Source organism: Oryx dammah, unplaced genomic scaffold (genome assembly GCF_014754425.2).
Source record: "Oryx dammah isolate SB20612 unplaced genomic scaffold, SCBI_Odam_1.1 HiC_scaffold_11, whole genome shotgun sequence".
NCBI classification, from domain to species: Eukaryota; Metazoa; Chordata; class Mammalia; order Artiodactyla; family Bovidae; genus Oryx; species Oryx dammah.
Genome location: NW_024070195.1, coordinates 17,464,040 through 17,536,128, shown reverse-complemented (window position 1 = coordinate 17,536,128; position 72,089 = coordinate 17,464,040). Strand labels below are relative to the sequence as shown.

Sequence of the window (72,089 nt, the reverse complement as noted above, 5' to 3'; positions counted from 1 at the left end):
TCTCATCTACTGTCTATTCTTCAGATTTTTCAAAACACTTACTCTTCCTCTGCTCATTTAATAATTTGGGTTGTTTGATTTTTTTTTTCCTACTGAGTTGTATGAGTCTCTTATATATTTGGATATGAAGCCCTTACCAAATATGTGATTTGCAAATATTTTTTTTCATTCCATAGGTTGCCATTTCATTTTATGGATGGCTTCTTTTACTATGCAGAAGGTTTTGAGTTTGATGTGGTCTCACTAGTTTATTTTTGCAGTTCTTGTCTTGGCTTTTGATGACTGAGTTGTTTGAGCTGTTTGTATTTTAGAAAGCAATTCTTTATCAGTTGTTTTATTTGTTATTATCTTCTCCCATTCTTACCAAAAGACACAGACTGGCTGAATGAATACAAAAACAAGACCCATATATATGCTGTCTACAAGAGACCCACTTCAGTCCTTGAGACACATACAGACTGAAAGTGAGAGGATGGAAAAAGGTATTCCATGCAAAAGGAAATCAAAAGAAAGCCAGATTGGCAATTCTCATATCAGAAAAAAGAGACCTTAAAATAAAAAATATTATAAGAGGTAAAGAAGGACACTAACAAATGATTTAGGGATCAGTCCAGAAAAGACATAGCAATTTTAAATATTTATGTACCCACAATAGAGCACCTCAATACATAAGGTAAACACTAACTGACATAAAAGGGGAAATTGACAGTAACACAATAATAGTAGGGCATGTTAACACTGCACCTATACCAATGGACAGATCATCAGAATAGAAAATTAATAAGGAAACATAAGCCTAAAAGGAAATATTAGAGCAAACAGACCTAATTGATATCTTCAGCACATTCTATCCAAATGCAGGAGAATACACTTTCTTCTCAAGTGCACATGGAACATTCTCCTCATCTTGGGTCACAAATCAAACCTCAGTAAATTTAAGGAAATTTAAATTATTTCAAGCATTTTCTCTGTCCACAACACTATGAGATTAGATATCGATTATATGGGGGAAAAAAACTTTAAAGAACACAAACACATGGAGATTCAACAACATATTTCTAAATAATGAACAGGTTATTGAAGAATTAAGGGAAATCAAAACATTCCTAGAAACAAAGAACAATGAAAACTTGATGATCTAAAACCTAGAGGATGCAACAAAAGCAGTTCTAAGAGGGAAATTTATAGAAATACATATCCTACCTCAAGAATCACATTGAATAGACCACCTAACTCTACATACCTTTCACTGTTTTTAAATTTCTCTTATCAATGTCTTAAAGGTTTTGTATAAACTTTTTCAACACCTTGCTTGAGTTTATTTCTTATTGTTTTATCTTTTTTTGATGCAATAGTAAATGGGATTGTTTTCTTTATTCTACTTTCTGATAATTCATTGTTGATATATAGCTAGGCAACTGAGTTTCGTATACTGGAATATAGTAAACATAATGCATGCTACATCTTTAAAGAATGGACATTTTCCCACAGATAAGACATATAGATGATCAACAGGTATATGACAAGATGCTCAGCATCACTAATAATCAAAGGAAATGCAGATTAAAAGCACAACAGGTATCACTTCATACCTGTTTGAATGGCTAATACCAAAAGGTAAGAAATGACAAATGTTATTGAGAATGAGGAGAAAAAGGAGTGCTTGTGCACTGTTGGTGGGGATGTATACCAGTGCAACTCCCATGGAAACATACTGTGGAGGTTCCTCAAGAAATTTAAAAGAGAACTGTTATGTGATCCCTTATCCCACTTCTGGATATGTAGTCAAAGGAAATGAAGTCATTGTCTCAAAGAGAGATCTGTATTCCCATGTTCATTGCAGCATTATTCACAGTAGCCTTGGTATAGGCACAACCTGGGTATCTTTCAACAGGGGAATGGATTAAAACAATGTGATGTGACATATATAGGTAAATATTATTTAGCCATTAGAAAAAGAAAGAAATCCTTCTTTCCATTTGTGGCAACATAGATGTAACTGGAGGGCATTACACTAAGTGAACTAAGTCAGAGAAAAACAAATGCCATAGGATCTCAACTATAAGGAATCTCAAAAAAAAAAAAAAAAGATGGAACTCAGAGTAGAAAAAATGATTACCAAAGACTGGAGGGTAGGGGAAATAGAGAGAGACTTTTAAAGGTTATACACTTTCATATATAAAAAATTAATAAGATCTGAAGCTATAACTTTGAGCTTCATGATCTAATCATGGTATCTAATCATGAGTTTGAGCAAGCTCTGGGAATTGGTTATGGATAGGGAAGCCTGTGTTGCTGCAGTCCATGGGGTCACAAAGAGTGGGACATGAATGAGCAACTGAACTGAACAAAGGCTCTAATGTATAGCATAGTTAATGTAACTATAAGATGGTGTTATATTTTTGAAATTGTCTGAGAGAGTGGACATCATTGAGTGGCATCACCAACTAGATGGACATGAGTTTGAGTAAGCTCTGGGAGTGGAGGATGTATAGGGAAGCCTGGCATGCTGCCGTCCATGGGGTCTCAAAGAGACATGACTGAACGACTGACTCAGCTGAAGAGAGTGGAACTTACCTGTGTTCTCTTCAAAAACCAAAAGTTAAACATGTGTGGTGATTGCAATGTTACTTAATAGAAAGGGAAACTCTTTTCTAATACATGCACAAATAGGGGTGGGTAAGATGACGGAGGGGTAGGTGGAAGTGGGGTACACCTCTCTCCACGGATGCATCAAGAACGTCTAAGATCCAGCAGTTCTCACAGAATACCATGAATATAGGCAGGACTCCATGACTACTGAGAAGGAATATCCAGATCCATACAGAACTCAGTAGGACAAAGGAAAGAAGGGACAAGGAGGAAGGGGAAACAAGGAGGAGAGCAAGTGGGACCAGCCTGAACCAAGGGGTGAGGGGGCTGAAGAACTAGGGAGAGATCCCCACATCCATGGCCATCCACTGGGATGGGGAGTCATTTGAAGCATTTGGGGAGTGAACTTACTAATCTGTGACAGTCCGAAAGGAGTGAGAACCACATAGACAAGCCATGCTGTAGCCTTTCATACCTTGGACAGGGTTGTAAGTCCACTGGTGTCCACGGAAGCTGGGAGCGGGAGCCATGGGGATTGTGGAATGATCCCAGGGTGAGGACTCCTGTTGACCGTGGAGTCAGCCTGATGGGATGGGATGGAGGAAATCTGCTGCATGGGATGCTTCTTAAGGAAAGCCAGGAGGCCATAAAAGTAGGGATCTACCGCCTGTGGAGTAGACTATCTCTTTCTCCATGCTGGTACCTGCAGGTTGAGCAATAAAGATTTCAGTGAGTGTGGTCCTCGAGTGCCTGATGCGCTAAGCAATGGGGAATTTTGAATGTCTATATACCTGACCCTACCCTATTCTCTGTATAAATTTTGGGTTTTAGCATCGTAACGTTTTTATAAAATTAAATTTCTTCTAGTAGAGTTTCTGGTTTACAAATTAAGCTAATTTCTCACATCTGGTGTGCTCTTGGTGTTTCAAGAAAATTTGAGAACCTTCCTTCCTCTTAAGGCAATACTGTCCTTTATTTTACTACCATTGCTGACTTCGCATACTTTCACCTCTTGCATAAAATATTCTGTCTTCTACACTCACTATAAATTTAGCAGTAAGTGTCCCTATGTTGGTATTAATATTTATATAAATTATTAACCTGATGCAGTAGAAAATCAAAAGGAATACACTTAAAACAATAATAACAAATTGCCCCCAAATTATAATCCATTAATGCTCCCATTTAAAACTGATTTTCTATCTATATATTATTGTGGTCCCTTAACTCAATTTCCTTACTAGGTGGCTCAATTTTGAAATGAAATATAGAAAACAATGGATTGGTAAACTCTGGAAATTACCTTCCTTTTGATGTACCTCATGAGTAAGAAAGCAAATATTAGGGTTTTTTCCCCAGTGGGGCTGTTCTTAGTACACATTATAGCTCATTGTGGGGTGATTGCTATTGACTGAAGATTGTACACTGTGAACTGTAATTGTCAAACAAGTGAGTGGAGATGAAAGAAAGTAATGTCAGGAAGGCACAGGCTTTGTTGTTCTAGAAGGAAAACTTTGCTGTATATCTCATCTATAGTCTAATCTTCAGATTTATTGAAACTCTTACTTTTCTTACACTCCATTAAAAATTTGGATTATTTGGGTTTTTGTGCCCTTGAGTTGTATGTCTCATGTATTTTTGGATATTAAGCCCTTATCAACTATATGATTTGGAAATATCTTCTGTCAATCTGTAAATTTTCATTTGATTTTCCTAATGTTCCTATGTTTGGAGTTGGATGTGGTCCCACTGGTTTATTTTTGCAGTTGTTGCCTTTGCTTTTGGTGTGAAACCCAAAAACTCGTTGCAAAGACCGATGGCAAGAAGATTACCTAAATGTATTCTTCTAGGAGTTTAATCACTTAAAGTCTTATTTTCAAATTTTTAATTCCTTTTTAGTTGATTTTTGTGTATGTTAAAAGACGGGCACAGTTTCGTTTTTTCATAGGAAAAAACAGTTTTCCCAGTATCATGTTTGAAAAGCTTGTCTTTTCCCCACTGGATATTCTTGGCTCCTTTTTCATAAGATAACCGACCATATGGGTGTGCGTTTCTTTCTGGCTTCGCTGTTCTCCTCTGTTGATCTATGTGTCTATTTTCGTGCCAGAAGAAAATCATTCTGTTTTGATTATTATAACTTTCTAATACAATTTGAAATCAGCAACCCTAGTCTCAAACTTTGTTCTTCTTTCTCAAGATTACTTTTATCTTTGGTGTTTTGTGATTTAATACAGCAGAATAGACCAAGAAGAGATGGAAAAAAATACACAGAAGAACTATACAAAAGAATATCTTAATGACCCAGATAATCACAATGGTGTAGTTTCTTACTCAGAGCCAGAAATTCTGGAATGTGAACTCCAGTGGGTCTTAAAAAGCACTGCTGGCAACAAAGCTAGTGGAAGTGATAGAATTCCAGCAAAGCTATTTAAAATCCTGAAAGATGATGCTATTAAAGTGCTCCACTCAATATGTTAGAAAGTTTGTAAAAGCCAGCAGTGGCCAGAAGACAGGAAGAGGTCAATCCTCATCCCAATTCCCAAGAAGGACAGTATTAAAGAATGTTCAAGCCACTGAACAGGTGTGCTCATCTCCAATGCTAGTAAGATTATGCTCAAAATCCTCCAGGCTAGGCTTCAGCATTATGTGAACCTAGAACTTCCAGATGTTCAAGGTGGGTTTAGAAAAGGCAGAGGAACCAGAGATCAAATTGGCAACATTTGGTGAAACATAGAGATAGCAAGGGAATTCCAGAAAAACATCTGTTTCATTGACTTCACCAGACCGTGTGGATCACAACAAAGTGGAAAATTCTTAGGCAGATGGGAACACCAGACAAACCTTACCTGACTTTTGAGAAAGCTGTATGCAGTTCAAAAAGCAACAGTTAGAGGCAGACAAGGAACAATTAACTGGCTCAAAATTAGTGAAGGAGTCCATCAAGGCTGAATATTGTCACCCTGCTGATTTAAGTTATATGCAGTGCATGTCATGCGAAATGTTGGACTGGATGAGTCCTAAAGCCCAGAATCATGATTACTGGGAGAAATATTTACAACCTCAGATACGTGAATGATACTACTCTAATGGCAGAAAGCAAAGAGGAACTTAAGAGCCTTCGATGAGGGTGAAAGAGAGAGTGAAAAAGCTGGCTTAAAACTCAATATCAAAAAAGCTAAGATCATGGCGTCTGGTCCCATTACTTACATGGCAAATTGAAGGGGAAAAGGTGGAAGCAGTGACAGATTTCCTCTTCTTGGGCTCTAAAATCACTGTGGATGGTGACTGCAGCCATGAAATTAGAAGACGACTGCTTCTTGGCAGGAAAGCTGTGACAAACCTAGACAGTGTGTTAAAAGCAAAAACATCATTTTGCCGACAGAGGTCTGTATAGTCAAGGCTATGCTCTTTCCTGTAGTCATGTATGCATGTAAGAGCTGGACAGACAGTAAAGAAGACAGAGTGCTGAAGAAGTGATGTTTTCAAACTGTGGTGCTGCAGAAGACTCTTGAGAGTCCCTTGGGAACCAAGGGGATCAAAACCAGTCAATCATAAAGGAAATCAACCCCATCTACTCTTCAGAAGGACTGATGCTGAAGCTGAATCTCCAATACTTTGGCCATCTAATGTGAATAGCTGACTTATTGGAAAAGACCCTGATGCTGGTAAAGATTGAAGACAGAGGAAAAAGAGGGTGACAGAGGATGAGATGGTTGGATGACATCACCAATTCAATGGGCATGAATTGGGCAAATTCTAGGAGATGGTAAGAGACAGGGAAGGCTTTGGTGCTGCAGTCTGTGAAGTCACAGAGAGTCAGACATGACCTGGCAACTGAACAACAACAACAGTTTTATACAAGTTGTAGAATTTTTTTTTTCTGTTTTGTGAAAAATGCCTTGGAATTTTGAAAGAGACTGCAGTGAATATGTAGATAGCTGTGGGTAGTATGGATGTATTAACAATGTTAATTCTTCCAGTCAATAAATATGAAATATGTTCTTTTTGTGGCTTTAAACATTTCTTTCATGAGTGTCTTGAATGTTCTCATAAATAGATCTTTCAACACTTTGCTTAAATTTATTTCTAAGTATTTTAGTTTTTTGATGCAATTGTAAATGGGATTATTTGTATTTCTGTAATGTGTTTTGGTGTATGGATAGGTAAATGAGTTTTATATATTCAAATACAGTATACAAAATGCATGCTATTTTTTAAAGAATAGACAATTTTTCCTCACATAAGACAGTTTTTTACCTGGGCAGTTTTTTATCTGTATCTTTCAAAACTCTGAAATCCCATGGGTATATACCAGGAGAAATCTATAATTCCTTGGTACTTGGCTTCCTATCAGGACCACAGAGCTTTCAGTATGGATGAGGCTTTGGGTTACATTAGACAAGTCGGGTGCCGTGGCCTAATGCTTGTGTTCTCCCAAAATTCATATGCTGAAAACCTAATCCCCAAAGTGATGATTTTAGATGGTGAGAACATTTGAAAATAATTAGGTTATGAGTTCAGAACCCACATGAGGGCAGAGCCCATATGAATGGGATTAGGGCTCTTGTGAAACAGGCCTGAAATACTCACCCCTTCTATTTAGGGATATATCCAGGAAGAGGCCCTCACTCATTCAACCATGCTGGCACCCTGATCTTGCTTGGACTTCTAGCATCCAGAACTGTGATAAATAACATGGTTTATAAACCACCTAGCCTCTGGCATTTTGTAATAGCAGCCTGCATGCACTAAAATACTGGACATGATTAAATGGGAAAAAAGAAAATTGTCAATATTGTTTTCCCTTCCTAGTTAATGAATGTGGAACAGGTAGCATAGATATTCAATTCCAGTGGCGTGTGGTACATATTCCATAGAATTGTACATTTCTTTCAAATTGTAGTTCTTTCACATGCTCACCTGGGAACATATTTTCTTAGATGTAATTAACATTTAAACCAATAGTTGGTGGATTTTATGTGATCAGTTGAGGGTGTTAAGAGCAAAGATAGAGGTTTCCCAAAGTAAAAGCAATTCAGCCTGAAGACGGCACCATTACTGGTACCCAAATCTCCAGCCTGTCAGCCAAAAGATGAAGCAACTGGATCCTAAGGCCTGTTACTGGGTTCTCATCAGAATCCTAGCATAACTGCTCTTTGACTTGGTGAACTTATCTTCATTTTTCTAGCCCTTGGTTTTATCAACTAAATAAGGAAATTAGAGTAGAAAATCCTTTACATGTCCTAGATTATGCAAATCTCTGTATAAAACATGATTCCAAACTGAGGTTTTATTCTTTTTTCTTAAAAGAAAATTATTGACTGGTTGTGTAGCTTCCGTGTTTGGATCTCTTCTACTTCTAATTATCTGCTCTATCTCACTGTGTATTTCTCTAGCTTAGCTTTAAGAAAAATTCCTTGATAAAGATAATTACTTGATTGTTATGGAATACTACTTTTATCTTTGGTCTTTTATTGAAAAGCAGGAGTTGTAGTTAAGCACACTAGTGAGAGAAAACTGTTTCTAAATGTCAGTGTGTCACCTTGAGGAATTTTGCTATGCATAGTTGCTCAGTTGAGTCCAACACTTTATGACTCCATGATCTGACGACCCCATGGACTGCAACCCACCAGGCTCCTCTGTCCATGGGGGTTTTCTAGGCAAGAATACTAGAGTGGTTTGACATGCCCTCTTCCAGGGATCTTCCTGACCAGGGATGGAATCTAGATCTCCTGTACTACAGGTGGACTCTTTACTATCTGAGCCCACAGTTCCCAATAAAATGAGTCTAGACGTATACAGAAGATGCGTGATTGTCTACTTTTGTTTCCTGCAACAGTGGTTTTTTTCCAGTTAGCATATCAATCCCATTTCTATTCACCTGAAAGCTATCTAGAATGCAAGTTTTGCAAAACCAATACAGAATTTTAAAGTAAAATAAAAAATAAATTAAAAAAATAGAATGCAAGTTTTTTCTGAAATAAAAAATAAATAAATAACACAAAAAGAACTTTAATCTGGAATATCGGTTAAGATTTTGTCCAGTTGTCAGTTTATTCAAAATACCAGAGGCTGAGTATTTGCTTTTAATTGTAATATTTACCTCAAAAGGAACAAATAAGATGGTCTGTAAAAAATGTCAGTTTCTGCCATGGTTGATACTCAGTAAATAGTAAGGGCAGGGTAGTTGGTGCAGCCTTTGTAAACCTAAGGGAACTGAATTAAAGCAGTGGGAATTGGTGTTGTTCAAATAATTAACTATAAGACAGAATGTGATCAGTGAGATAAAAATGGTGAAAATGAAATTAGGAAGCCATAAGGGAGAAGATGGTATTTTCATCTGGAAAAAGGTAACAATTCATTAAGGAGGTGAATTTCTTTTGTACCTTCGGAGAGAGAGTAGGTGTTTATGTACAATGTAAGAATATTTGATTTGTAGACTCTCCGTAAAGTATTTTCATTGGTCATGATCAGAGAGTACAGCTAAGAAACTGAACTCCTCTAGTGAAGTTGAGAATCTTTTGGTAAAAGGAGACTCAAGTGGCAGGTTCAGAGCACTCTGTCTAGTTCTGTCCTATTCAGCCTTTTAGTCAGTGACTCAATTATCACGTTTCTTAGGACATGAAACTGTGAGGGCTAGTGTATGTGGAATAAAAGACCTTTGTAAATTAGGACTTAAATTTTAATAGAAAAACAGAAATGAGCTAAATTTCAAAGTTAAATGTTGCACCACAATTGGGACACGTGTCAAGAGGGAAAAGCACAGAATGCCATATGGCCCCATAACAAGGAGACCTGAGCTGTGTCAGAGTCAGGAAAGGCTGTTGCGTGGAAGTGTTTTTTACTGAGATCTGAAAGATGTCGAGGAAGTAAACATGGAAGAAAGAGTGTTCCAGGGAGAAGAAGGCACTTATAAAGAGCTTTAACCATATGTGAGAATATAGAGTGAGAAGAACACACATGCCAGGATTGAGCCTTCAAGGAATTTAATTTACTTAGTAAAACTTATGCTAACTGGACAATGAATACAAGGTGGAAGAAAATCACTTCTGTGCAAGAGATAAGAGTCAAGTTTTGCAGAGCATAGGAGATATTTCCATTTACCGGGTAATTCAGTAAAGATTCACTTAAACCTAGGAAACCTGGTTTCTATTGCTACTTTTGCATCGAGTTTTATAAGTTTAGATAAATGACTTAATCATTCTTGGATTTACTTATATATCCTTAATATGGGAGGATTGTCTAGATAATTTCCAAGGTTTCTTCCTTTTCTGAATATCTAGTGAATCCCACTGGTTATTATCTGGAATTAAAAAAAAAAAAAAACCTTTTACATACCAAGTGTAATATCTGAACTACCTACAAAATTATATAAAAAGCATTGAAATTCTTGTTTTTTTTCTTTTTTCAGTTTTTTAAAAATGTATTTTCCAGATAAAATGGCAAGATATTTAAAGTATACATGACAATTTAAATAGGTATACATTATTAATGGATTCCCTCATTGATTTAATTTAATTAACATATCTATTAATATCATCTCACATATTTACGTTTTAAGATCTTTTTGGTGAGGACTTTTAAGTTTTACTCTGTTACATGTGTGCTGAGTGACTTCAATCATGTCAAACTCTTTGTGACCCCATGGACTATATAGCCTGCCAGGCTCCTCTGTCCATGGTGATTCTCCAGGGAAGAATGTCAAGGTGGGTTGCCATGCCTTCCTCCAGGGGATCTTCCTGAACCAGGGATTCTACTCTTTTTTCCTTATGTAATGTCCTTGTATTCCTTTGTCTTTCAAAATTTTGTTTGCTCTAAAATCTACTTTATCTCACATTAACATATGCTTTTATCCTTTTATTTTCCAAATATCCATGCAATTATTTTTTTCTTGGGCTTTCCTGGTGGCTCAGACAGTAAGGCATCCACTTGCCTTGTGAAGACCCGGATTCAATCCCTGAGTTGGGAAGATCCCCTGGAGGAGCACATGGGAATCCGTATTCTTGCCTGGAGAAGTCCATGGACAGAGGAACCTGGTGGGCTACAGTCCATGGCATCACAGAGAGTCAGGCACAGCTTAGCAACTTAACCACCACCTGGTGTTCCTTCACATTTGTTCCTTGGGAGGAACAGCCCTACTCAGGCTGCCTTCTGATGCTAGGTTGGAGGTCAGGAATGCTGGGCCTGGCTTGTCTTCTCTTAGGTGCTGCTGTGTTGCTCTTTCATTCTTCAAGCCCTAGACTAGTTCACCTTCTTCTTGCCAAATATACAAGGTCCCCTTTAGTGGTCTCTTCTTTTTTCCAGAACAAGCAGAGGAGTGGGCACAAAAAGATCAAGGCCGTCTTGTCTGAACCAGAAGCCCAAGGTGTGTTTTATAACCTAAGGAAGAGATTTCATGGAGGGAAGTCGAGGAGGAAAGTGGAAAGAGTCCACAGTAGGCTGGAGATGAAAGTCATGCAGTCCCTTTCTTTAGAAGTCATCAGAAGCTTAGAAAGTATTTTTTCTAGGTGCTATGTATATTCAGCTCTGAGTGAGTACACTTTCTGTTTCAGCAAACTGTAAGTCTTCTGCATTTTTTCATTAATTTTCTTTACAAATGCATATATATAATGACATCCATATGACATTTTATTTATTCTTCTAGGCCATTGCTCTGCTTTTATTATAACTTGAGATTTAAACCCTTGAAAGAAAGAAATCTATTATAGAGTTTAGATTTTGTAACAGTAGATGAATTGATGGAATAACAAAAGAACTAAAGATTACTTAATTCAGCTCACAAAATTTTATATATGCATATGAAGAAACTTATTCACATAAAATTGTGTTCTTGGCCCTTTGTGGTATTCTGAGAACTTTGATTGAAACTATATGTAATGAAATTACTCTATTATGATAGTTAAACAACTCATATAAATATGTGTGTACATTCAGAATCCATTAGTCCAGAGGCCATAAATATGAGTGTCCTCATCCCCTGGGGAAGAAAATGTTAGCATTTCCATTTCCATTTATTTTTATCTCACTGCCATTTAATTTATATTTTGTGTATATTTTTAAAATGTCATAATATATTAGAATAGCAATGCATATATAATATTTTTACATCATATAATTAAGTCACTGACAGTGTGTTGAAAAATGGAAAATAATTTGGAGATTAGTTCTTCAGGAAACAGAAAATTATCAAAATTTGCTGCATAAAATGTTACTTAATTTGGGGGACTTTACCAACAATTTTTTGTGAAGCCAGTTCAACTGAAGAGAGGCAGAATGTTCAGAACATCCATGTTTGCATGAGTTTGCATAGAGCCTCAGAGATGGAAACATTTTTGAAGTTGGGTAGAAGACCAAGAGACCTGCCTGGACACGGGAAAACTTGAATCTTGAATGCAAGAGAGCATGTTTGCTCCCCTCAGTGTGGTCTAAGTTGTTTTTCTTTAAATCACCTCCCTTTCGTCACCTTTATTCCCTAAACCCCATCCTCTGCTTTACTAGCTCTTTTCCCGTAGTACAGATCACCTGTTAACATACCATGTAATGTACTTGGATTCATGTTTATGCAGATTATTTGAAGATAATAATTTAGACCCAACATGATTGCCAAAATGTACATTAAAAAAAAAAACTATACTCGTTTTCTTTATCCAAAATATAATTATATTCCTTTTCAAAAACTGCTCCTTACATAGGTGTGTGTACATATATGTTTATATATATAAATATATTTCCATCTAGTCAAACCTATGGTTTTCCCAGTAATCAGTATGGATGTGAGAGCTGGATCATAAGGAAACTGAGCACTGAGAAATTGATGCTTTTGAACTGTGATGTTGGAGAAGACTCTTGATAGTCCCTTGGACTGCAAGGAGATCAAACCAGTCAATCCTAAAGGAAATCAGCCCTGAATATTCATTGAAAGGACTGATACTGAAGCTGGAAATCCAATACTTTGGCCACGTGATGCAAAGAACTGACTCATTGGCAAAGACCCTGATGCTGGGAAAGATTGATGGCAGGAGGAGAAGGAGATAGCAGAGGATGAGATAGTTGGATGGTATCACCAACTCCATGGACCTGAGTTTAAGCAAGCTCCTGGAGATGGTGGAGGACAGGGGAGCCTGATGTGTTGCAGTCTGTGGGGTCTCAAAGAATGGATATGACTGAATGACTGAACTTAATTGAAGGTATGGATATGTGTTATGTATATAACATAATGGTTATATGATCATTATACATAGGTCACATTGACAAATATGTTATTTTATTTTCAGGTATCATTATACATAATTAATATTGACATATAATGTTATTTTGGTTTCAGGTGTACAATGTAATTGTTTGAAATATATTACAAAATGATCACCTCAATAAGTCTGGTGAAAATCTGTCACTAGAAATAGTTATAATTTTCTTCTTGTGATAAAAACTTTTACGATCTCTTAGCAGTGTTCAAATAGACAATAAGTATATTCCCTTTTTGACTTAGTGCAGTTAAATAAGACAAGTGGCTTTGAGTCTTAGAGTCAAAGAATCATTTGAAACAGTTGAGTTGAATCAAACTTCTCAGTGCCAACTCATATACAGCTTTCTTGAAAAATCCATTCCTGATTAGGCCCACCTTGCTCCCTCACACATGGTATGGTGTGCAGGCATAGATCGGTGTTTAAGGCTTATGCTATCTTTTCCACTTGTCCATGCATTTTTTTTTCTCGACATCTTTCAGTGCTTCATCCATCTCCTGTCTTCACTATCCAAAGAGGTTATAATTATGGCAGAAGACATCTAAGTAGATAGACTCACAATTGCTGCCCATTGGGCATTTTGAAAAGAGGCTGAGAAGGAGTCCTTCCAGTATTATGGTTTACTTTCAGGCGATTAGAAAGATTTTCAGTTTGAAGAGTCCATCAATACAAATATATCTCAGGAGTGAATACTGTTCATTTATTTGATTAGTGATTAGCTGATCATCTGCAGAGAGTAAGGCAACGAAGTGTTAGTAATCAAGGGAGGATTCAGGCAAAAGGATGAGAACCTCTTGGAGAAAGTGGGCACATGATTAAGGAGAGCATTACCTCTAGTTTGTTTAGGTTTTAGGTTTTGTCTAGGCTGGCTCTGTAAAGGTATGGGTTGTTTCCGTTTAATTTCCATTCATCCTCTACGCTTTACAATGTATGTCTTATTTAAGTATTGAAAGTGACTAGTGACTTACTGCTTATCACTGGGTAGTCGTGCTTTGGTTCTGGTATTCGATAGGGTCTAGCAGAGGCACCTTAGAGTACTTATTTCTATCATTTGCTGCAGAACCTTAACATTTTTTGGTGATTTCTGGTACTAAGTTGATGAAATACAGGAAAAGAGAGCTCAGGTGCTTTTGGATAAAACCTTAATTTATCTCGTCCCTTCTCTCTGACTTTTCAGTCATTTATTGACTCAGCTAGTCCCATATTGTGGATGCCTTTTTTGACTCTAATGTCTGCCTCATTCCTTGCATGTGGTCAAGGTCTATTTCATTTCCTGTATCTCTCACATGCTTTGCTTCTGTTCTGTTGGCAGAGCCTTCTTTGATTTTTACTGTCATACTGTTCCCAGCTCTTTCTGGTCTCTTTCTTTTCCTCTATCAGCCCCAACAGCCACAACTCCACAATCCACATTAAAGTTTCTCTTTTCTAATTCTGGACATTCTGGTCCCTTGCACTAAATGTTTTTGGTTTCCTGTTGCTTTGTAGAATAAAGACAAACTCTCCAAATTGGAATATATGATTCTCCCTAATGCATAAAAATCCATACAAGTATTTCTCCATTCTAACCCTACAATAATATATACAGTATATCATGGGAACATAGTCATGAGAGATACAACATGTATGGTAAAACATGAACATTTCTTGTGTTTTTGTCAGACTTGATTATTCACTAATATCTTATAATGCTATACATGTTTGTTTCCTTGATCTAGGTTGTCTGAGATCCTTCTTCATAAGATGATCCTAAATAAACTGACAGATATACTGTTTTCCTATTTTTCCACATCAGTATCACATCCACCTTTCAAAACTGCATCATAAAGCCATCCTATTTGCGTGACTCCTATGACACACTCAGATGGTTCCTAGTTTTACTTCAATCAACTGAAGCACCGTGTTGACCTCACATCTTCTTCTTCAGTCTACCATGTAACATAGCAGCTTGTGTGTTTATATCACCCTCTCCTTTTTCACAACTTGTGGGTCTACTACTGGAAAAAATAGATTTTTTTAAACCTCAGTTTAAGTCCTCACTGTATCCATGACATGTGATTTACTAATCTATAAGGTCAGTGAACTTCAAAGGTTCTTCATTTACTTGTTTCCATTCGGTAACCACTGCTACTATTCTTGATACAGTAGGGCCATTTCTTCAAATGTAATGTTACATGGAAATCTGTAAAAGAGGGGGAAATCAATGCTTTCTGAATGGCAAGGGAGTGATTGTTAAATCCTGTCCAAATATCCCCACTTTGGCTATTCCTGACTGACTCTATAATGTGTCTGTGGCTCTGTTCAATATTGTCTGAAATCTACAATATTCACTTTATATGTCACAGTCAAGCAAGGAGAGAGCTCTCAATGTCACCACCTCTGTTCTTGATGTAAATTCCTAAATTTATGCTAGAAATAAATTTTATAAGAGACAAATACATGCAGATGTGTGTGGTATATTGGTGACTGTATGTTTCCTCCAATTGCATTGTCCCCCTTATTGCCAAATTTTCCTTGTAATAAACAACATCCACTCTGCTGGAAATATCTAACATTGAAGAAAACAAAATTAAGCAAGTAACAAAATAGAATTAGGTGTTTTAGGCAGTAAATGACTTAGAAAGTGCTTATAGGGTTTTTTCATGGTCTTTTGCCTTTTGAAAGAAGAAAGTGAAAATACAAGAAAGCTGACACTTTACATGCATGAAGACACCAAAGGAGGGATTGATAGACTGCTTTGGGGCAGAGTATTCTGTCATGTTCTGAAAGGTTTGGGTCATCTCAGGTAGAGGCAGGAGCAGGACTCAGGCAAAAATAACCCTGCCTACGAGGGAAGAGTTTGGTTTTGCTGGACAGTGTTCCTGTATGTGGGTGAAAGGTGTCTTTGCCTAAAAGAAGATAATTTGGCTGGATTCTGCCCTGAAGAGTTGCCAAGCTTTGTTCATCTCTAGAACTATGGCTTTTAGTAACAACAAAAGAATACTCTTAATATAAAGAACAATTTCAAGAAAAAGATGAGAGAAGAGAAAATGGAAATAAAAGTGAATATGAGATATTTGCTCTTAGGATATTAATATATATCCTTAAAAATAAAGTGTTCTAACAGCATTTCTGTGATTATAGTTTCAGTGTGTCTGCCCTCTAATACCTCTCACAACACCTACTGTCTTCTTTGGTTTTGTCTTACCTTGGACGTGGGGTATCTCTTCACGGCTGCTCCAGCAAAGCCCAGTCCTTGCTCCTTACCTTGGACAAGGAGTATCTCCTCTTGGCCACCCCTCCTGACCTTGAACGTGGAGTAGCTCCTCTCAGCCCTCCTGTGCCCGAGCAGCCTCCACTCCTTGGACGTGGGGTAGCTCCTCTCCGCCGCTGCCCCTGAACTTGGGTGTGGGTTAGCTCCTCCCAGCAGCAGCCCCTGACCTTGGGCGTGGGGTGGTTCCTCTCGGCCGCCATCCCTGACCTCGGACGTGAGGTAGCTCCTCTCGGCTGCTTCTGCACCATTGCAGCCTGGCACGCTCAGCTGCCATCCCTGACCTCAGACATGGGGTAGCTCCTCTCTGCCACGCTTCTGCACGGTCCGCCACAGAAAACTACTCAGTCTAGTCACACGGACCACAGCCTTGTCTAACTCAATGAAACTGAGTTAGACATGCCGTGTGGGGCCACCCAAGACGGGTGGGTCATGGTGGAGAGGTCTGACAGAATGCGGTCCACTGGAGAAGGGAATGGCAAACCACTTCAGTATTCTTGCCATGAGAACCCCATGAATAGTATGAAAAGGCAAAATGAAAGGATACTGAAAGAGGAACTCTCCAGATCTGTAAGAGCCCAATATACTACTGGAGATCAGTGGAGAAATAACTCCAGAAAGAATGAAGGAATGGGGCCAAAGCAAAACCAATACCCAGTTGTGGATGTGACTGGTGATAGAAGCAAGGTCCGATGCTGCACAGAGCGATACTGCATAGGAAACTGAAATGTTAGGTCCATGAATCAAGGCAAATTGGAAGTGGTCAAACAGGAGATGGCAAGGGTGAACATCGACATTCTAGGAATCAGTGAACTAAAATGGACTGGAATGGATGAATTTAACACAGATGACCATTATATCTACTACTGTGGGCAGGAATCCATTAGAAAAAATGGAGTAGATCATGGTCAACAAAAGTGTCTGAAATGCAGTACTAGGATGCAATCTCAAAAAAGACAGAATGATTTCTGTTTGTCTCCATGGCAAACCATTCAATATCACAATAATCCAAGTCTATGCCCCAACCAGTAATTCTGAAGAAGCTGAAGTTGAACGATGTTATGAAGACCTACAGGATCTTTTAGAATTAACACCCAAAAAAGATGCCCTTTTCATTATAGGGGACTGGAATGTAAAAGTAGGAACTCAAGAAACACCTGAAGAAACAGGCAAATTTGGCCTTGGAATACAGAATGAAGCAGGACAAAGGCTAATAGAGTTTTGCCAAGAGAACACACTTGTTATAGCAAACACCCTCTTCCAAAAACACAAGAGAAGACTCTACACATGGACATCACCAGATGGTCAACACCGAAATCAGATTGATTATATTCTTTGCAGCCAAAGATGGAGAAGCCCTATACAATCAGCAAAAACAAGACCGGGAGCTGTTTGTGGCACAGATCATGAACTCCTTATTGCCAAATTCAGACTTAAATTGAAGAAAGTAGGGAAAACCACTAGACCATTCAGGTATGACCTAAATCAAATCCCTTATGATGATACAGTGGAAGTGAGAAATAGAAATAAGGAACTAGATCTGACAGATAGAGTGCCTGATGAACTATGGATGGAGGTTCGTGACATTGTACAGGAGACAGGGATCAAAATCATCCCCATGGAAAAGGAATGCAAAAAAGCAAAATGCCCATCTGGGAGGCCTTACAAATAGCTTTGAAAAGAAGAGAAGTGAAAAGTGAAGGAGAAAAAGAAAGATATAAGCAGCTGAATGCAGAGTTCCAAAGAATAGCAAGGAGAGATAAGAAAGCCTTCCTCAGCGAGCAATGCAAAGAAATAGAGGAAAAGAACAGAATGGGAAAGACTAGAGATCTCTTCAAGAAAATTAGAGATACCAAGGGAACATTTCATGCAAAGATGGGCTTGATAAAGGACAGAAATGGTCTGGACCTAACAGAAGCAGAAAATATTAAGAAGAGGTGGCAAGAATACACGGAAGAACTGTACAAAAAAGAGCTTCACGACCAAGATAAAAACGATAGTGTGATCACTCACCTAGAGCCAGACATCCTGGAATGTGAAGTCAAGTGGGCCTTAGAAAGCATCACTATGAACAAAGCTAGTGGAGGTGATGGAATTCCAGTTGAGCTCTTTCAAATCCTGAAAGATGACTCTGTGACAGTGCTGCACGCAATATGCCAGCAAATTTGGAAAACTCAGCAGTGGCCACAGGACTGGAACAGGTCAGTTTTCATTCTGATTCCAAAGAAAGGCAATGCCAAAGAATGCTCAAACTGCCACACAGTTGCACTCATTTCACACACTAGAAAAGTAATGCTCAAAATTCTCCAAGCCAGGTTTCAGCAATACATGAACCATGAACTTCCAGATGTTCAAGCTGGTTTTAGAAAAGGCAGAGGAACTAGAGATCAAATTGTCAATATCCACTGCATCATGGGAAAAGAAAGAGAGTTCCAGAAAAACATCAATTTCTGCTTTTTTGACTATGCCAAAGTCTTTGACTGTGTGGATTACAACAAACTGTGGAATATTATGGAAGAGATGGGAATACCAGACCACCTGACCTGCCTCTTAGGAAACCTATATGCAGGTCAAAAAGCAAAAGTTAGAACTGGACATGGAACAACAGACTGATTCCAAATAGGAGGAGGAGTACTTCAAGGGTATATATTGTCACCCTGCTCATTTAACGTATATGCAGAGTACATCATGAGAAACGCTGGGCTGGAAGAAGCACAAGCTGGAATCAAGATTGCCGGGAGAGATATCAATAACGTCAGATATGCAGATGACACCACCCTTATGGCAGAAAGTGAAGGGAATTAAAATGCCTCTTGATGAAATTGAAAGAGGAGAGTGAAAAAGTTGGCTTAAATCTCAACATTCAGAAAACTAAGGTCATGGCGTCTGGACCCATCACTTCATGGGAAATAGATAGGGAAACAGTGGAAACAGTGTCAGACTTTATTTTTTGGGGCTCCAAAATCACTGCAGATGGTGATTGCAGCCATGAAATTTAAAGACGCTTACTCCTTGGAAGAAAACTTATGACCAACCTAGATAGCATATTGAAAAGCAGAGACATCACTTTGCCAACAATGGTCCATCTAGTCAAGGCTATGGTTTTTCCTGTGGTCGTGTATGGATGTGAGAGTTGGACTGTGAAGAAAGCTGAGCGCCAAAGAATTGATGCTTTTGAACTGTGGTGTTGGAGAAGACTCTTGAGAGTCCCTTGGACTGCAAGGAGATCCAACCAGTCCGTTCTGAAGGAGATCAGCCCTGGGATTTCTTTGGAAGGAATGATGCTAAAGCTGAAACTCCAGTACTTTGGCCACCTTATGTGAAGAGATGACTCATTGGAAAAGACTCTGATGCTGGGAGGGATTGGGGGCAGGAGGAGACGGGGACAACAGAGGATGACATGGCTGGATGGCATCACCGACTCAATGGGCATGAATTTGAGTGGACTCCAGAAGTTGGTGATAGACAAGGAGGCTTGGGGTGCTGCAATTCATGGGGTTGCAAAGAGTTGGACACCAATGAGCGACTGAACTGAACTGAACAGCATTTCATCCTTCACTACCCAATTCCTTGACTCGCTTTCCCTTTGCCGCTTTTCCTTCCTTCTGTCTCTCTCTTCCTTCCCTCTTATTCATCCCACTTTCCCTTCTACTTTTTGATTTCACATTTTCTGTTTACTAGGAATTACTGCTAAAGCCCTAAAGATGCTGCAACACCAGCCTAGGAACATCACTGACTTCTTAGGAGAGCCAGTCAAGAAACTGGCCATCATCCCAGGTTCTTTGGATGCTGTTGAACAGGCTAAGAAATGCTAATGCAGTCACATTGATCCAGTCTCAGTAGAGAATCAGTCTATTTGGAGGATTTTATAATTCAGGGACCTTCTAGGGCATGTTTGTAAGGCCAAATAATTAATGACAAGGATAGTTACTCTAAAAGGAAGAGAGAATGGCATCTCACTTCTCAGATAAATGTGTTTTTGAATCCAGCGTTCTGATCGCCTCTGTGTCTATGTGACCAGTTGGACAATTGTCCAGAGGCCCCAGGTGGGGGACAGATGCACACCAGTATTTCTGCCGTTCAGTTGTTCAGAGTGTTTATGATACATGGGTTCCCTGTGGGTCAGCTAGTAGGCAGCTCACTATGGGCTACTTAACTTTCTCCAGATGGTGCTTCCAGAGTGAGGGAAACAGAGAGGCTCTGGTGACTACTGCAGGTGGGGAGTTGTGGGTTCCAGAATATTTCCCCTGATTATAAAAGAAATATGAAGTTGGGGATCCCCAACTTGTGAATGTCCTGGAAAATCACAAGGATACACCACAAGAGAAACACTTGTCAGTCAGGGGTAATTTCAGATCATTCCATCTGGCCCAAGAAAATGCTACAACAGCACCATGTAAGTCAGTGATGTCAGAACTTTTCCCTCTTGTTTCCATATACCCTGTTTCAACGAAGATCCAGAGAGGGAGAGAGAAGGAACCTTGCAGAAATGGACATATCTGCACTTCCTGGTAGGTCCCCTAAGCTTCTGCAGGGGAGAGGGAAACATTGAATAGGCTGAATATGAGATGGAGCTGACACTTGACTGACCTGGACTTGGGAAACCCAGCGTGACAGAATGTATGGAATGGGTGCAAGGTGATGCAGGAAATAAGGATGCAGCGGAGTGTGGGTGACGACAGCCCCTGGAGGAGGATGAGCCAGTTCACCTTTGTATCTGCTATGGTCTCAGCCTTTGTGACCCTCAGAAATTTCTTATGATGAAATCCTGATTCCCATGGTTATGGCATCCATAGGTGGTGCCTTTGTGAGGTGATGGAGTTATAAGAATGGAGCCTCTTTAATGAGATGAGTGCTTTTATATATAAGAGACACACAGAGCTCCCGAGCCCTCCCCACGTATGAGGATACAGTAAGAAGTGTGTGACCAGAATGGACCCTGCATGACCACACTGTGGAAATCCATTTCCTTTCTTTTTAAGCCTGTGATATTTTGTTATAGCAACCCAGAAGGACTAAGACAGCATCCTAACAATCTTTAGACAGTTCAGTATACCTCATGCTATTTATACAAAGGTGCAAAGCATTTGTATTGTCTGGTGTAACACTGTGATAGTTGGCTGACAGGTAGTGGCTGGGTTTCATAAAGAGTCTTGAGAATTCAGTCTTCTTGGTAGCATGACCAGAACCATCAACAATTGTCTAATTCTTTGATTCTAATAACTTGACCCAGAATAATTGGCTGTGATTTTTAAGTAATCTTTTAATGGTCTTCTTTGTAATGCCAGCTTCCTCTATTTGTGACTAATTTTAATAGGAGCTTCATTCTCTCAATTGTAGGTGTGGATTTTCTTTTGATTTTCTATTAAGTGAAGATAGGAAATATGAACAATTTGCCCTCTTAGATTTTGACATCTCCAAAGCGTCTATGTTTATTTTTTTTTTTTTAAGAGAAGACCCATTTCACAGAGCATGCATTAAATTTCACAGAGCAGCTGTAAATTTCAAATAAGCTTGCTATGGGATAGATCATTATGACCATCTCAGAACTGGATGGGATGGATGTGGATTTATCACGTTGTGCGGATTCAGTATGCCAGGATCTTGGTGTACATGCCAACTTTATGTGAATCACTGTGCAGGCACTGGAACAGGTTATAAAATTCAGAATGACGCCTGTCTTCATCGCTGGATGTCAGGGATGGGAGTCCTGACCAGTAAATACGAGCCTCATACATCTTCAACCGGACTGGAAAAATAATCTGAACACCCAAAAGATAATGACTTCTTATGCATTTTATTAGTGTTAGCTTATTTTGTCCCTTCTAATTATCAATTTACGATATGGGGAAGACATACAAACATAAAACTCTCTGATGTGATGTGAAGTCGCTCAGTCGTGTCCAACTCTTTGCGACCCCATGGACTGTAGCTTATCAGGCTCTTCCATCCATGGGATTTTCCAGGCAAGAGTGCTGGAGTGGATTGCCATTTCCTTCTCCAGGGGATCTTCCTGAACCAGGAATTGAACCTGGGTCTCCCACATTGCAGGCAGATGCTTTACTCTCTGAGCCACCAGGGAAGCCCTCATAAAACTCTCTAGATATGGATTTGGGGGCCAGCCTATGAGAAAACTATTAGGAAGCTAAAAAGTAGAAACATAACTTAAGTTTAGTTTTTAACTTTCTCTTCCCTTCCTTCCCACTCTCATCCTTTGATTTTAGGAGAACAGAGAAAGAAGACAAGTGGAATTTGAATAGCAGATGTCCTGGGATATTTTGAAGAAAATGCTGATCTTGGTAATTCTGTTTTCTAGTTCTCTGACTCTTGAAAATATTTCAACCACCTGTGCTCAGGAAGAAGCAAGCTTTTGGTGGAATTGTGTGCAATGTAGGGAAGGCTGCACATGTCAAAAATTGCAGTGAAATTCTGATTCCTTTACAGTAGAATCTATCACTACGAATGACTAGGCTTCTGCTTTATGTAGTATCAGTCTATTATATAGAAGTCATGAATCTTTTTCTTACAAAATGAGATATTTCCAAACTCCTCATGCATTACAGAGGTCACCTCTTCCATTCATGAAAAAACCAAGAAAGCCCTCTGCAGGATGCTCACCTGGCTGAATTGCCTCTCTATGAATCCTTGAAGTTTGTCTGAATTTTTCTCATTCTTTATGGCACTTGATAGGATAGCATCTGAGACATTTCTCAAACTCGGCAGCTCTTTGACTAGATGATACAGAGGTCTATTCCAGGAGTACAGTAATATGAGTATCCACTTACTAAGGTCTTCATTCTAAGCAACCATAAGAAACAATCTCATTAAAATAATCACAATTCAGTGGTTTTGGTAACATGTGATCTTTGCTCAGAGCAGCTGACCTAAAAAACTTGGTTATTCCTATGTGTATGCAGAGATTTTTGAAGGTAGTAAAAGTTGCAAATGTATAAAACGTAAGCTATTAGTTCGCACTTTGCTGAATTATTAAAAATCTAGGTTATTTTACTAACTAATACTTCTGACGAGTTCTATATAATGTGAAGAATTTTCGTTTTCCTCTGAAATTCTACCACCCACTCATTTAGTTTGTTTATGTTTGTATATTTGCATGAGAGAATCTATTTACAGCAAGTCAGTATGTGCCTGCAGTGCCTGACCCAGGAAAGAGGGATTCCACCTGTGCCCACATCATTGTCACCCAGTGATTCATTTGTATTGATGAATCAGATGAGTCCTTTGTATTGATTTTTGATCGGTAATTGTTTTATGATATTACAACAGAGACAAGAAAGAAGACATGACATTCCTAAACAGGCTTCTCTCCTCAGCTGATCCCGACACCAGCCCCCTTCTGACATCAGAAGAGTCTGTTTTGTTGACATGTGTCCGGGCAGAAAATGGCACAGCGTTGTCTTTAGTAACAGCATCAGTGGGATTCACAATGGAGGGTTTCCCCCTAGTTCACTACTACTAGCAGAATTGAGCCTGAAAATCCCAGGGGCTGAAGATCTCTAGTTAATATGCTTGATTTCTTTAAAACCATGAACTGTTTTAGTGGTTAAGAACAAAGAACTGAGCAGGATTAAATATAGTAGTGCACATAAAGTGCTCAGTAAAGTATATCTCCATGTAGTAACTCTCAGTAAACTTTAAATTTAAGTTTATTGACAAATCCCCCCTCCTCCTCCACTTTGATATTTTTCCTTTACTTGATCATCCTCTTTATTAATGAGCTTAAAAGAGGAAAAAAATGTTGGTATCATAAAGAAAGTTGTAGAGAGAGAAGACAGTATTTTAAGGGGGGATGCATGTGAAAATATTTTAAATAATGTTAGGATGAAGGATAATACAGGAAATCAGAAAGGAAAGATTATAATGATGAAAATTTGGAGCTTCCATAAATGATTGAGGCTTTACATATAAACTGTGTGGTCCTCAGAACAGAGGCAATTTTCGTGGCCATGAGAAGCAAGGCAATGTTTTATAGGCCATTGTGTGGGAGACTTACAAATTAAGAATAAAAGGTGACAGAGGAGTCATTGAGAATGACGAATGAAGGAGGTGTCAAGGAAGTAGAGGCAGAATCAGGAGATTCTTGAAAGGAAGATGCGATGGTTCAGATGGTGCCGTATAGGACTCCACGTAGCAGTCACTAGTAACATGGAGTACTCAAAACCGGGTGTGTTTCTTACATTTCATGAATTTTGCAATCTTATATTTTATACATGAAAATTCCCATTCATTTCCTGTTTTTGTACAGTACAATAGCTGCAATCCTGTGTCTAATACATTGGTTGAGCTAAACTCATCTGCATGGACAATTTATAGATCTGTTATTTATGTTGCTTCTACAGATCTTTAGTCATCACTTGTTTCTGCTTATGCTTCATTAATTGCATAATATAATTTTTCTTCAATTGCTTACAGTTCCTTCACCTTTTTCTGTATGTACAGTTACTATTACCTCTAATAATCTGAAGCCTGGTAAGCTACATACTGTCTCATTTGATCTGGTAAAAAAAAAAAAAAAAAACAGGTGAAAGACTCACGTTCATCTGTTGGGCTTTTTCTCTTTCCTCAGGAGTATGAAGGCAACTGGTGTGGCAGCTCTTGTTGGCATTGATATAGTACTGTTTGCCTTGGGCATATTTTTCATTCTGAAAGTGATTATGCAATTAGTTAGGGTTGTTGGGCATTCAGTAGATTAACCCATTACCAGAACATTAACATGTTTGATAGCCGTGAATTTTTTTTAACGGGGGGGGGGGGCGGGGGCGGGGGGGTATCACAAAATTTGAAAGTCATTCCTTTCCTACTTTTTCTATACATTGTCTCTATACAAATGATTTTACATAAAACATTTCTAAGTTTAACATTTCCCCTTCTCTGTTTTATCATTATCTTTTTTTTCTTAGTATTTGAACAAAATATAATACATGCTGCTGCTGCTGCTAAGTCACTTCAGTCGTGTCCGACTCTGTGCGACCCCATAGACAGCAGCCCACTGGGCTCTCCTGTCCCTGGGATGCTCCAGGCAAGAACATTAGAGTGGGTTGCCATTTCCTTCTCCAATGCATGAAAATGAAAAGTGAAAGTGAATTCGTTCAGTCGTGTCCGACTCTTAGCAACCCCATGGACTGCAGCCCACCAGGCTCCTCCATCCATGGGATTTTCCAGGCAAGAGTACTGGAGTGGAGTGTCATTCTCTTCTCTGAAAATAGTACATAAGTACCAATAATTGGTGCCTCCCAGGTGATGGTAGTGGTAAAGAACATTCCTGACAATGCAAGAGATATAAGAAGACTCAGGTTTGATCCCTAGGTGAAGAGCATTCCTTGCAAGAGGGTACAGCAGCATACTCCAGGATTCTTGCCTTGTGAATCCTATGAACAGAGGAGCCTGTTGGACTTCAGTCAGTAGGGCTGCAAAGTTGAGTTGAACACAACTGAAGTGACTTAGAATGCATGCAAGCACCTATATTTAACCATTTAATCTCTTGTTTATTGTGGGTTAGAACCAATGTATTCCCTTATAAGGAATTATACAGTTAGGACTTTGACTTATCTCTGAATCCACACACCAAAAAGCTTAGTGTTCATCCCAGGTGCAGAATACAATCTTGTTTATGGTGACAAAATAGTACGTCAGAAAAACATGGCATAAAGTTATAGGAAATATTAAGCAATGGACTGAGAATAATAAGAGTAGAAATCTAGCTAACACATTGATAGAGAAAAAGTAATCTTTAGCGAAAGTTATGAACATTTAAAGAGATTACTTGGAAGAGTTGGAAAAAAAATGGACAGTCAATAATGGAGGATGAAACAAAAACTAGTGAGTAAAAAGAACTAGGCAAATTTACTAGAAACCTTTAGTATCGCTTTTTATTAGCTGTCTGCTCTACTGTGTGTTCCTTGACTGACCTAAAAGAATTAATGTACAACTTTCAAATAACTTCATCAAAAAGAGAATAATTGTTTCCAATTGTAAACTCCCCTTCTACTGTAGCTCTAAAGCTATACCCTGCAAATCCTAAAACAATAATTTGTAGCATAAAAAAAACCCCTACCATTATTTGTCTTTGTGACCGGATTTCAGCTTTGTTTAACATATTCCATCCACCCAGTTCACTGCAGAGCAGTTCCCATTTATTGGCTATTTACTCTGAGCCTGGAGAAGAAAGCCCAGAGAAAAATTGAAGCACCAGTAAATCAACATGCTTCCTTTTCCCAGTCCCACCTAAAAGTGCTTTGTGTCAGGTAGTATTGTGGACTGAATATGTGTTCTTCAAATTCATGTGTTAGAGACCTAACTGCCAGAGTACTGTGTTTTGAAAAGGGTTCCAACTTTTTGGGACCGCATGGACTGTAGCCCACCAGACTACTCTGTCCATGGGAGTTCTCAGGCAAGAAACCTGGAGTGGCTTGCCGTTTCCTTCTCCAGGGAACCTTCCAGACCCAGGGATAGAACCCAGGTCTCTCACATTGCAGGCAGATTCTTTACCATCTGAGCCACTGGCAAAGCCCATTAAGGTTAAATGAGCTCTTAGGGTGGAACACTCATCCAATAGGTTTAGTGTCTTCATGAAGCAAAACACCAGAGAATTCTCTCTGTGACTCCGTGTCTTTTATTCTGTCTCTCTTCCCCACCCACCACCCTGTGTGAGGACACACGGAGAAGCCAACATGGGAAGAAAGTTCTTATCAGAACCTCACCTTGCTGGCACCCTTATCTGGTACCTCGCCCCAAGAACTGTGAGGAAATAAATTTCTCTTTTTTATTCCACTGAGTCTATTGTATTCTTTTATGTCATTTCGAGCTGACAAATACAACATCATTTATTTTGGAAATTTACAAAAGGAAATGAATGAAACGAAATTGAAAATGTTATTGCACTTCTAATGAACCTTTGAGATTTCACAAAACTGATCCTTTCTTCAATTTCCACATCTTATCAGCAGACTGCTTCTTTGACATAGAGATTGTGTTACTTGAAGTTGGCTGATGTAGCCTTCTTGTTTAAAGGACAGTATAGCCCAGTCAATTACACCAGGTTCCATCTGGGAGCCTGGCGGGCTACAGTCCGTGGTGTCACAAGAGTCGGACATGACTTAGCATCTAAACCACCGCCACCACAGTACTTACGAACTCATTGAACATTATGGTGGAAAGGTAATGGAAGTCGTGGGACAGCCTGGCGGCATCGATAAACAGGTCTGTAAGTGTTTTCAGGGGGAAGTCAAATACATCTGAACTGCAGGATGGGCATGAGTTGCCTTGTCACAAGAGCAGATTTGACATGACCAGCAGATGGAGCAGGCAGGACCCTGCTTAAATAAAAACATGAGCCATTATGAGATGATTGAGTAACCTTAGTTTAACAAACCCATCCTGTGGAGGAAAGCCTTCTCTTTCCCTGTTTCTCTGAGCAGGATTTGGTGCTGTAGCAGCTGGGGTGGAGAAGAAGGAGCACATTCTGTATCAATTTACATAGATGATGATATTTGCACAGATAGATAGTTGGAGAATAGGTTACTCCCTGCATTTTTGTATTGCTCCCAGAAGTACTTCTGTGCTCTGCAAACATTTGGAACTTAATTGTGAGCCAGAGTATTTAGGCCATTCTTTTAAGATGGTTTAATGTTGGAACTCTGTAAACTCTGAGCAGCGAGGCCCTCTAGGAGTTCATAATTTTTTTCAGTCTACATTGACTAATGCCTGCATTTTAGATACTGAAATGACAAGAAAAATACAGTTGATCTGTGTTGTTTACCATCATGCTGGAGTAACAGTAAACACATTACTGACTGATTGTACTACAGAGTACAGAGAGAATACTAAGAGAAAAAGGATACTGTTTCTTGGGTCTGCTCACTCACCTTAGTAATCCCATGCATGTCTTTGATACTTTCCCAAAAGCTTTGAAACATCTTAAAATTTGTGTTTCACAGTAACCCTGTGAAATAGCCTTAATCTTCACTATGATCATCAAGTTATGTTAATGAAGATGCAATGACTTGGAGAGGGCAAGTGATTTTCCACAGGTCACATTATTAGCAGATGCAGGTGAATGGGCACCAATACACTCATCTGTCCACTTCCTGATGTCACATCTCATATGCCTGTGGCTTTCGGTCTGCATGTGTGTAACAGGAGCACATCAAGAGCTGTGATGACTCTGCTTAAAGAGAAAAATATTTTGTCTTTGACTGCAAAACAGCAGTAATCCTAGAACATTGGTTTTATCCACTTGTTCCACTCTGTCTATAAAACACTCACTGTTAAAGTCTTCGACAGTTATCAGTGTGGGGGCCTGGTTCTGCTAGCTAGCCTTTCTTCTAGGCACCACAACAGCTCTTCTACTTTTATGCATCTTTAATCTTCTCATTACATTTGTTTCTTTGAGAAAACAGCAAATAAATCTCCAAATGGTAATTCAAGAATATTACCTGGTCAGCACCCAAGACAACGTCTTTGGCTCTGCAAACAAGGCCTACCCTTTCCTGACTTTGACTTTTTAGGGACAAAATATATCTGTCTGGTCAGTAGTATATTCTGACAACCCATGGGGCTTAGTTTTTGAACCATCTCCAAACATCTCCTCTTTGATAGGAGAACTAGACCTTCATGCTTCCGTGATGTATTGTAAAATTTCAGAAATTATTCCTGGCACTACCTTTGGCCAACAGAAGCATAAAATCATAGACTCTTGCAAGTGTGATTTTAATATTATTTTTCCTGTGCATCCTTTGTAAATAAGCAGAATTTAAGACTGAAGTGAGCAAGAATTGAGTTTGGACAAGAGGACTGATAAAATAGAGATTTTATCCTCCTGAATGAGATCTGAACATGATTCTTTTTCCAATTTACCAGAACAGTGGTAATTTAATGAAGGATAAGATATCAGCATTTACGAGGTTTTCTCTGCTCTTCATTTGTTCAAAGGGGCATGGTATCTAAGAATAAACTGGTGATTTGAAATTACATAATGAAAATAAAAGAAGTGGTTCTCAAAAAGGAGACATATAAGTTGGAGAAATTTGGGACTATATCTGTCATAAACTAAAGACCTTATGGTGAGAGGCAAGGAGAATAATAGGTTGTATAACACAGACGTGTTTGTGTGCATATATTTCTGTGCATGTATACCTGTGTTATGCATAAATATGTGATTAATTCCTACATGGAATTTTGGACGTTATAAAATTCAAATTCTATAATGGATAGTAAATATAGCAGAATACCCTAATTCCTAATGTAATTGATCATTTATTGGTAGATGACTAACTATATGATTTTTTATTCTGCTAAAATGTTAGATGTGTGTTTGCTTCGGTAACACATATATTAAATAATTGAAATAATACTGAGAAGATTAGCATGGCTCCTGCCCAAGGAAGACACACAAATTTGTGAAGCCTTCCATATTTTTCTGTAACAACTTTGAGGGTTGGGACAGGAAGGAACATGGAAAGGAGGTTAAAATTCGAAGGGACATAGGTATACCTATGGCTGATTCACACACTACTGTCTGTGATTCAGTGCCATAGCAAGCTATAATCCTTGTCTGTGTTCGCTTTTAGGTGGTATAGTGCCCAAATTTTGAAACTGAGGCTGTTCCCAGAAGCGCACAGTCATGAATCCTGCCCAGGGTTTTTGTTCCTGACACTGGAGCCTTCTGTTCGCTGGTCCACTAAGGCCAAAATTTTCTCTCCTAAGCATTCTCTGGGTCTATCATGTGCACAAGTCTTTATATTTTGGTTTCCTAATTTGATTCTCTTATTCTTTTGACCAGACTACCAAGTCCCTTTATGATTTATTTTTCAGACCCTTTTGTGCTTTGATTTTTCTGATGCTCATTAGTGTATTTGCTTCCATGTCTACCTCTCTGAGTATTTTCAGCATCTACATAAACCCTACCCTATTCTCTTACAGTCTGGATTTTGGCATTTAGCATCAGCATATTTTATGAACTTCATTTTCCTTCTGGTGCAGTTTCTGGTATACATTTAAGCTGGTTGTCTCACATCTGGCTTCTTCATGTTTTCTCCAAAAATTAGAGAACTCTGCTTTCTTTCTAGGCAGTATGCCCCTTGTTTGGATACCATTGTGAACTTTCTGTGATTTCACTTCCTGCCTCATAAGCTTTGTCTTTCTCAATCCACTGTAACTTGAGTATTATGTGCTGGTATTACTATTTTAAATAAATATCAACCTAGTATACATGAGAAATAAAGGGAATAACATTACAAGTGTTAGTAATAATACATTCCCCCAAATTATAATCCAGTAATGCTCCCAGTTTTAACTGACTTTCTATCCAGGTATTGTTGAGGTCCCCTCCTCATTTTTCCATACTAGGTGTTTCAATTTTGAAATAGAATGTAGAAAGAAAAGGAGTGGAAAATTCTGAAAATCACCTTGGATTTTATATGCTTCAAGATTAAGTATGTAATTGTTAGTTTTTTATAGTTAGTAGGGCTCTTCTTAGCCCATATATCTCAGTGTAGAGTGATAGCTATTGAATGAAGGATGTATACTGGGAACTCCAATCACCAAACAGGTGATTGGAGATAAAGAATGCAATGCCAGGAAGACACAGGCTTCTGTTCTGGAAGGAAAAACTTACAGCGTCTCTCATCTACAGTCTGCTCTTCAGATTTTTCAAAACACTTGCTCTTCCTCTGCTCATTTAATAATGTGGGTTGTTTGATTTCTTTTCCTATGAGTTGCATGAGTCTCTTATATATACACCTGGATATGAAGCCCTTACCAAATATGTGCTTTGCAAATAATTTTTTTTTCATTCCATAGGTTTTCATTTCATTTTATGGATGGCTTCTTTTAGTATGCAGAAGGTTTTGAGTTTGATGTGGTCTCACTAGTTTATTTTTGCAGTTCTTGCCTTCTCTTTTGATGACTGAGTTGTTTGAGATGCTTGTATTTTAGAAAGCAATCCTTTTTCAGTTGTTTTTTTTGCTATTATTTTCTCCCATTCTTACCAAAAGACACAGACTGGCTGAATGGATACAAAAACAAGACCCATATATATGCTGTCTACAAGAGACCCACTTCAGTCCTTGAGACACGTACAGACTGAAAGTGAGAGGATGAAAAAGATATTCCATGCAAATAGAAAAAAAAAAGAAAGCCAGATTGGCAATTCTCATAACAGAAAAAATAGACCTTAAAATAAAAACTGTTATAAGAGATAAAGAAGGACACTAACAAATGATCAAGGGATCAGTCCAAGAAAAAGACATAACAATTTTCAATATTTATGTACCCAACGTAAGAACACCTCAATACATAGGTAAACGCTAACTGACATAAAAGGGGAAGTTGACAGTAATACAATAAGTGTAGGGCATGTTAACACCATACCTGTACCAATGGACAGATCGTCAAAACAGAATATTAATAAGGAAACATAAGCCTAAAAAGAAATATTAGAGCAAACAGACCTAATTGGTATCTTCAGCACATTCCATCCAAATGCAGAAGAATACACTTTCTTCTCAAGTGCACATGGAACATTCTCCTCATCTTGGGTCACAAATCAAACCTCAGTAAATTTAAAGAAATTGAAATTGTATCAAGCATTTCCTCTGACCACAACACTATGAGACTAGATATCGATCATAGGAAGAAAACAACAACTCTAAAGAACACAAACACATGGAGATTAAACAACACATTTCTAAATAATGAACAAGTTACTGAAGAAGTGTCCGACTCTTAGTGACCCCATGGACTGCAGCCCTCCAGGCTCCTCCGTCCATGGGATTTTCCAGGCAAGAGTACTGGAGTGGGGTGCCATTGCCTTCTCCACTGAAGAAGTAAGGGAAATCAAAACACTCATAGAAACAAAGAACAATGAAAACATGATGATCTAAAACCTATAGGATGTAACAAAAGCAGTTCTAAGAAGGAAGTTTATAGTAATACAAATCCTACCCCAAGAAACATAGTGAATAGACAGCCTAACTTTACATATCTTTAACTCCTGTTAAATTTCTCTTATCAATGTCTTAAAGGTTTTGCATCAAATCTTTCAACACCTTGCTTAAGTTTATTTCTAAGTGTTTTATCTTTTTGTGATGCAATAGTAAATGGGACTGTTTTCTTTATTCCACTTTCTGATAGCTCGTTGTTGATATATAGGGTGGCAACTGAGTTTCGTATGTTGGAATATAGTAAACATAATGTATGCTACATCTTTAAAGAATAGACATTTTCCCACAAATAAGACATATAGATGATCAAAAGGTATATGACAAGATGCTCAGCATCGCTAATAATCACAGGAAATGCAGATCAAAAGAACAAGAGATATCACTATTTACCTGTTTGAATGGCTAGTACCAAAAATGGAAGAAATGGCAAATGTTATTGAGGATGTGGAGAAAACAGAGTGCTTATGCCCTGTTGGTGGGGATGTATACCGGTGCAACTACCCTGAAAAAGTACTGTGGAGGTTTCTCAAGAAACTGGGGCTGGTGCACAGGGATGATCCAGAGAGATGATATGGGGTGGGAGGGGCGTTCAGGATTGGGAACTCATGTACACCTGAGGCTGATTCATGTCAATGTATGGCAAAACCAATACAGTATTGTAAAGTAAAATAAAGTAAAAATTAAAATTAAGGAAAAAAAAGAAATTTAGAAGAGAACTGTTATGTGATGCATTATCCCACTTCTGGATATGTAGTCAAAAGAAATGAAGTCATTGTCTCAAAGAGAGATCTGTATTCCCATGCTCATTGCAGCATTATTCACAGTAGCCTTGGTATCGGCACAACCTGAGTATCTTTCAACAGGTGAATGGATTAAAACAATGTGACGTGACATATATAGTTAAATATTATTTAGCCATTAGAAAAAGAAATAAATCCTTCCATTTGTGGCAACATGGATGAAACTGAAGGGCATCACCCCAAGTGAACTAAATCAGAGAAAGGCAAATACCATATGATCTCAATTATAAGGAAACTCAGTAGAAAAAAAAAAAAAGATGGAACTCAGAGTACAAAAAATAATTGCCAAAGACTGGAAGTGAAGTGAAGTCTGCTCAGTCATGACCGACTCTTTGCGATCCCATAGACTGTAGCCTACCAGGCTCCTCTTTCCATGGGATTTTCCAGGCAATAGTACTGGAGTGGATTGCCATTTCCTTCTCCAGGGGATCTTCCCAACCCAGGGCTTGAACCCGGGTCTCCTGCATTGTAGACAGACGCTTTACTGTCTGAGGCACCAGACTGGAGGGTAGGACAAATAGGGAGAGATTTTTAAAGGTTACATATTTTCCTGAATAAAAAATTAATAAGGTCTGAGGATCTAAGTTTGAGCTTCATGATCTAATCATGAGATCTAATCATGAGATTGAATAAACTCTGGGAGTTGTTTTTGGACAGGGAAGCCTGTGTTGCCGCAGTCCATGGGGTCACATAGAGTGGGACACCACTGAATGACTGACTGAACTGAAGAGAGTAGAACTTACCTGTGTTCTCCTCAAAAAAGCAAAAGTTAAACATGTGTGGTGATGACAGTGTTACTTAATAGAAAGGGAAACTTGTTTCTAATACATGTACAAATGGGGGTGGACAAGATGACGGAGGGGTAGGTGGCAGTGGGGTACACCTCTCTCCATGAAGCATCAAGAACGTCTAAAGAGGCAGCAGTTCTCACAGAAGACCAGGTGAATACTGGCAGGACTCCCTGAGCACTGAGAAGGATTATCCAGATTCATACAGAACTCAGTAGGACAAAGGAAAGAAGGGACAAGGAGGAAGGGGAAAGAAGGAGGAGAGCAAGTGGGACCAGTCTGTACCTGGGGGAGAAGGAGCTGAAGCACCAGGGAGAGATTCCCATGTCCAAGGCCATCCACTGGGACAGGGGAGGCATTTGAAGCTGTCGGGGAGTGAACTCACTAATCTGTGACAGTCTGAACAGAGAGAACCACTTAGACAAGCCATGCTGCAGCCTTTCATACCTCGAACAGGGTTGTAAGTCCACTGGTGTCCACGGAAGCTGGGAGCTGGAGCCATGGGGATTGCAGAATGATCCCAAGGAGAGGAATCCTGTTGACCATGGGGAGTCAGCCTGATGGGATGGGATGGAGGAAACCTGCTGCATGGAATGCTTCTTAAGGAAAGCCAGGAGGCCATAAAAGTTGGGTTCAACTGCCTGTGGAATAGAGCTATCTCTTTCTCCATGCTGGTACCTGTAGGTTGAGCAATAGAGAAAGACTTCAATGAGGGTGGTCCTTGAGTGCCTGATGCACTAAGCAATGGAGAACTTTGAATGTTTATATACTCGCCCCTATGCTATTCTCTGTCTAAATTTTGGTTTTAGCATTGTAATGTTTTTATGAACTTAAGTTTCTTCTGGTAGAGTTTCTGGTTTACAAATTAAGCTAATTCCTCACATCTGGCTCGATCTTGGTGTTTCAAGTAACTTTGAGAACCTTTCTTCCTCAAGGCAATACTGCCCTTTACTTTACTACCATTGCTGACTTCCCATACTTTCACTTCTTGCCTAATATATTCTATGTCTTTCTCTATTCACTATAACTTTAGTAGTATGGATCCCTGTGTTGGTATTAATATTTATAATAAATTATTAATGGATGCAATAGAGAATCAAAAGGACTACAGTTACAACAGTAGTAATAAATTACCCCCAAATTATAATCCATTAATGCTCCCATTTAAAACTGATTTTCTATCTATATATTATTGAGGCCTCTTAATTCATTTTCCTTACTAGGTGGCTCAATTTTGAAATGAAACATAAAAACAATGGAGTTGTAAACTCTGGAAATTACCTTCCTTTTGATATGCCTCATTAGTAAGTATGCAAATATTAGCCTCCTCCCCCCAATGGGGCTGTTTTTAGTACACATTATAGCTCACTGTGGGGTGATTGCTATTGACTGAAGAATGTACACTGTGAACTGTAATTGTCAAACAAGTGAGTGGAGATGAAGAAATTAACGCCAGGAAGGCACAGGTTTTTGTTGTTCTAGAAGGAAAACCTTGCTGTCTCTCATCTACAGTCTAATCTTCAGATTTTTGAAACTCTTACTTTCCTTATACTCCATTAAAATTTTGGATTATATGGGAATTTTTGCCCCTGAGTTGTATGTCTCGTGTATTTTGGATATTAAGCCCTTATCAAATATATGATTTGAAAATATGTTCTGTCAATCTGTAAATTGCCATTTGATTTTGTTGATGTTTCTTTGTTTGGAGTTTGATGTGGTCCCACTTGTTTGTTTTTGCAATTTTTGCCTTTGCTGTTGGTGTGAAATCCCAAAACTTGTTGCAAAGACCAATGGCAAGAAGAATACCTCAATGTATTCTTCTAGGGGTTTAGTTGCTTAAAGTCTTATGTTCAACTTTTAATCGCTTTTTATTTGATTTTTGTGTATGGTAAAAGACAAGGGTACAGTTTCAATTTTTCATAGGACTCTCCAGCTTTCCCAGGGCCATTTAGAAAAGCTTGTCCTTTCCCCACTAGATATTCTTGGCTCCTTTTTCATAAGCTAACCAACAATATATGGGTTTACTTTTCTTTCCAGCTTTGCTGTTCTGCTCTGTTGATCTATGTGTCTGTTTTCGTGCCAGAAGCAAATCATTCTGTTTTTGATTATTATAGCTTTCTAATGCAATTTGAAATCAGAAAACATAGTCTCGAATTTTGTTCTTCTTTCTCAAGATCACTTTGACTCCTTGGTATTTTGTGATTTAATACAGCAGAATAGACCAAGAAGAAATGGAAAAAGGACACAGAAGAGATATACAAAAATATATCTTAATGACCCAGATAATCACAATGGTGTAGTCTCTCACTTAGAGCCAGATATTCTGGAATGTGAAGTCAAGTGGGGCTTAAAAAGAACTGCTGCCAATAAAGTTAGTGGAGGTGATGGAATTCCAGCAGAACTATTTAAAATCCTAAAAGATGATGCATTTAAAGTGCTCCACTCATTGTGTCAGAAAATTTGGAAAAGCCAGCAGTGGCCAGAGGACAGGAAGAGGTCAATCCTCATCCCAATTCCCAAGAAGGGCAGTACTAAAGAATGTTCAAGCCATTGAACAGGTGCACTCATCTCCAGTGCTAGTAAGGTTATGCTCAAAATCCTCCAGGCAGGGCTTCAGCATTATGTGAATCTAGAACTTCCAGATGTTCAAGGTGGGTTTAGAAAAGGCAGAGAAATAGAGATCAAATTGGCTACATTTGCTGGAACATAGAGAAAGCAAGGGAATTCCAGAAAAACGTCTGCTTCATTGACCTCACCAGACTGTGTGGATCACAACAAAGTGGAAAATTTTACAAAGATGGGCACACCAGATAAACCTTACCCATCTTCTGAGAAACCTGTATGCAGTTCAAAAGGCAACAGTTACAAGCAGAAAAGGAACAATAAACTGGTTCAAAATTAGTGAAGGAGTCTGTCAAGGCTGAATATTGTCCTGATTTAACTTATATGCAGTGCATGTCATGCGAAATGCTGGACTGGATGAGTCCTAAAAGCTGGAAGCAAGATTGCTGGGAGAAATATCAACAGCCTCAGATATGTGAATAATACAATTTTAATGGCAGAAAGCGAAGAAGAACTAAAAAGCCTCCAATGAGGGTGAAAGAGAGTGAAAAAGCTGGCTTAAAAATATCAAAAAAGCTAAGATCATGGCATCTGGTCCTATCACTTACATGGCAAATAGAAGGGGAAAAGGTGGAAGCAGTGACAGATTTCCTCTTTTGGGCTCTAAAATCACTGTGGATGGTGACTGCAGCCATGAAATTAGAAGATGATTGCTTCTTGGCAAGAAAGCTATGACAAACCTGGACAGTGTGTTAAAGGCAAAAACATCACTTTGCCGACAGAGGTCTGTATAGTCAAGGCTAAGCTCTTTCCTGTAGTCATGTACACATATAAGAGCTGGACAGACAATAAAGAAGGCAGAGTGCTGAAGAACTGATGTTTTCAAAAAGTGGTGCTGTAGAAAACTCTTGAGAGTCCCTTGGGCACCAAGGAGATAAAAACCAGTCAACCTTAAAGGAAATCAAGCCCATCTACTCTTTGGAATGACTGATGATAAAGCTGAACGTCCAGTACTTTGGCCACCTAATGTGAACAGCTGACTCATTGGAAAAGACCCTGATGCTGGGAAAGATTGAAGGCAGAAGAAAAAGAGGGTGACAGAGGATGAGATGGTTGGATGGCATCACCAATTCCATTGGCATGAACTTGGGCTAATTCTAGGAGATAGTAAGGGACAAGGAAATCTGGCATGTTGCAGTCTTTGAAGTCACAAAGAGACAGACAGGACCTGGCAACTGAAGAACAACAGTTTTTTTTTTTTTTTAATTTTATTTTTACTTTATTTACTTTACAATACTGTATTGGTTTTGCCATACATTGACATGAATCCACCACGGGTGTACATGAGTTCCCAAACATGAACCCCCTCCCACCTCCCACCCCATATCATCTCTCTGGATCATCCCCGTTCACCAGCCCCAAGCATCCTGTATCCTGCATCAAACATAGACTGGCGACTCATTTCTTACATGATAGTATACATGTCTCAATGCCATTCTCCCAAATCATCCCACCCTCTCCCTCTCCCTCAGAGTCCAAAAGTCTGCTCTACACATCTGTGTCTCTTTTGTTGTTTCGCATACAGGGTCATCATTACCATCTTTCTAAATTCCATATATATGTGTTAGTATACTGTATTGGTATTTTTCTTTCTGGCTTACTTCACTCTGTATAATCGACTCCAGTTTCATCCACCTCATTAGAACTGATTCAAATGTATTATTTTTAATGGCTGAGTAATATTCTATTGTGTATATGTACCACAGCTTTCTTATCCATTCATCTGCTGATGGACATCTAGGTTGTTTCCATGTCCTGGCTCTTATAAACAGTTCTGCGATGAACATTGGGGTACATGTGTCTCTTTCTATTCTGGTTTCCTTGGTGTGTATGCCCAGCAGTGGGATTGCTGGGTCATGAGGCAGCTTTATTTGCAATTTTTTAAGGAATCTCCACACTGTTCTCCATAGTGGCTGTACTAGTTTGCATTCCCACCAACAGTGTAAGAGGGTTCCCTTTTATCCACACCCTCTCCAGCATTTATTGCTTGTAGACTTTTGGGTTGCAGCCATTCTGACTGGTGTGAAGTGGTACCTCACTGTGGTCTTGATTTGCATTTCTCTGATAATGAGTGATGTTGAGCATCTTTTCATGTGTTTGTTAGCCATCTGTATGTCTTCTTTGGAGAAATGTCTATTTAGTTCTTTGGCCCGTTTTTTTGATTGGGTTGTTTATTTTTCTGGACTTGAGCTGCATACGTTGCTTGTATATTTTTGAGATAAGTTGTTTGTCAGTTGCTTCATTTGCTGTTATTTTCTCCCATTCCAAAGGCTGTCTTTTCACCTTGCTTATATTTTCCTTTGTTGTGCAGAAGCTTTTAATTTTAATTAGATCCCATTTGTTTATTTTTGCTTTTATTTCCAGAATTCTGGGAGGTGGATCATAGAGGATCCTGCTGTGATTTATGTCAGAGAGTGTTTTGCCTATGTTCTCCTCTAGGAGTTTTATAGTTTCTGGTCTTAAGTTTAGATCTTTAATCCATTTTGAGTTTATTTTTGTGTGTAGTGTTAGAAAGTGATCTAGTTTCATTCTTTTACAAGTGGTTGACCAGTTTTCCCAGCACCACTTGTTAAAGAGATTATTGTCTTCACTCCATTTTATATTCTTGCCTCCTTTGTGCAAGATAAGGTGTCCATATGTGTGTGGATTTATCTCTGGGCTTTCTATTTTGTTCCATTGATCTATATTTCTTTCTTTTTGCCTGTACCATACTGTCTTGATGACTGTGGCTTTGTAGTAGAGCCTGAAGTCAGGCAAGTTGAATCCTCCAGTTCCATGGTTTTATACAAGTTATAGAAATTTTTTTTCTGTTTTGTGAAAAATGCCTTTGGAATTTTGAAAGAGACTGCAGTGAATATGTAGATAGCTTTGGGTAGTATGGATTTATTAACAATATTAATTCTTCCAGTCAATAAATATGAAATATGTTTCCTTTTGTCTTTTAACCATTTCATGAGTGTCTTGAATGTTTTCATACATAGATCTTTCAACACCTTGCTTAAAATTATTTCTAAGTATTTTATTTTTTGGATGCAATTGTAAATGGGATTATTTGTATTTCTGTAATATATTTTGGTGTATGGATAGGTAACTGAGTTTTATATATTCAAATACAGTATGCAAAATGCATGCTACTTTTTTACAGAATAGACAATTTTCTGCCCAAATAAGACATATAGAATGCCCAAGAAGTATATGACAAGATGCTCAACATATCTATCAGGGAAGTGCAAATCAAAAGTACAACATATACCACGTCATTCCTGTTTAAATGGCTTTTACCAAAAAGTAAGAAATAAGTGTGATTGAGAATGTGTAGGAAATGGAGGTCTTATTTGTAGGAATCTATATTGGTGCAAATCCCATGGAATACCTTCTGGAAGTTTCTCACGGAATTTCACAAATAACTGTTATATGGCCATTAATCCCACTTCTGGATATATATTCATTTTTGCATATATAGTCAAAGGAAATGAAATAATCATCTCGAAGAGAAATCTGTACTCCCATGTTCATTGCATCAATATTCACAGTAGCCTAGAAACAAACTATTATGGGAACAATCTAAGTATCTGTCAGTAGTGAAGACATTAAAACAATGTGATGTGAGATATATATATGTGTGTTTGTGTGTGTGTGTGTGTGAATTTTATTTAGCCATTAAAAAAGAAAGAAATTTTTCCATTTGTGGCAGCATGGATGAATTTGGAGAGCCTTATGCTAAGTAAAATAAGTTAGAGAAAGACAGATACTGTATGATCTCAGTTGTAAGGAATCTAAAAAAAAAATTGGAAATCAGAAACATAGTAGGAGAGTGATTGCCATAGCTTGGAGAGTGGAGGAAATAGGGACAGGTTTATAAAAGGTTATACATTTTAACATATGAAAATTTTAAGGTCTGAGGATCTAATGTATAGCATTATTACTATAACTGAAAAAATTGTGTTGTATAATTGATGCTGTCTAAGAGAGTGGAACTTACCTGTGTTCTCTTCAAAAAATAAGAGGTAAACATGTCACATGCCAGCTAAGATACTTAAGTTAATAGAAAGGGAAAATCTTTTCTAAGTGCATTATGGCAGAGGGGTAGGTGGAAATGGCAAGTATACTGGAATGGGTTGTCATTTCCCCCTCCAGAGGAGCTTCCCGACCTAGGGATTGAACCATCTCCTGTGTTGTCTGCATTTCAGGCAGATTCTTTACCTGCTAATCCATCAGGGAAGTCCTAATAAAACTACAATATGTCCTAGAAATTCCATTATTGGACATATACCCTGAGAAAACCAAATTCAAAAAGACATGTGAACCCCAAAATTCATTGCAACAGTGTTTAAAATAGCCAGGACATGGAAGCAATCTAGATATGAATTGAGAGAGGAATGGGTAAAGAAATTGTGGTACATCTATACAAGGGAATTTTAATTAACCTTAAAAAGAAGTGAATTTGGGTCACTTCAGCTGAGGTGGATGAACCTACAGCCTGTTATGTAGAGTGAAGTAAGTCAAAAAGAGAAAACCAAATATTGTATACTAATGCGTATATATGGAATCTAGAAAAATAGCACTGGTTAAATTATTTTCAGGGCAGGAAGAAAGACACAGACAGAGAACATGTTTGTGGACACAACAGGGGAAGGAGAGGGCAAGTTGAATTGAGAGAGTAGCATTCAAACATAGTACATTACCATATGTAAAATATTAATGGATAGCCAGTGGGAAGTGGCTGTGTGACACAAGAAGCTTACCCGGTGCTCTGTGACAACCTAGAGAAGTGGGATGGGGTGCGTGGTGGGGGGATTCAAGAGGGAGGGGATACATGTATACTTATGGCTGATTCACGTCATTGTACAGCAGAAACCAACAGATTGTAAAGCAATTATACTTTAATTAAAAGTAAAATTAAAAAATAATATACATATATCAAATTATCATGTCCTTGGAAGGAAAGTTATGACCAACCCAGATAACACATTAAAAAGCAGAGACATTACTTTGCCAACAAAAGTCTGTCTTGTCAAGGCTATGGTTTTCCCAGTGGTCATGTATATGTGAGAGTTGAACTGTGAAGAAAGCTGAGCGCCAAAGAAATGATGCTTTTGAACTGTGGTGTTGGAGAAGACTCTTGAGAGTCCTTTGAACTGTAAGGAGATCCAACCAGTCTATTCAAGGAGATCAATCCTGGGTGTTCATTGGAAGGACTGATGCTAAAGCTGAAACTCCAATACATGGCCACCTCGTGCAAAGAGTCAACTCACTGGAAAAGACTCTGATGTTGGGAGGGATTGGGGGCAGGAGGAGTTGTAAGCAGTTTAGCATTAGATCTTTGAGGGACCATCTTTGTCTAGCAGCTCCATAGCCACCCCTATCCTTGTCAGAAATGAAGATGATTTACACAGATAAGGAAAATAAAGAAGTCTCGCTTCCCTGGTGGCTCAGATGGTATAGAATCTAATTGCAATGTGGGAGAACTGGGTTGCACCCCTGGGGCAGGGAAGATCCATGCAAAAGGGAATGGTTACCCAATCTAACATTCTTGTCTGAAGAAGCCTTTGGACAGAGAAGCCTTGTAGGCTACAGTCCCTGGGGATCACAAAGTCAGACATGTCTAAGTGACTAACACACAATGAACTTTAAGGATTTGGAAGCTGTATTAGAGCTAAGGCTAGCTTATGGCAAAACCAATACAATATTGTAAAGTAATTAGCCTCCAATAAAAAAAATAAACAAATAAAAATTTTAAAAAAGGAAAAGCAAAACTCTGAGTCAGGCAAGAACATGGATGCATGAACACTTTTAGGCCAACAGGGCAAAGGAAGAGAATGGATATTGCAGTCTCCAAAGAGTCTTATACATAGCTGCAGCTAAAAGTGAGGGCCTCTGACCAGAGCTCTGGGCTTCAGTGGAGAAACTTGGCCACTGCCCAGCAAGAAAGGAGTCAGAGGAAATAATCAATCCACTAATCTTTCTCCACTGACTCACCAAACTCTTTTGTCCACCCCTGGCCAAATTCAAGTAGAAGTTAGAAGCGAGGAGAGCTAGAGGGATAAAGTCTGGTCTCCTCAGCCTCCAAAGGTTCATAACATAATAGAAAATGATCAACAGGGTTCCCCAGTTCAGTTCAGTCGCTCCATCGTGTCCGACTTTTTGTGACCCCATGAATCGCAGCACACCAGGCCTCCCTGTCCATCACCAACGCCCAGAGTCCACTTAAACTCACGTCCATCAAGTTAGTGATGCCATCCCGCCATCTCATCCTCTGTCATCCCCTTCTCCTCCTGCCTCCAACCCCTCCAAGAATCAGAGTATTTTCCAATGAGTCAGCCCTTTGCATGAGGTGGCCAAAGTATTGGAATATCAGCTTTAGCATCTGTACATCCAAAGAACACCCAGGACTGATTTCCTTTAGAATGGACTGATTGGATCTCCTTGCAGTCCAAGGGACTCACAAGAGACTTCTCCAACACCACAGTTCAAAAGCATCATTTCTTTGGTGCTCAGCTTTCTTCACAGTCCAATTCTAACATCCATACCTGACCACTGGAAAAACCATAACACTGACTAGATGGACATTTGTTGGCAAAGTAATGTCTCTGCTTTTCAATATGCTATCTAGGTTGGTCATAACTTTCCTTCCAAGGAGTAAGCGCCTTTTAATTTCATGGCTGCAGTCACCATCTGCAGTGATTTTGGAGCCCCCAAAATTTAAGTCTGACACTGTTTCCACTGTTTCACCATCTATTTGCCATGAAGTGATGGGACCAGATGCCATGATCTTTGTTTTCTGAATGTTGAGCTTTAAGCCAACTTTTTCACTCTTCACATTCGCTTTCATCAAGAGGCCTTTTAGTTCTTCACTTTCTGCCATAAGGGTGGTGTCAACTGCATATCTGAGGTTATTGATATTTCTCCCAGCAATCTTGATTCCAGCTTGTGCTCCTTCCAGCCCAGCGTTTCTCATGATGTACTCTGCATATAAGTTAAATAAGCAGGGTGACAATAAACAGCCTTGATGTACTCTTTTTCCCATTTGGAACCAGTCTGTTGTTCCATGTCCAGTTCTAACTGTTGCTTCATGACCTGCCTACAGATTTCTCAAGAGGCAGGTCAGGTGGTCTGATATTCTATCAGAATTTTCCACAGTGTATTGTGATCCACACAGTCAAAGGCTTTGGCATAGTCAATAAAGCAGAAATTGATGTTTTTCTGGAGCTCTCTTCTTTTTTCCATGATCCAGTGGATGTTGGCAATTTGATTTCTGGTTCCTCTGCCTTTTCTAAAACCAGCTTGAACATCTGGAAGTTCATGGTTCACATATTGCTGAAACCTGGCTTGGAGAATTTTGAGCATTACTTTACTAGCATGCGAGATGAGTGCAATTGTGTGGTAGTTTGAGCATTCTTTGGCATTGCCCCTCTTTGGGACTGGAATGAAAACTGACCTGTTGCAGTCCTGTGGCCACTGCTGAGTTTTCCAAATTTGCTGGCATATTGAGTGCAGCACTTTCACAGCATCATCTTTCAGGATTTGAAATAGCTCTACTGGAATTCCATCACTTCCACTAGCTTTGTTCGTAGTGAGGCTTTCTAAGGCCCACTTGACTTCACATTCCAAGATGTCTGGCTCTACATTAGTGATCACATCATCATGATTAGCTGGGTCATGAAGATCTTTTTTGTACAGTTCTTCCATGTATTCTTGTCACTTCTTCTTAATATCTTCTGCTTCTGTTAAGTCCATATAATTTCTGTCCTTTATTGAGCCCATCTTTGCATGAAATGTTCCCTTGGTATCTCTAATTTTCTTAAAGAGATCTCTAGTCTTTCCCATTTTGTTCTTTTCCTCTATTTCTTTGCATTGCTAACTGAAGAAGGCTTTCTTATGTCTCCTTGCTGTTCTTTGGAACTCTGCATTCAGATGCTTATATCTTTCCTTTTCTCCTTTGCTTTTTGCTTCTCTTCTTTTCACAGCTATTTGTAAGGCCTCCCCAGCTAGTCATTTTGCTTTTTTGCATTTCTTTTCCACGGGGATGGCCTTGATCCCTGTTTCCTGTACAATGTCACGAACCTCCGTCCATAGTTCATCAGGCACTCTATCAGATCTAGTCCCTTAAATCTATTTCTCACTTCTACTGTATAATCACTTTTGATTATAAAACCCTTAGGTTTTGATTTAGGTCAACCTGAATGGTCTAGTGGTTTCCCCTACTTTGTTCAATTTATGTCTGAATTTGGCAATGAGGAGTTCATGATCTGAGCCACAGTCAGCTCCCAGTCTTGTTTCTGCTGATTGTATAGAGCTTCTCCATCTTTGGCTGCAAAGAATATAATCAAACTGATTTCAGTGTTGACGATATGGTGATGTCCATGTGTAGAGTCTTCTCTTGTGTTGTTGGAAGAGGGTATTTGCTATGACCAGTGCACTCTCTTGGCAAAACTCTATTAGCCAAGGCTCCCCAGAGGCATATAAAGAATATCAGACACACTCACCATTTCTATGTAGTAGCTATGATTTCTTTATCTTATGAATCTAGTTGTAGTTATGTTTGCTAGACATTTAGGATGACTGGGTAGGATTAACTTTAATGGGAGAATTCCATTTCTGATTTGACCTAGACTCAAGTATTTGTCACTGCATTTCTGGTATCAAAATATTATTACTGGGACTCTAACTGACTGTATCCTTGGTTCACTTAAACCCTTTGAAGAGATAGGTAATGTGACCAGATTTAGGAAGGGACCAGAAACTTTCAAGATATGTTTTTATACATTGCTGAATTTATTTGGTTGATTTGCATGTGTGAGAGTGAAAACCTTTAATTTCAAACTTGTGAGAGACGTTAGTCTGAAATTTCCTTTTTGTACTGCCTTTGTCTGATTTGGATACAGAGCGATACTGGCCATATCTAATTAGTTGGGAATGGTTTCCTACACTTTAATTTTCTTGAAGAGATTATGTCAAACTGATCTTAATTTTTAAAATATTTGTTAGAATTCTCTGGTCAAACTATCTTGGATTGATGATTTCTTTTTCAAAAGTTTTATGTCACAGTTTCAGTATCATTAAAGTTTATAGGAGTATTCAGATGATGTATCTATTTTTGCTTCAAGTATTTTGAGCTTATGTTGTTTGATATATACATATTTAATATGTATGTATCCTGCTGAATTGACTCTTTTTTCCTTATATAATGCTTGTATTCCTTTGTAGATATTTTCTTTGCTCTAAATTCTACTTTATCTAATATTAACATATGTTTTTATCCTTTTAGTTTCCAAATATCCATGCTATTATTGAGTTTCTTGGGCTTTCCAGGTGGCTCAGACAATAAGGCATCCACTTGCCTTATGAAGACCTGGATTCAATCCCTGGGTTGGGAAGATCCCTTGGAGGAGGTCATGGGAATCCTTTTCTTACCTGGAGAATTCCATGGACAGAGGAACCTGGTGGGCTATATTCCATGGGTCACAAAGAGTCAGGCACAGCTTAGCAACTAACCCACCACCTGGTGTTCCTTCACATATATTCCTTGGGAGGGACAGCCCCACTCAGGCTGCCTTCTGATGCGAGGTTGGAGGTCAGGAATGCTGGGCCTGGCTTGTCTTCTCTTCGGTGCTGCTCTGTTGCTTTTCCATTCTTCAGGCCCTAAACTAGTTCACCTTCTTCTTGCCAAATATACAAGGTCCCCTTTAGTGGTCTCTTCTTTTTTCTAGAACAAACAGAGGAGTGGGCACAAAGAGGTCAAGATAATCTTGTGTGAACCAGAAACCTAAGATGTGTTTTATAACTTAGGGAAGAGATTTCATGGAAGGAAGTTGAGGAAGAAACTGGAAAGGAGTCCACAGCAGGCTGGAGATGAAAGTCATGCAGTCCCCTTCTTTAGAAGTCATCAAAAGCTGAGAAAGTATTTTTCTAGGTTATATATATATATATATATATATATATATATATATTCAGCTCTGAGTGAGTACACTTTCTGTTTCTGCAAACTGTAAGTCTTCTGTATTTTTTCATTAACTTTCTTTACAAATGCATATATATTTATATATACATATATATACATAATGATATCCATACAACATTTTATTTATTCTTCTAGACCATTTCCATTCAGTTCAGATCATTTGCTCAGTCTAGTCTGACTCTTTGCGACCCCATGAACTGCAGCACGCCAGGCCTTCCTGTCTATCACCAACTCTCCGAGTTCACCCAAACCCATGTCCATTGAGTTGGTGATGCCATCCAACCATCTCATCCTCTGTCATCCCCTTCTCCTCCAGCCCTCAATCTTTCCCAGCATCAGGGTCTTTTCAAATGAGTCAGCTCTTTGCATCAGGTGGCCAAAGTATTGAAGTTTCAGCTTCAACATCAGTCCTTCCAATGAACACCCAGGACTGATCTACTTTAGGATAGGCTGGTTGGATCTCCTTGCAGTCCAAGAGACTCAAGAGTCTTCTCCAAAACCACAGTTCAAGAGCATCAGTTCTTTGGTGCTCAGCTTTCTTTATAGTCCAACTCTCACACCCATACACAACCATTGGAAAAAGCATAGCCTTGACTAGATAGACCTTTTTGACAAAGTAATGTCTCTGCTTTTTAATATGCTATGTAGGATGGTCATAACTTTCTTTCCAAGGAGTAAGCGTCTTTTAATTTCATGGCTGCAATCACCATCTGCAGTGATTTTGGAGCCCCAAAATAGAAAGTCAGCCACTGTTTCCACTCTTTCCCATCTATTTACCATAAAGTGATGGGACCGGATGCCGTGATCTTAGTTTTCTGAATGTTGAGCTTAAGGCAACTTTTTCACTAGGCCATTTTTTTCAAGGCCATATCTCTGCTTTTATTATGATTTGCGACTGAAACCCTGAAAAATGAAATCTATTGTAGAGTTTAGATTATTTCCCAGTAAATGGATTGATGGAATAACAAAACAATTAAAGATGATTCCTTAATTGAGCTCACAAAAATTTATGTATGCATATGAAGAGATTTATTCACATATAATTTTATTCTTGTCCCTTTGTGTTATTCTGAGAACTTTGATTGAAGTGATATATAAAAGAAATTACTTTATTATGATAGTTAAACTACTGGTATAATTATGTGTGTACATTCAGAATCCATTAGTCCAGTGGCCATAAAGATGAGTGTCCTCATCCCCTAGGGAAGAAAATGTTACCTTTTCCATTTATTTTTATCTCACTGTCATTTAATTTATATTTTGTGTATATATTTTAAATGTCATAATATATTAGAATAGCAACACATATAAAATATTTTTACATAATATAATTGGGTCACTGACAGTGTGTTGAAAAATGGAAAATAATTTGGAGATTAGTTCTTCAGGAAACAGAAAATTATCAAAATTTGTTGCATAAAATATTGCTTAATTTTACCAACAATTTTTTACAAAACCAGTTCAACTGAAGAGAGGCACAATGTTCAGAACATCCATGTTTGCATGAGTTTGCATAGAGCCTCAGAGATGGAAACATTTTTGAAGTTGGGTAGAAGACCAAGAGACCTGCCTGGACAGGGAAAACCTTGAATCTCGAATGCAAGAATGCTCCCCTCAGTGTGGTCTAAGTTGTTTTTCTTGAAATCACCTCCCTTTCTTCACCTTTATTCCCTAAACCCCATCCTCTGCTTTACTATTAGTTTCCAATAATACAGATCACCTGTTAACATACCATATAATGTACTTGGATACATGTTTATTGCAGATTATCTGTTTTCCACTAGCTGCAATATCAGTTTCATGAGGACAAGTGTCTTCCTGCTTTTTTTATAGATGTAAACTAAGCACCTATAAGAGTTTCTGAGTCAAGGAGAAATTAAGTCATTGACCAACTGGTTAAGTGACCAATAGCAGAGTACTAAACAAGCCTATAGGTTTCAACATTTTGTGGTTTTAATTAGCTATTGTAAATAAGCTATTCTGCAGTTAATATTACAGGTTAAGACATGTTTCTGTTTCTTTTATCAGCATAAACATAAACTACATTTGAAGATAAGTTTTTAGACCCAACATGATAAGTAAAATGCACGTTTAAAAAAATATATGTACTAGTTGATTTGTTTTCTTTATCCAAAATATAATTTTCTTTCTTACCTAGGTGTATCTACATATATGTTTATATATATAAATAAAATTCCATCTCTTCAAAGCTATGGTTTTTCCAGTAGTCAGTATGGATGTGAGAGCTGGACCATAGGAAACTGAGCACTAAGAAATTGATGCTTTTGAACTGCGATGTTGGAGAAGACTCTTGAGTGTCCTTTGGACTGCAAGGAGATCAAACCGGTCAATACTAAAGGAAATCAGCCCTGAATATTCATTGAAAGGACTTATACTGAAGCTAAAGCTCCAATACTTTTTCCACCTGATACAATGAACTGATTCATTGGAAAAGACCCTGATGCCAGGAAAGATTGATGGCAGGAGGAGAAGGAGATGGCAGAGGATGAGATGGTTGGATGGCATCACTGAGTCAATGGACATGAGTTTGAGCAGGCTCCAGGAGATGGAGGAAGACAGTGGAACTTGATGTGCTGCAGTCTATGAGGTCTCAAAGATTTGAATATGACTGAGTGACTGAACTTAATGAAGGTATGCATATGTGTTATGTATATAACATAATGATCATTATATATAGGTCACATTGACAAATAATGTTATTTTAGTTTCAGGTATCATTATACATAGATAATATGGACATATAATGTTATTTTCAGTTCAGGTGTACAACATAATTATTTGATATATATATATATTGCAAAAGGATCACCACAGTAAGTCAGGTGAACATCCATCACTAGAAATAGTTACACTTTTCTTCTTGCAATGAGAACTTTAAGATCTCTTAACAGTGTTCAAATAGCCAATAAGCATAACCCCTTTTTCACTTAGTGCAGTTAAATGAGAAATTGGTTAGAGTCTTAGAATCAAGGAATCATGTTGAAACAGTCGAGTTGAATCAAACTTCAGTGCTAACTCATATAGAGCTTTATTGAAAAATTCATCCCCGATTAAGCCCGCCAGGCTCCCAAAACACATGGTTTGGTGTGCAGGCATATATTGGTGTTTAAGGCTTATGCTATCTTTTCCACGTGTCCACGCATTTCTTTCTCGATATCTTTCAGTGCTTCATCCGTCTCCTGTCTTCACTATCCAAACAGGTTATAATTATGGCAGAAGTCATCTAAGTAGCTAGACTCGCAATTGCTGCCCACTGGGCATTTTGGAAAGAGGCTGAGAAGGAGTCCTTCCAGTTTTAGAGTTTTACTTTCAAGGTATTAGAAAGCTTTTCAGTTTGAAGAGTCCATCAATAGGAATATATCTCAGAATTGAACACTGTTTAATTATTTATTTGATTAGAGATTAGCTGACCATCTGCTGAGAGTAAGGTAATGAAGGGTTAGCAAACAAGGGAGGATTCAGGCAAAAGGATGAGAACCTTTTGGAGAAAGCGGACACATGATTAAGGAGACCATGGCCTCTATTTGGTTTAGGTTTTAGGTTTTGTCTAGGCTGGCTCTGTAAAGGTATGGGTTGTTTCCATTTGATTTCCATTCATCCTCTATGCTTTATAATGTATGTCTTATTTAAGTGTTGAGAGTGACTAGTGACTTACTGCTTGGTATCACTGGGTAGTTGTGCTTTGGTTCTGGTATTCCAGAGTGTCTAGCAGAGGCTTCGTAGCATGCTTATTTCTATCATTTGCCTTAGAACCTTAACATTTTTTTTTTTTTTTTTGGTGATTTCTGGTACTTAGTTGATGAAATACAGGAAAAGAGAGCTCAGGTGCTTTTGGATAAAACCTTAATTTATCTCTTCCCTTCCCTCTGACTTTTCATTGATTGACTCAACTAGTCACATATTGCTGGATGTCTTTTTTGACTCTTATGTCTGCCTCATTCCTTGCATGTGGTCAAGGTCTATTTCATTTCCTGTATCTCTCACATGCTTTGCATCTTTTTAGTTGGCAGAGCCCTCTTTGATTTTTAGTGTCATAATGTTCCCAGCTCTTTCTGGTCTCTTTCTTTTCCTCTATCAGCACCAACAGCCACAACTCCTCAATCCACATTAAAGTTTCTCTTTTCTAATTCTGGACATTTTGCTCTCTTGGACTAAATGTTCTTGGTTTCCTCTTGCTTTGTAGAATAAACACAAACTGTCCAAACTGGCATATATGATTCTCCTTAATGCATAAAAATCCATACAATTATTTCTCCATTCTAACCCTACAATAATATATACAGTATATCATGGGAGCATAATCATGAGAGATACAACATGTATGGTAAAAAATGAACATTTCTTGTGTTTTTGTCAGACTTGATTTTTCACTTATACCTTATAATGCTATATGTATTAATGTATCAGTTGCCTTGATCTAGGATGTCAGAGTTCCCTATTTCATAAGATGATCCTAAATGAATTGACAGATATAGTTTCCCTTTTTCCATATCAATATCCCATCAAGCTTTCAAAACTCCATCATAAAGCCATCCCATTTGTGTCATTCCTATGACACACTCAGATGGCTCCTAGCTTTACTTCAATCTACTGTAGCACCGTGTTGGCATCACATCTTATTCTTCACTCTACCATGCAATGAAGCAATTTGTGTGTTTATATCACCCTCTCCATCTCCACAAGTTGTGGGCCTGCTTCTGGAAAATAGAGACTTTTTTAAACCTCAGTTTAAGTCTCACTGTATCCATGACATGTGACTTACTAATCTATAAGGTCAGTGAACATAAAAGGTTCTTTATTTATTTGTTTCCGTTTGGTAACCACTGCTACTATTCTTGATATAGTAGGGTCATTTCTTCAAATGTAATCTTACATGGAAATCTGTAAAAGAGGGGAAAATCGATGCTTTCTGGATGGCAAGGGAGTCATTGTTAAATCCTGTCCCAATATCCCCTCTTTGGCTATTCCTGACTGACTCTATAATATATCTATGGCTCTGTTCAATATTGTCTGAAATCTACAGTATTCACTTTATATGTCACAGTCAAGCAAGTAGAGGACTCTCAATGTCACCACCTCTGTGCTTGATGTAAAGTCCTAAATTTATGCTTGAAATAAATTTTATAAGAGACAAATACATGAAGAATGTGTATGGTATGTATGTGGTCTATTGGTGAGTGTATGTTTCCTCCAATTGCATTGTCCCCTTTATTGCCAAATTTTCCCTCTAATAAATACCATCCTCTTTACTGGAAATATTGAGATATTGAAGGAAAAAAAAGTTAAGCAAGTAACAAAATAGAATTAGCTGTTTTAGGCAGTAAATGACATAGTGCTTACAGGGTTTCTTCATGGTCTTTTACCTTTGGAAGAAGAAAGTGAAAGTACAAGAAAGCTGACACTTTACATGCATGGAGGAGCCAAAGGAAGGATTGATAGTTTGCTTTGGGAGAGAGTATTCTGTAATAATCTAAAGGTTGGGTCATCCCAGGTAGAGGCAGGGGCAGGACTCAGGCAAAAATAACCCTGCCTATGAGGGAAGAGCTTTGTTTTGCTGGACAGTGTTCCTGTATGTGGGTGAAACTTTTCTTTGTCTAAAGGAAGATAATATGGCTGGATTCTGCCCTGAAGAGTTGCCAAGCTTTGTTCATCTTTGGAACTATGGCCTTTAGTAACAACAAAAGAATATTTCTAATATAAAGGACAATTTCAGAAAAAAGAGGAGAGAAGAGAAAATGGAAATAAAAGGGAATATGAGATATTTGCTCTTAGGATATTAAAAATGCATATATATTTGGGTCCTTAAAAATAAAGTGTCCTAACAGCATTTCATCCTTCCCTACCCAAGTCCTAGACTCACTTTCCCTTTGCTGCATTTCCTTCCTTTTGTCTTTCACTTCCTTTTCTCTTATTCATCCCCCTTTCCCTTCTACCTTTGATTTCCCATTTTCTGTTTAAGAGGAATTACTGCTGAAGCCCTAAAGATGCTGCAACACCAGTCCAGTAACATCACTGACTTCTTAGGAGAGCCAGTCAAGAGATTGGCCCTCATCCCAGGTTGTTTGGAGGCTGTAGAACAAGCTGAGCATCCCTAATCCAGTCACATTGCTCCAGTCTCAGTAGAGATTCAGTCGATTTGGAAGATTTTATAATTCGGGAATGACTAGGACATGTTTGTAAGGCAAAATAATTAATGACTAGGATAGTTACTCTAAAAAGAAGAGAGAATGGCATCTCACTTCTCAGATAAATGTGTTTTTAAATCCTGTTTTCTGATCTCCTCAGTGTCTATGTGACCAGTTTGTCAATTGTCCAGAATCCACAGTGGTGGTCAGATGCACACCAGTATTTCTGCCAATCAGTTGTTCAGAGTGTTTATGATACATGGGTTTCCTGTGGGTCAGCTAGTAGGCAGCTGACTGGGGGCTGCTTAATATTCTCCAGATGGTGCTTGCAGAGTGAGGGAAACAGAGAGGCTCTGGTGACTATTGCAGGTGGGGAGCTATGGGTTCAAGAACATTTCCCCTGAGTAAAAAGAAAATTATGAATTTGGGTATCCCCAACTTGTGAAAGTCCTGAAAATCACCAGGATACCCTACAAGAGAAACACTTGTCACTCAGGGGTAATTTCAGATCAGTCCATCTGGACCAAGAGAAGGCTACAACAGCACCATGTAAGTCAGTGATGTCAGAACTTTCCCATCTCGTTACCATCAACCCTGTTCCAACATGGCCCAAGGAATGAAGATCCAGAGAGGGAGAGAGAAGGAAATTTGCAGAAATGGACACATGTGCACTTCCTGGTAGGTCCCCTGGGCCTCAGCAGGGGAGAGGGAAACATTGAATAGGCTGAATATGAGATGGAGCTGACACTTGACTCATCTGGACTTGTGAAACCCAGAGTGATGGAATGCGTGGAATGGGTGCAAGGTGATGCAGGAGATGAGGATGCAGTGGAGTGTGGGTGATGACAGCCCCTGGAGGAGGATGAGCCAGATCACCTTTGTATCTGCTATGGTCTCAGCCTTTGTGTCCCCCAGAAATTTCGTATGATGAAATCCTTATTCCCATGCTTATGGTATCCATAGGTGGTGCCTTTGTGAGGTGATGGAGTTATAAGGATGGAGCCTCCTCAATGAAATGAGAGCTTTTATATATAGGAGACACACAGAGCTCCCAAGCCCTCCCCCGTGTGAGGATACAGTAAGAAGTGTGTGACCAGAGAGGACTCTGCATGACCACGCTGTGGAAATCCATTTCTGTTGTTTTTAAGCCTGTGGTATTTTGTTTTAGCAACCCAGAAGGACTAAGACAACATCCTAACAATCTTTAGACAGTTCAGTATACCTCATGCTATTTATATGAAGTTGTAAAGCATTTGTATTGTATGGTGTAACACTGTGATAGTTGGTTGACTGGTCATGGCTGGGTTTCATAAAAATTCTGAGAATTCAGTCTTCTTGGTAGCATGACCAGAACCATGAACAATTATCTAATACTTTGATTCTAATAAGTTGACCCAGAATAATTTGCTGTGATTCTTATGTAATATCTTAACGGTTTTCTTTGTAATGCCAGCTTCTGCTATTTGTGACTAATTTTAATAGGAGCTTCATTCTCTCAATGTAGGGGTGGATTTTCTTTTGATTTTCTATTAAATGAAGATAAAAAATGTTAAGAAATTACCCTCTTAGATTTTGACATCTCTACAGAGTCTGTGTTTATTTTTTTAAGAGGAGAACAATTTCACAGAGCATGCACTAAAAAGCTATAAATTTTAAAGAAGCTTGCTATGGGATAGATCATTATAACCACCTCAGAGATGGATTCGATGGATGTGGGTTTAGCACGAGTTGTTGGTTCGGCACAACAGGATCTCGGTATAAATGTCAACTTTCTGTGAATCCCTCTGCAGGCACTTGAACAGTTTATAAAATGCAGAATGACGAATATCTTCATCGCTGGACACCAGGGATGGGAGTTCTGACCAGAATATGCGATCCTCAGTCAGCCGCCTTACTGGAAAAATAATCTGAATACCCAAAAGATAATGACTTCTTATGTGTTTTATTAGTATTTGCTTTTTTTTTTTCTTTGTTTCTAATTATCACAATAAGATTCGGGGAAGACATACGAATATAAACTCTCTGGATATGGATTTCGGAGCCAGTCTATGAGAAAACTAAGAGAAATCTAAAATTTAGAAACATAACTCAAGTTTAGTTTTAATTTTCTCTTTTTTTCCTTCCCACTCTCATTCTTTGATTAACAGAGAAAGAAGACAAGTGGAATTTCAATAGCAGATATCCTGGGTTACTTTGAAGAAAATGCTCATCTTGGAAATTCTGTTCTCTAGTTCTCTTACTCTTGAAAATATTTCAACCACCGGTGCCCAAGAAGAGGCAAGCTTTTGGCGGAATTGTGTGCAATGCAGGGAAGGCTGCACATGTAAAAATTGCAGTGAAATTCTGATTCTTTACAGTATAGTCTACCACTATGAATGACTTGGCTCCTGGTTTATATAGCAGCAGTCTAGCATATAGAAGTCATGAATCTTTTTCTTACAAAATGAGATATTTCCAAACACCTTACTCATTACAAAGGTCACCTCTTTCATTCATGAACAAAGCAAGAAAGCCCTTTGCAGGACACTCACGTGGCTGAATTGCCTCTCTATGAATGCTTGAAGTTCTTGTACTTTTTTCATATTCTCTCTGGCATTTGATAGGATAGTATGTGAGACTTCTTTCATAATCCGCTGCTCTGTGAGTAGATGATTCAGAGGTCTATTCCAGGAGTACAGTAATACAAGTATAAACTGACCAAGGTCTTCATTCTAAGCAACCGGAAGAAATGGTCTCATTAAAATAATCATAATTCAGTGGTTTTGGTAACATGTGATCTTTGCTCAGAGCAGCTGACCTAAAAAACTTTTGTTTTTTTCTATGTGTATGCAGAGATATTTGAAGGTAGTAAGAGTTGCAAAACTATAAACTGTAAGCTATTAGTTCACAGTTTGCTGAATTATTAAAAATTTAGGTTATGTTAGGAACTAATTCTTCTGATGCATTCTAATTTATAACATGAAGAATTTTGTTCTTTCCTCTGAAATTCTACGACCACTCAGTGAATTCTTTTATGTTGTGTATTTTCGTGAGAGAAATCTAAGTATTTTTTTGCAAGTCAGTATGTGCCTGCAGTGCCTAACCCAGGAAAGAGGGATTCCGCCTGTGCCCACATCATTGACACCCAGTGATTCATTCATATTAATGACTCAGACGAGTCATTCGTATTGATTTTTGATAGGTAATTTTTTATGATATTACAACAAAGAGACAAGGAAGAAGATATAACATTCCTAAACAGGCTTCTCTCCTCAGCTGATCCCAACACCAGCCCCCTGCTGATATCAGAAGTGTCCGTTTTGTTGACATGTGTCCAAGCAGAAAATGGCACAGCATTGTCTTTAGTAACAGCATCAGTGGGATTCACAATGGAGGGTTTCCCCCCTAGTTCACTACTATTACCAGAATTCAGCATGAAAATCCCAGGGGCTGAAGATCTCTAGTTAATATGCTTGATTTCTTTACAACCATGAACTGTTTTAGTGCTTAAGAACAAAGAACTGAGTAGGATTAAATATAGTAATGCACATAAAGTGCTGAGTAAAATGTGAGGCCATGTAGCAACTCTCAATAAACTTTAAATTTAAGCTTATTGAAAAACCCCTCCTCTTCTTCCTCTTTGACCTTTTCCTTTACTTGATTATCCTCATTATTAAGGAGCTTAACAGTGGAAAATAATGCTGGTATCATTAAGAAAGTTGTAGAGAGAGAAGATAGTATTTTAAGGGGGGATGCATGTGAAAATATTTTAAATAACGTTAGGATGAAGGATAAGGCAGAAAATCAGAAAAAAGAGATTATAACTGTGAAAATTTGGAGCTTCCATAAATGATTGAGGCTTGATATGTAAACAGTGTTATCCTCAGAACAGAGGCAATTGTGGCCATGAGAAGCAAAACAATGTTTATAGGCTGTTGTGGGAGAGACTTACAAATTAAGAACAAAAGGTGACAGAAGAGCCATTGAGAATGACAAATGAAGGAGGTGTCAGAGAAGTAGAAGCAGAATTGAGAGCCTTGAAAGGCAGACGCGGTGGCTCGGGTGGTGTGGTATAGGACTCCCACTTAGGAGTCAGTAGTAACAGGGAGTACTCAAAACTGGGGTGTGTTTCTTACATATTCATGAATTTTTCAGTCTTATATTTTACACATGGTAGTTACCATTCATTTCTGTTTTCATACAGAATAGTGTCTAATGCATTGGTTGAACTAAACTTGTCTGCATGGACATTTTATAGATCCGTTATTTATTTTGCTACTGCAGATCTTTAGTCATCCCTTGATTTTGCTCATGCTTCATCAAATGCACAATATAATTTCTTTTAAATTTCTTACCATTCCTCCACCTTTTCCTGCATGTACCTTTACCATTACCTCTAATAATCTGAAGCCTGGTAACCTACATACTGTTTCATTTGATCTGGTGAAAAATCCAGGTGAAAGACTCACGGTCAACTTGAGGGCGTTTTCTCTTTCTTCAGGAGTAGGGATGATATCAGTATGGCAGCTGTAGGGCACATCGATATAGTACGGTTTGCCCCGGACATATTTTTCATGCTGAAAGTGATCAGGCAATTAGTTAGGGTTGCTGGGCATTCAGTAGATGAACCCATTACAGGAACATTAACATGTTTGACATTCATGCAATTTTTTTAACAGGGAGCAACACAAAATTTGAAAGTCATTCTTTTCCTATTTTTCTATACATTGTCTCTATAAAAATGATTTTACATATAACTTTTCTAACTTTTCCTTTCACTATTTTATTATTCTCTTTTCTTTTTATTTTTTAGTATTTCCCAGGGGACGTAGTGGTAAAGAACATTCCTGCCAATGCAAGACATATAAGAAGACTCAGGTTTGATCCCTAGGTGAGGAGCATCCCTTGCAAGAGGGTACAGCAGCATACTCCAGTATTCTTGCCTGGTGAATCCTATGGACAGAGAAGCCCCTTGGGCTACAGTCAGTAGGGTTGCAAAGAGTTGGACACAACTGAAGTGAATTAGAGTGCATGCATGCATCTATATTTAACCATTTAATCTCTTGTTTACTGTGGGTTAAAGCCAATATATTCCCTTACAAAGAGTTATACAGTTATGACTTTTAATTTTCTCTGAATCCACACACCAAAAACCTTAGTGTTCTTCCCAGGTGCAGAGTACAGTGTTGTTTATGGTGGCAAAATTGTATGTCATAAAAACATGGCAAAAAGTTATAGGAAATACTAAACAATGGACTGAGAATAATAAAAGTAAAAAAATCTAGCTAACACATTGATAGAGAAAAGCTAATGTGTAGTGAAAGCTATGAACATTTAGAGAGATTACTTGGAAGAGTTGCAAAAAAACTGGACAGTCAAAAATGGAAGATGAAGCAAAACTAGTGAGTAAAAGAACTACGTGAATTTAATAGAATCCTTTAGCACTGCATTTTATTAGCTGTCTGCTCTACTGTGTGCTCCTTGATTGACCTAAAAGCATTAATATAAAACTTTCAAATACCTTCATCAGAAAGAGACCAATTGTTTCCAACTGTAAACACTCCTTCTATTGTAGCTCAAAAACTATTCACTGCAAATCTTAAAACAATAATTTGTAGCATTAAAAAAACTACCAATATTTGTTTTTGTGAATGGATTTCAGCTTTGTTTAACGTGTTCCGTCCACTCAGTTCACTGCAGAGCAGTTCTCATTTATTGGCTATTTACTCTGAGTCTGGAGAAGAAAGCCCAGAGAGACATTGAAGGACAAGAAAATCAACATGCTTCCCTTTCCCCAGTTCCACCTTAAAGTGCTTTATGTCAGGTAGTATTGTGGACTGAATCTCTGTTCTTCAAATTCATGTGTTTGAGCCCTAACTGCCAAAGTACTGTGTTTTGAAATGGGTTCCGACATTTTGAGATCCCCTAGACTGTAGCCCACCAGACTCCTCTGTCCATGGGATTACTCAGGCAAGAATACTGGAGTGGCTTGCCATTCCCTTCTCCAGGGAATCTTCCAGACCCAGGGATAGAACCTAAGTCTCTCACATTGCAGGCAGATTCTTTACCATCTGAGCCACCAGTGAAGCCCATTAAGGTTAAATGAGCTCTTAGGGTGGAACACTCATCCAATAGGTTTAGTGTCTTCATGAAGCGAAACAACAGAGAATTCTCTCTGTGTCTCTGTGTCTTTTATTCTCTCTCTCTTCCCCACCCATCACCCTGTGTGAGGATGCATGGGGAATCCAGCCTGGGAAGAAATAATTCTTACCAGAATTTCACCTTGCTGGCACCCTTATCTGGGACTTCTAGCCCCCAGAACTTTGAGAATTATTTCTGTTGTTTATTCCACTGTTAAAATAGATTTCTGTTGTTTATTCCACTGAGTCTATTGTATTCTTTTATGGCATTCTTGGCTGACAAATACAAAATCATTTATTTTGGAAATTTACAAAAGAAAATGAATGAAAGGAAATTGAAAAAGTTATTGCACTTCTTAGGAATCTTTGAGATTTCACAAAACTGATCCTTTCTTTGATTTCCACATCTTAGGAGCTGATGGTCTCTTTGACCTAGAGTCTGTGTTATATGAAGTTTGGCTGATGCAGCCTTCTTGTTGAAAGGACAGTATAGGTGTCTCTTACGTGAAGGTTCCATTTGGGAGCCTGGCCAGCTACAGTCCATGGGGTCGCAAGAATCAGACACGATTTAGCAACGAAACCACCATCATCACCACAGTACTTACAAAGTCATTGAACATTATGTTGGAATGGTTAGCGATATCATGGGACAGTATGGTGGCGTTGAGAAACAGGTTTCTAAGTGATTCCAGGGGGATGTCAAACACATCAGGACAGCAGATCGGGCATGTTTTGCCTTGCCACAGGAGCAGATTAGACATGACCAGCAGCAGCAGCAGGCAGGACCCTATTTAAATTAAACATGAGCCATTCTGAGATGATCTAGTCACCTGAGATTGTCAAATCCATCCTGAGGTGGGAAGCCTTCTCTTTCCCTGTTCCTCTGAGCAGGAGTGGTGCTTGCTGTAGTAGCTGGGATGGGGAAGAAGGAGGGCCTTCCGTGTAAATTTACATGCATGATTATATTTGCACAAATAGATAGTTGGAAAAGTAGGATACTCCCTTAATTTTGTATTGCTGAGAAGTACTTCTGTGCTCTGCAAACATTTAGAACTTAATTCTGAGCCAGAGTGTTTAGGCCATTCTTTTAAGACAGTTTAATGTTGGGACTCTGCAGACTCTGGCAGCAAGGCCCTCTAGGAGTTTGTAATTTTTTCACTCTACATTGACTAATGCTTGAATTTTAGACACTGAAATGACAAGAAAAGTCCAGTTGATCTGTGTGGTTTACCATCACCCTGTGGTAAGAGGAAACACATGACTGACTGATCGCTACTATTGACTAAAAAGAGAATACTAAGAGAAAAAAGATACTGTACTTTGGATCTGCTGACTCACCTTAGTAACCCCATGCATGTCTTTGATACTTTCCCAAAAGCTTTAGAACATCTTAAAATTTGTGTTTCACTGTAACCCTGTGAGATAACCTTAATCTTCACTATGATCATCAAGTTATGTTAATGAAGATGCAATGACCTGGAGAGGGCAAGTAATTTTCCCCAGGTCCCATTATTAGCAGATGCAGGTGACTGGGCTCCAGTACACTCATCTGTTCACTTCCTGATGTCACATCACACATGGCTGTGGGCCCTCGGTCTGTATGTGTGTAACCGTGACCACATCAGGAACTTGATGACTGTGCTGAAAGAGAAAAATATTTTGTCTTTGACTGCAAAACAAAGTGACCCTAGAACATTGGTTTTATCCACTTTTTCTCCTCTGTATATAAAACACTCACTGTTACAGTCTCTGACAATTATCAGTGTGGGGGCCTGGTTCTGCTGGCTAGCCTTTCTTCTAGGCACCGCGATAGCTCTTCTACTTTTATTCATCTTTAATCTTCTTGTTTCGTTTGTTTCTTCAAGAAAACAGCAAATAAATCTCCAGATTTAATAGAAGAATATTACCTGGTCAGCACCCAAGATAACGTCATTGGCTTTGCGAACAAGGCCTGCCCTTTCCTGACTTTGACTTTTTAAAAATTTATCTGTCTGGTCAGGAGTACATCCTGACAACCCATGGGGCTTAGTTTTTTATTTATTTATTTATTTATTTATTTATTTTTAAAATTTATTTATTTTTTATTTTACTTTACAATTCTGTATTGGTTTTGCCATACATTGACATGAATCCACCACGGGTGTACATGCATTCCCAAACCTGAACCCCCCTCCCAACCCCCCTCCCCACAACATCTCTCTGGGTCATCCCTGCATACCAGCCCCAAGCGTGCCATATCCTGCATCGGACATAGACTGGCAATTCGATTCTTACATGATATTATACATGTTTCAATACCATTCTCCCAAGTCATCTCACCCTCTCCCTCTCCCACTGAGTCCAAAAGTCCGTTATACACATCTGTGTCTTTTTTGCTGTCCTGCATACAGGGTCATCATTGCCATCTTTCTAAATTCCATATATATGTGTTAGTATACTGTATTGGTGTTTTTCTTTCTGGCTTACTTCACTCTGTATAATCGGCTCCAGTTTCATCCATCTCATCAGAACTGATTCAAATGTATTCTTTTTAACGGCTGAGTAATACTCCATTGTGTATATGTACCACAGCTTTCTCATCCATTCATCTGCTGATGGACATGAAGCAACTGACAAACAACTAATCTCAAAAATATACAAGCAACTCCTGCAGCTCAATTCCAGAAAAATAAACAACCCAATCAAAAAATGGGCCAAAGAACTAAATAGACATTTCTCCAAAGAAGACATACGGATGCTAACAAACACATGAAAAGATGCTCAACATGACTCATTATTAGAGAAATGCAAATCAAAGCCACAATGAGGTACCACTTCACACCAGTCAGAATGTCTGCGATCCAAAAATCTGCAAGCAATAAATGCTGGAGAGGGTGTGGAGAGAAGGGAACCCTCCTACACTGTTGGTGGGAATGCAAACTAGTACAGCCACTATGGAGAACAGTGTGGAGATTCCTTAAAAAATTGCAAATAGAACTACCTTATGACCCAGCAATCCCACTACTGGGCATACACACTGAGGAAACCAGAATTGAAAGAGACACATGTACCCCAATGTTCATCACAGCATTGTTTATAATAGCCAGGACATGGAAACAACCTAGATGTCCATCAGCAGATGAATGGGGCTTAGTTTTTGAACCATTTCCCAACATGTCCTCTTTGATAGGAGAACTAGACCTTCATGCTTCCATGATGTATTGCAATATTTCAGAAATTATTCCTGGCCCTACCTTTGGCCAGCAGAAGCATAAAATCATAGATTCTTCCATGCTTGATTTTAATATTACTCTTCCTGTCCATCCTTTGTAAGTAAGCAGAATTTAAGACGGAAGTGAGCAAGAATTGAGTATGAACAAGAGAACCGATAAAATAGAGATTTTATCCTCTTGAATGAGACCTGAAGATGATTCTTTTTCCAATTTACCAGAAGAGTGGTAATTTAATTAAGGATAAGATATCAGCATTTACGAGGTTTTCTCTGCTCTTAGTTAGTTTAAAAGGGGAAGGAATATAAGAATAAAATAGTCATTTAAAATTAGGTGATGGAAATAAAAGAGGTGGTTCTCAAAAGGAAGACATATAAGTTGGAGTAATTTGGGACTATATCTCTCATCAACTAAAGAGTTTATTGTGACAGGCAAGGAGAATAATAGCTTGTATACATAGACATAATTGTGTGCATATATTTCTGTGTAAGTATACATATGTTATGCTAAATATATGCTTAATTCCTTCATGGAACTTTGGACCTTATAAAATTCTATTTTATAAGAGGCAGTAAATTTAGCTGCTGCTGCTGCTGCTGCTGCTAAGTTGCTTCAGTTGTGTCTGACTCTGTGTGACCCCATAGACGGCAGTCCACCAGGCTCCGTTGCCCCTGGGATTCTCCAGGAAAGAACACTGCAGTAGGTTGCCATTTCCTTCTCCAATGCATGAAAGTGAAAGCGAAGTCGTCCAGTCTTGTCTGACTCATTGTCACCCTATGGACTGCAGCCTACCAGGCTCCTCCGACCATGGGATTTTCCAGGCAAGAGTACTGGAATGGAGTACCATTGCCTTCCCTGAGTAAATATAGCAGAATACCCTAATTCCTAATGTAATTAATCATTTATTGGTAGATAACTAACTATATGATTTTTTTTTCTGTTAAAATGTTATTCGTGTGTTTGCTTTGATATCACATATATTAAATAATTGGAATAATACTGAGAAGATCAGCATGGCCCCTGCCCAAGGATGACACACACATCTGTGAAGTCTTCCATATTTTTCTGTAACAACTTCGAGGGCTGAGATTGGAGGAAGGTGGCAAGGAGGTTAAAGAAAGGGAACATAGGTATACCTATGGCTGATTCAAGTTGATGTTTGGCCAAAAGCAGTAAAGTATTGTAAAGCAATTATGCTTCAATTAAACATCAAGAAATTCAATTATTAAAACAGAACAGAACTGAGTGATTCATTAACTTTATAGTTAAATGAGAAAAGTAAACTAAGAAACACTACTGTCTGTGATTAGGTGTCATAGCAAGCTATAATCATTTTCTGTGTTCGCTTTTAGGTGGTATAGTGCCCAAACTTTGAAACTGAACCTGTTTCCAGAAGCGCAGTTGTGAGTCCTGCCCAGGGTTTTTGTTCCTGATGCTGGAGGTTTCTGTTCGCTGGTCACTAAGGCCGAAATTTTCTCTCCTGAGCGTTTTCTGGGTCTATCACATCACAAATTTTTATATTTTAGTTTTCTAATTTGATTCTCTTATTCTTTTGACCCAGACTACCAAATCCCTTTACAATTTATTTTCCGACCCTCTTGTGCTTTGGTTTTTCTGATGCTCGTTAGTGTATTTGCTTCCATGTCTACCTCTCTGAGTAGTTTTCAGCATCTACATAGTTCAATTCAGTTCAGTCAGTTCAGTCGCTCAGTCGTGTTAGACTCTTCGCGACCCCATGAAGAGCAGCACGCCAGGCCTCCCTCTCCAGCACCAACTCCCAGAGTTCACTCAGACTCACATCCATCGAGTCAGGGATGCCATCCAGCCACCTCATCCTCTGTCATCCCCTTCTTCTCCTGCCCCCAATCCCTCCCAGCATCAAAGTCTTTTCCAATGAGTCAACTCTTCACATGAGGTGGCCAAAGTACTGGAGTTTCAGCTTCAGCATCATTCCTTCCAAAGAAATCCCAGGGCTGATCTCCTTCAGAATGGACTGGTTGGATCTCCTTGCAGTCCAAGGGACTCTCAAGAGTCTTCTCCAACACCAGAGTTCAAAAGCATCAATTCTTAGGCATTCAGCCTTGTTCACAGTCCAACTCTCACATCCATACATGAATAAAGGAAAAACCATAGCCTTGACTAGACGGACCTTAGTCAGCAAAGTAATGTCTCTGCTTTTGAATATGCTATCTAGGATGGTCATAAGTTTTCTTCCAAGGAGTAAGTGTCTTTTAATTTCATGGCTGCAATCACCATCTGCAGTGATTTTGGAGCCCCCAAAAATAAAGTCTGACACTGTTTCCACTCTTTCCACATCTATTTCCCATGAAGTGATGGGACCAGATGCCATGATCTTCATTTTCTGAATGTTGAGCTTTAAGCCAACTTTTTCATTCTCCTCTTTTACTTTCATCAAGAGGCTTTTGAGTTCCTCTTCACTTTCTCTCATAAGGGTGCTGTCATCTCCATATCTGAGGTTATTGATATTTCTCCTGGCAATCTTGATTCCAGCTTGTGTTTCTTCCAGTCCAGTGTTTCTCATGATGTACTCTGCCTATAAGTTAAATGAGCAGGGTGACAATATACAGCCTTGATGTACTATTTCTCCTATTTGGAACCAGTCTGTTGTTCTATGTCCAGTTCTAACTGTTGCTTCCTGACTTGCATACAAATTTCTCAAGAGGCGAGTCAGGTGTTCTGATATTCCTATCTCTTTCAGAATTTTCTACAGTTTATTGTGATCCACACAGTCAAAGGCTTTGACATAGTCAATAAAGCAGAAATAGATGTTTTTCTGGAACTCTCTTGCTTTTTCCATGATCCAGCGGATGTTGGCAATTGGATCTCTGGTTTCTCTGCCTTTTCTAAAACCAGCTTGAACATCAGGAAGTTCACGGTTCATGTATTGCTGAAGCCTGGCTTGGAAAATTTTGAGCATTACTTTACTAGCATGTGAGATGAGTGCAACTGTGTGGTAGTTTGAGCATTCTTTGGCATTGCCTTTCTTTGGGATTGGAATGAAAAGTGACCTTTTCCAGTCCTGGGGCCACTGCTGAGTTTTCCAAATTTGTTGGCATATTGAGTGTAGCACTTTCACAGAAACATAAGTGCAGCATCTACATAAACCCTACCCTATTCTCTTATGTCTGGATGTTGGGGTTTAGCATCAGCATAATTTTATGAATTTTAATTTCCTTCTGGTGCAGTTTCTGGTATACAGTTTAAGATGGTTGGCTCCTATCTGGCTTGTTCGTGCTGTCTCCAAAAATTAGAGAATTCTGCTTTCTTTCTAGGCAATACTGCCCCTTATTTTGATACCATTGTTAATATTCTGTGATTTCACTTCCTGCCTCATAAGCTTTGTCATTCTCAGTCTACTGTAACTTGAGTACTATGTGCCTCTATGTTGGATTTTTAAAAGTTACATATTTTCATATATAAAAAATTAATAAGATCTGAAGCTAGAATCAAGTTTGCCAGGAGAAATATCAATAACCTCAGATATGTAGATGACACCACCCTTATGGCAGAAAGTGAAGAGGAACTAAAAAGCTTCTTGATGAAAGTGAAAGAGGACAGTGAAAAAGTTGGCCTAAAGCTCAAAATTCAGAAAACGAAGATCATGGCATCCGGTCCCATCACTCCATGGGAAATAGATGGAGAAACAGTGGAAACAGTTTCAGACTTTATTTTTGGGGGCTCCAAAATCACTGCAGATGGTGATTGCAGCCATGAAATTAAAAGACACTCCTTGGAAGAAAAGTTATGGCCAACCTAGATAGCATATTCAAAAGCAGAGACATTACTTTGCTGACTAAGGTCCCTCTAGTCAAGGCTATGGTTTTTCCTTTATTCATGTATGGATGTGAGAGTTGGACTGTGAACAAGGCTGAATGCCTAAGAATTGATGCTTTTGAACTGTGGTGTTGGAGAAGACTTTTGGGAGTCCCTTGGACTGCAAGGAGATCCAACCAGTCCATTCTGAAGGGTATCAACCCTGGGATTTCTTTGGAAGGAATGATGCTGAAGCTGAAACTCCAGTACTTTGGCCACCTCATGTGAAGAGTTGACTCTTTGGAAAAGACTTTGATGCTGGGAGGGATTGGGGGTGGGAGGAGAAGGAGACGACTGAGGATGAGATGGCTGGATGATATCACTGACTCGATGGATGCGAGTCTGAGTGAACTCCGGGAGTTGGTGATGGACAGGGAGGCCTGGAGTGCTGCGATTCATGGGGTCGCAAAGAGTCGGACACGACTGAGCAACTGAAATGAACTGAACTGAAATGAACTGAGGATCTAAGTTTGAGCTTCATGATCTAATCGTGACATTGAAAAAGCTCTGGGAGTTGTTTACGGACAGGGAAGCCTGTGTTGCCACAGTCTATGGGTCACAAAGAGTTGGACACCGCTGAATGACTGACTGAACTGAGGAGAGTGGAACTTACCTGTGTTCTCCTCAAAAACAAAAGAGAAACATGTCGTGATGGCAATGTTACTTAATAGAAAGGGAAACTCGTTCCTAATACATGCACAAATTGGGGTGGACAAGATGATGGAGGGGTGGGTGGAAGTGGGGTTCACCTCTCTCCACAGATGAATCAAGAACGTCTAAAGATGCAGCAGTTCTCACAGAAGACCAGGTGAGCACTGGAGGGACTCCCTGAGCACTAAGAGGGAATATCCGGATCCGTAAGGAACTCGGCAGGACAAAGGAAAGAAGGGACAAGGAGGAAGGGGAAAGAAGAAGGAGAGCAAGTGGGACCAGCCTGTACCCGGGGATGAGGGAGCTGAAGCGCAGGGGAGAGATCCCCGCATCCATTGCTGTCTACTGCGATGGGAGAGGCATTTGAAGCAGTTGGGGAGTGAACTCACTAATCTGTGACAGTCTGAACAGAGTGAGAACCACATAGACAAGCCATGCTGCAGCCTTTCATACCTCGGACAGGGTTGTAAGTCCACTGGTGTCCACGGAAGCTGGGAGCTGGAGCCATGGGGATTGCAGAATGATCCCAGGGAGAGGACTCCTGTTGACCGTGGAGTCAGCCTGATGGGATGGGTTGGAGGAAATCTGCTGCATGGAATGCTTCTTAAGGAAAGCCAGGAGGCCATAAAAGTAGGGTTCAACTGCCTGTGGAGTAGCTGTCTCTTTCTCCATGCTGGTACCTGCAGGTTGAGCAATAGAGAAAGACTTCAGTAAGTGTGGTCCTTGAGTGCCTGATGCACTAAGCAATGGAGAATTTTGAATGTCTATATACCTGACCCTACTTTATTCCTCTGCCTAAATTTTGGGTTTTAGCATTGTAATTTTTTATGAACTTAAATTTCTTCTGGTAGAGTTTCTGGTTTACAAATAAAGCTAATTCCTCACATCTGGCTTGATCTTGGTGTTTCAAGAAACTTTGAGAACCTTCCTTCCTCTCAAGGCAATATTGCCCTTTACTTTACTACCATTGCTGACTTACTATACTTTCACCTCTTGCCTAATATGTCTTTCTCTATTCACTATAACTTTAGTAGTATGGGTCCCTGTGTTGGTATTAATACTTATAATAAATTATTAACTGATACAGTTGAGAATCAAAAGGATTACAGTCACAACAGTAGTAATAAATTACCCCAAAATTATAATCCATTAATACTCCCATTTAAAACTGATTTTCTATCTATATATTATGCAGGTCTCTTAACTCATTTTCCTTACTAGGTAGCTCAATTTTGAAATGAAATATAGAAAACAATGGAGTGGTAAACTCTGGAAATTACCTTCCTTTGGATATGCCTCATTAATAAGTATTCAAATATTACGGTTTTTTTCCCCAATGGGGCTGTTCTTAGTACATATTATAGCTCATTGTGGGGTGATTGCTATTGACTGAAAAATGTACACATTGAACTGTAATTGTCCTACAAGTGAGTGGAGATGAAGAAATTAATGCCAAGAAGGAACAGGCTTTTGTTCTAGAAGGAAAACCTAGCTGTGTCTCTCATCTACAGTCTAATCTTTAGATTTATGGAAACTCTTACTTTCCTTAAACTCCATTAAAAATTTGGATTATTTGGGTTTTTTTGCCCTTGAGTTGTATGTCTCATGTATTTTTGGATATAAGCTCTTATCAAATATATGATTTGGAAATATCTTCTGTCAATCTGTAAATTGCCATTTGATTTTGTTGATGTTTTTTGTTTGGAGTTCTATGTCATCCTACTTGTATGTTTTTGCAGTTGTTGCCTTTGCTTTTGGTGTGAAACCCAAAAACTCATTACAAAGACCAATGACAAGGAGATTACCTCAATGTTTTCTCCTAGGGGTTTAATCGCTTAAAGTCGTATGTTCAACTTTTAATCCCTTTTTAGTAGATTTTTGTGTATGGCAAAAGACAGGGGCACAGTTTCATTTTTTCACAGGACTCTCCAGTTTCCCAGGGCCATTTTAGAAAAGCTTGTCCTTTCCCCACTGAATATTCTTGGCTCCTTTTTCATGAGCTAACCCACAATAAATGGGTGTGCCCCTTTCTGGCTTCACTGTTCTGCTCTGTTGATCTACATGTTTATTTTTGTGCCAGAAGCAAATCATTTTGTCTTGAATAATATAGCTTTCTAATACAGTTTGAAATCAGCAACCCTAGTCTCAAAATTTGTTCTTTTTTCTCAAGATCACTTCTATCTTTGGTGTTTTGTGATTTAATACAGCAGAATAGACCAAAAGAGATGGAAAAAGTACACAGAAGAACCATACACAAAAAAGTATCTTAATGACCGAGATATTCACAGTGGTGTAGTTTCTCACTCAGAGCCAGATATTCTAGAATGTGAAGTCAAGTGGGTCTTAAGAAGCACTGCTGCCCATAAAGCTATTGGAGGTGATAGAATTCCAGCAAAGCTATTTTGAATCCTCAGAGATGATGCTATTAAAGTGCTCCACTCAATATGTCAGAAAATTTGGAAAAGCCAGAAGGGGCCAAAAGACAGGAAGAGATCAACCCTCATCTCATTTCCCAAGAAGGGCAGTATTAAAGAATGTTCAAGCCACTGAACAATTGCAATCATCTCCAGTGCTAGTAAGGTTATGCTCAAAATCCTCCAGGTTAGGCTTCAGCATTATGTGAACCTAGAACTTCCAAGTGTTCAAGTTGGGTTTAGAAAATGCAGAGGGACTGGAGATCAAATTGGCAACATATGTGGGAACATAGAGAAATGAAGGAAATTCCAGAAAAAACATTTGCTTCATTGACCTTACCAAACTGTGTGGATCACAACAAAGTGAAAGATTGTTAAGGAGATGGGCATACCAGACCAACCCTACCCATCTTCTGAGAACCCTGTATGCAGTTCAAAAAGCAACAGTTATAAGCAGATAAAGAACAATAAACTGGTTCAAAATTTGTGAAGGAGTCCATCAAGGCTGAATATTGTCACCCTGCTGATTTAACTTATATGCAGTGTATGTCATGTGAAATGCTGGACTGGATGAGTCCTAAAAGCTGGAAGCAAGTTTGCTGGGAGAAATATCAACAACCTCAGATATGTGAATGATACAATTTTAATGGCAGAAAATGAAAAGGAACTAAAGAGCCTCCGATGAGGGTGAAAGAGGAGAGTGAAAAAGCTGGCTTAAAACTCAATATCAAAAAAGCAAAGATCATAAAACTGAGTTTTATATATTCAAATACAGTATAAAATGCATGCTATTTTTTACAGAATAGATGATTTTCCCCCCAAATAAGAAATACAGTATGCCTGAGAAGTATATGACAAGATGCTCAACATCACTATCAGGGAAGTGCAAATCTAAAGTACAATATACAGTACCCTATTCCTGTTTAAATGGCTTTTACCAAAAAGTAAGAAATAAGTGTGATTTAGGATGTGTACAAAATGGAGATCTAATGGATTATTTGTAGGAATCTATACTAGTGCAACTCCCATGGAATACCTTCAGGAAGTTTTTCATGAAATTTCACAAAGAACTGTTATGCACCCATTAATCCCACGTCTGTATATATATTCATTTCTGCATATATATTCAAAGGAAATGAAATAATCATCTCAAAGAGAAATCTGTACTGCCATGTTCATTGCATCAATATTCACAGTAGCCTAGAAACCTATTTAGGAACAATCTAAGTATCTGTCAGGAGGTGAAGATATTAAAACAAAGTGACATGATATATATATGTGTGTGTGTGAATCTTATTTAGCCATTAAAAAAGAAATAAATTCTTCCATTGGTGGCAGCATGGATGAATTTGTAGGGCCTTATGCTTAGTAAAATAAGTTAGAGAAAGAAAGATACTGTATGATCTCAATTGTAAGGAATCTTAAAAAAAAAAAAAAAAGTGGAACTCAGAAACAGAGTAGGAAAGTGATTGCTGAAGCTTGGACAGTGGAAGAAATAGGGACGGGTTTGTAAATGGTTATACATTTTAACATATGAAAATTGTAAGGTCTGAGGATCTAATGTATAGCATGATGATTATAATGGATTAAATTGTGTTGTATAATTCATGCTGTCTAAGGGAGTGAAACTTACCTGTATTCTCTTCAAAAAATTAAAGGTAAACATGTCAGATTATAGCTATGTTCAGTTCAGTTCAGTTCAGTCACTCAGTCGCGTCCGACTCTTTGTGAGCCCATGAATTGCAGCATGCCAGGCCTCCCTGTCCATCACCAGCTCCCGGAGTTCACTCAAACTCATGTTCATCAAGTCGCTGATGCCATCCCTCCATCTCATCCTCTGTAGTCCCCTTCTCCTCCTGCCCACAATCCCTCCCAGCATCAGAGTCTTTTCCAAAGAGTCAAGTCTTTGCATGAGGTGGCCAAAGTATTGGAGTTTCAGCTTTAACGTAAGTCTTCCAAAGACCACCCAGGACTGATCTCCTTTAGAATGGACTGGTTGGATTCCTTGCACTCCAAGGGACTCTCAAGAGTCTTCTCCAACACCACAGTTCCAAAGTATCAATTGTTCCATGCTCAGCTTTCATAAGTTACTTAAGTTAATAGAAATGGAAAATCTTTTCTAATATATATGTGAATGAGGGTCAACACTATGGCAGAGGGGTAGGTGGAAATGGCAAGTATACTGGAGTGGGTTGTCATTTCCTCTTCCAAAGAAGCTACCCTACCTAGGGATTGAACCATCTGCTATGTCACCTGCATTGCAAGCAGTTTCTTTACCTGGTGAGACACCAGGGAAGTTCTAACAAAACTACCATATGTCCTAGAAATTCTACTATTGGGCATATAGCCTGAGAAAACCATAATTCATAAAGACACGTGTACCCCTAAATTCATTGCAACAGTGTTTACAATAGCCAGGACATGGGAGCAATCTAGATGTGCATTGAGAGAGGAATGGATAAAGAAGGTGTGGTACATCTATACAAGGGAATTTTAATTAACCTTAAAAAGAAGTGAATTTGAGTCACTTGAGCTGAGGTGGATGAACCTGCAGCCTGTTATATAGAGTGAAATAAATCAAAAAGAGAAAACCAAATATTGTATATTAATGCATATATATGGAATCTAGAAAAATGGCACTAGTTAACCTATTTTCAGGGCAGGAAGAAAGACACAGACAGAGAACATGTTTGTGGACACAACAGGGGAAGGAGAGGGCAAGTTGAATTGAGAGAGTAGCTTTGAAACATAGTACATTACCATATGTAAAATATTAATAGATAGCTAGTGGGAAGTGGCTGTGTGACACAAAAATCTTACCCAGTGCTCTGTGACAACCTGGAGAAGTGGAATGGGCTACGTGGTGGGGGGATTCAAGAGGGAGGGGATACATGTATGCTTATGGTTGATTCACGTCATTGTACAGCAGAAACCAACACATTGTAAAGCAATTATACTCCAATTAAAATAAATTTACAGAATAATGTATACATATATCAAATTACCCTGTCCTTGGAAGGAAAGTTATGACCAATCTAGATAGCATATTAAAAAGTGGAGACATTACTTTGCCAACAAAGTTCCACCTAGTCAAGGCTATGTTTTTCCCAGTGGTCATGTATGGATGTGAGAGTTGGACTGTGAAGAAAGCTGAGCGCCGAAGAAATGATGCTTCTGAACTGTGGTGTTGGAGAAGACTCTTGAGAGTCCCTTGGACTGCAAGGCGATCCATCCAGTCCATTCTAAAGGAGATCAGTCCTGGGTGTTCATTGGAAAGACTGATGCTAAAGCTGAAACTCCAATACCTGGCCACCTCATGCGAAGAGTTGACTCATTGGAAAAGACCTTGATGCTGGCAGGGATTGGGGGCAGGAGGAGAAGGGTACGACAGAGGATGAGATGGCTGGATGGCATCACTGATTCGATGGACATGAGTTTGAGTGAACTCCAGAAGTTGGTGTTGGACAGAGAGGCCTGGCATGCTGCCATTCATGGGGTCACAA

General features: G+C 38.8%; 2 protein-coding genes, 2 non-coding genes and 1 pseudogene across 4 annotated transcripts in view; 2 read left to right on the top strand and 3 right to left on the bottom strand.

Moving 5' to 3' along the window:
- LOC120870304 (placental prolactin-related protein 4-like) overlaps positions 1–3,122 on the bottom strand; it is a 12,225-nt gene extending 9,103 nt beyond the window's left edge. The window contains exon 1 of the mRNA XM_040249918.1: positions 3,068–3,122. Within this exon, the coding sequence (XP_040105852.1) occupies positions 3,068–3,122 (55 nt within the window). The remainder of the gene's footprint in view (positions 1–3,067) is intronic.
- Positions 3,123–21,433: 18,311 nt separating this feature from the next.
- LOC120870305 lies at positions 21,434–34,132 on the bottom strand (annotated as a pseudogene).
- LOC120870658 lies at positions 29,410–29,518 on the top strand. Its single transcript, XR_005722858.1, has one exon. It is a non-coding gene; the product is annotated as a U6 spliceosomal RNA (small nuclear RNA).
- Positions 34,133–54,074: 19,942 nt separating the features above from the next.
- LOC120870303 (placental prolactin-related protein 3-like) lies at positions 54,075–66,680 on the bottom strand. Its single transcript, XM_040249917.1, has 5 exons — positions 66,626–66,680; positions 59,084–59,265; positions 56,808–56,915; positions 54,891–55,070; positions 54,075–54,266 (listed from the first exon to the last, which is right to left on the bottom strand). Exons 1-5 carry the CDS (start codon positions 66,678–66,680, stop codon positions 54,078–54,080), a joined length of 714 nt encoding a protein of 237 aa, XP_040105851.1. The 3' UTR covers positions 54,075–54,077.
- On the top strand, positions 62,642–62,752 carry LOC120870656. Its single transcript, XR_005722856.1, has one exon. It is a non-coding gene; the product is annotated as a U6 spliceosomal RNA (small nuclear RNA).
- Positions 66,681–72,089: the final 5,409 nt, after the last annotated feature.

Excerpts from the sequence above, each read along its gene's own strand:
- LOC120870303 (XM_040249917.1), bottom strand. The coding sequence starts at position 66,680 with ATGGCTCCAGCTCCCAGCTTCCGTGGACACCAGTGGACTTACAACCCT. Across the intron at positions 59,266-66,625 it reads GACTTACAACCCTGTCCGAG|GGTCCTGCCTGCTGCTGCTG; the intron begins GTATGAAAGGCT and ends TAATTTAAATAG. Across the intron at positions 54,267-54,890 it reads TAGAGAGGCAATTCAGCCAC|ATTATTTTTCCAGTAAGGCG; the intron begins GTGAGTGTCCTG and ends TTGGGTATTCAG.